At 40.6% G+C, this 70915-nt stretch overlaps 1 protein-coding gene across 2 annotated transcripts; it reads right to left on the bottom strand.

Annotated features, from left to right (window-relative positions):
- Positions 1–28775: 28775 nt before the first annotated feature.
- LOC126247973 (RNA pseudouridylate synthase domain-containing protein 1-like) lies at positions 28776–53923 on the bottom strand. Of its 2 annotated transcripts, XR_007545392.1 has the most exons (5): positions 53868–53923; positions 53223–53725; positions 45280–45426; positions 44710–44893; positions 28776–30303 (listed from the first exon to the last, which is right to left on the bottom strand). XR_007545392.1 is itself a non-coding variant. In XM_049948539.1 (3 exons), exons 1-3 carry the CDS (start codon positions 53892–53894, stop codon positions 45276–45278), a joined length of 681 nt encoding a protein of 226 aa, XP_049804496.1. In that variant the 5' UTR covers positions 53895–53923; the 3' UTR covers positions 45000–45275. The 2 variants fall into 2 exon arrangements, 1 of the variants encoding a protein (XP_049804496.1); XM_049948539.1 differs by lacking the exons at positions 28776–30303; positions 44710–44893 and having other exon boundaries at positions 45000–45426.
- Between the last annotated feature and the right edge of the window lie 16992 nt (positions 53924–70915).

Consider the following 70915-nt stretch of genomic DNA (forward strand, 5'->3'; position numbering starts at 1 on the left):
CCATGAAGACAACTCCAAATCACCAGCGCGTGGCTACCTACACTCATTGCTAAGAGGACATTACCACCATATGTAAACAGAAGCACAAAGAAGACACCGTTTATCAGTGATGTCTTTCCGTGGACATGCCACAGGTGTTTATGTGACAAAACGGCTGATCTTTTACGTGCAGTGGACTCAAAAAATGAAATTATAAAGCTGAAACACTAAAAACAGAATTATTCGCTATAAAGAAAGAAAACAATAGATTAATACATGAAAAGCAGTCCTGCGTGTGTGAAATACAACAAATGGAAAAGGAAGATGGCGAAAATACATGTGCACCTACGAACACTAAAAATAACACATCCAGTGTTTGCGATGTCACGATAAACTCAGCAAGCCAAAAATTGGTAGATAAATATAAATGGAATACAGTGACATACAATAAAAGGAAAGAGAACACCATGTTTATGCAAAGGTACAAATATGAGTTTCTAATAACTGGTGACTAGCTGCTTAAATATGCTGCTGTCCCCAACTGCAAAATCAACGTCAGACCGGGAATTAGAATGCAACAACATAGCAAATATTTTAAAAATGTAGTAAATTGAAAGTATATGAATAAAAAACCACCGGGGAACCAAGACTAATTACAGTGGTGTCTTTATGTACACTGGAACAAATTCGTTAAGAAGCAGCAGTGACGAAGAAATTATTAACGAAACAAGAAATATGGTTCGTTTGGCAAGAAGTATCTATGTGGGATTCCGGCTGATACCTAGGGGAATGATAAAAAGAAGGTCAGCGAGTGACAAATATATCTCCAAAATAAATTATGCCGTCAAAGAACAGTGTGATCATCTTGGTGCCACTTACACAGACCCAAACAAATTTCTGAGTGAAAACGGCCTCGGAAAGGATGGCATGCATTTAAACAGTTAGACTCCATAACATTCAGCAGAATGTTTACTGATGTCTGAAAAATAATCAGAAGGAAGGGAAACTAATATATCCTGATGGGGGTGAAAACCAATTGCTGCAGCTGAAGAAGCAAAATATAAGCACAACACAAAAAAGGAGGGACTACAGAATATGCTCTCAGAATGCAGCCCACAACATTTATGTCAACAAAAGATGAGTTATATAAAACTGCTACATCAGAATATTCAATACGTTGGTAGCGATAAACTAGAAGCAGAAGTCAACGTAAGTGAAATACAACCAGACATGCTGTGTATCAGTGAATATGGTCTAACAAACCCAGATAGCTAACTTGACAATACAGGACTATATCTTATCCAGTAATGTCTGTAGATCTAAACATAAAGGTGGTGGGATTTCCATATATATTAAAACAGGAAAGAACCTAAAGACTGCAAACAGTAAAGGTGTGAGATTATCTATAGCTAGAGAAAAAGACTTTGAAATTACTGGTGTAGTGACTGATGACTTTACATTATTTTGTATGTACAGATCACCAAGTGACAAGATTATCATATTTCTGAAAAAAATATGCCAACTTACTACGAATGAACATGAAGATAAACATTGTTATACATGGAAACTTCAGTGTTGACATGGGAAAATAATCAAAACCAAGACAAGATATTGAAGAATTGTGAATACAATACAATATGGAGGCAACAATATCTGCACCAACAAGAGTGACTTCTCAAAGTCAGACAGTTATTGATATGGTCATTACTAATATTAGTAGATCTAACTATGAGACACATGTAGTCCAAACAGAAATATCTGATCATGGACAGCTGATCTTTTGCAAAAGTAAGGACATAATATCTGAACCAAAACAAACAACCAAAGGAATCAGGAACATCAGTGAATAAAATATTAAAGTCTTTAGAACAATATTAAGCAGGGAAAGCTCGAATGAAGCCCTACAGAACATACATGAAAAATATGATTCATTTATTACAACAATTAAACACCATTTTAATGTAGCATTCCACAAAGTAGAGAGACAAGAAAAGATGCAGAATCAGACAAAGTGGATTACCAGTGAAATGACAGAACTATGAAGGAAAATGCAGGATCTGAGACAAAGGGGTGAAGCTGAAAGTTATAAAATGCTACAGAAGAAGTCTAGAAAAATAATACGAGAGACAAAATATAGAGCAATTAATGATACCATAATGAACTCAAGAAACAAGACAAAGGCAGCTTGGAACGCAATTGAAGGTGAAAGACAGGAAAAAGCTGTATCAAACAAAGAAACATATCAGATCAATGAAAATAAACAACACAGTGGTTACAGATGGTAGAGAAATAGCTAACATACTTAATGATAACTATGTAAATGTGGAAGAGAACTTAAAATGGGAAAGAAATAGACCACACAAGAAAGTTACTAAATTACCACTAAAATCAAGCAGAACCATGTTCCTGAAACCAGTCACAGAACATGAACTGAGGAAAACTGTACAGAAACTGGAGTCCAAGAAATCAACTGGTGATGACGAAATATTGAATCATGTAATGAAGCAAGCAAGTGAGCAAATAATCTCACCATTGCTGGAAATAGCAAACAGGTCTCTCAGAGATGAAATTTTTCCAGAAAAACTGAAGATAAGCAGGGTGGTACCAGTGTACAAGAAAGGGGATAAGGATGACCCCAACAATTACAGGCCAGTTGCACTGATATCAGGGTTATGAAACATCCTTGAAATGTTTATGTATAACAGATTAGTTGATTATCTGGACAAACACAAAATTCTCATACCATCACAGCACCGTTTCAGAAAAAGTAGATCTTTGGAATCAGCAACTACCTGTCTGACAGATTACATTATACAGTCCTTAGATGAAAACCAAGTTGTATCTGCAATGTTTCTGGATATCTCCAAAGCATTCAACACTACTGACCTTGAAATACTGATAAGAAAATTGGAAAACTACAGTATTCGAGGGCAAGCAGGGAAGTGGATAGAACCATACCTATGCAACAGGAGGCAATATGTATCAACAGGGGATGCACATTAGTCAGAAACAAAAACTATCAAATAGGGACTGCCACAGGGATCAGTAATGGGGCCATTGCTGTTTAACGACACAAGTGTTGAAGAGAAAAAGAAGAAAATATTGTATGCAGATGGCATGACTGAACAATGACCAAAGTGTAGCCAGCTTGAGAGAAGAACACACATATCTGCAAACACCACAGCTCAATGGCTCCTGGAAAATAACTTGTAATAAACCTAAGGAAGGCTATGTATGCAGTGTTCAGAAATAAAGCGAAGGCTGTGCACATGGGATTAGAGGTGGATGAAACGAGACTAGAGGAAGCAGAATCCAACAGATTCTTACGTATTACTGTGCATCACAACCTGAAATGGAAACAGCATATTAATTCTATCTGTAAGAAACTTAGCTCCATCATGTTTATGACAAGGCAGCTACCACAGTATGCAGACAAACAGCTTCGGTGCACAGTAGACCATAACTCATTGAACCATGCCTGCAGTATGGGGTGGTAGTGAGGGGAAACTCAAAAAGAAAAAAGAAAACAAAAAAGGAAGAAAGGAAGCCAGAATCCTATTAAGAAGAAAGAATTCTGAAACATGCAGAAACAAAACTAGGCATCTCAACTTTTTCCTTCCTTGGACATATATAAAACTACACTATATGTCACAAAAGATAGTGCAGAGTGAACAACAAATGTTAGTGTACACATCCACAACACGCAGAGGATGAATTACGTATCAAGCATACCACACCAACTGACAATCCTTGAGAAAGGATCTCAGTACTCAGGTATCAAATTACTAAGAAGTCTGCCTAAAAAACTACGTGACGACATACGTGACGTAAGTTTTCAAAGACTCTAAAAGACTATCTGGTTTATAAGAAATTTTGAAGTGTTGATGAGTACTGTTCACATAAAATTTGTAAATACTGTTAATTACAATCAATGATGTTAGAATAGTTAGGAAGTATGTTTTTGTATTTTTGACATGTCCTATATTACATGTCCTATATTACATATACGTTCACTGTATACCATGTAATCCTCCAGGATCAAATAAAATTCAATTCAATAATTCTCACCTTACACGCTAGTGACTAGTACACCAGTGAACACTTCCATTGATCTCAATATCATCATTCAATAGTCAATTTTTAAAATCTACAGCGAAAAAGATGGGGAACACTGTCTTTAAAGTAGTGCAAGTTTGACACTGCACACAAGAGTACAGATAGTTTCTGGAAGGAGGCCTCAGCATGCAAGTCAGAATGTGTGATCAGAAGAGTTTGCAAGAATGAACAATAACCAAGAACTTTTATCATCATTAACAGCCATGAAAGCCTATGACCTTGTGTGATTTGTATTGTATGAAAGTGAAAGCAGAGGATGTGTGTTTTGCATGCTCTTTCTGTATTGTGTTAACTTGTCCTCTTCCATACACAGACTGGGAATAGGGGCATCAGAGTCCCTATGGCCAGCCTGTTCCCATCACTCTGAACAGAGGGCAATTCTTAAGATAATCAACCTGCAATTGCAAGAACCTAAGTTCAAATCTTCTGCCAGCCATACAGATTTAACAACAAATTTTATTTCAGTCAAATGCTTGGGTAAACTCTTTAATGGCTGTATTCGTTTTGACTGACTAGTGAGATGTAATTGATTCACCTTGTTACATATAATATTCAATAATTTGATTTAACGTATAGGAGACATGACAAGTATTACCATCAGACCATTTTTAGGAGAAATAAACAAGTTTACATTATTTTTTTACACACTTATAAGAACAGCCACACCAATACTTATGATGGTTTTTGGTACACAAAAAAATAAAATACATAATTTCCTTCTTCAAACTCTGAAACTGTCCTCATTCAATTTTTGAAACTGTCCTTATTAAATTCAATAGAATTCCACCAGAAGATTGAAGATCTTTTTAGTGAACCAATCATCATATTAAATATATTACTACCTTTTATTTTATCGTAAATTTTTAACCCCATATACTCTGGTGTTTGGGCATAGAGTTTTAAATGGTGTGTCAGAAGTTTAACACGCTCTCTGTGGCAAGTGCTGAAGTTGTGGTGGGAACATGAAATTTCGACTGATTGTTGGCTTTGTACAAGAAAATCAGGGTGATAGTTATAGTTTCAAAATGCTGTAAAAAATGATTCACTGCCCAGAATGACATAAAATTTGAACATAATATTATTGAAGAAAGGGGCATGTTATTGGAGGGGGGGGGGGGGGGAGAAGGTAAGGAAATTTTCCCCACTAGATGGATGCAGTAAGCATCAAAACTTAAATGGGTTCAGCTACAAATTACAGATGAATCACAATACGAAAGCTATTGTGTGAGTTACACATTAAACAAACAGTACTGTGCAATGTGCATGACCGTACAAATTTACCATTCAACAGTTATGGCATTGTTAAATAGGTAGCCCGTCCATCATGGCAAGATCATACAACATTGACTGGGAAAAATCTGTTTTTAATGGTCTTTTGAGGCCAAAAACCACACAAAAAGCAACAACTGGCGTGAGACTGGTGGAAGACATGTTCATTGCTGTCCACCGTTTTCTGCCACAAGCTGAAATCGTTCAAACGGTATCCACAGCAGATCGGAGTACCTCATGGGGTCCCTTCAGTATGTGTTGTGCAATTCGTGTCTTCGGTTCAGCTACGTTTGTAATTTAAGCACTGAACATAATATCTTTCATAAAACCTCACAGCCAAAAGTCACACAGATTAAGATAAAGAGATCTGGACAGCCAGGGAAATGGTAGCTGATAATTCTAGTGTTTCTAATTTGCCTCTGCAGCAGCTGCTTCACTGCCTGTGCAGTGTGTGGAGGAGCACCATCTTGTACAAAAAAAATTATAACCACACAATCATACTGTTGAAGGGTTGGACGGATGGTGAGCAAAACAGTCTCATAGCGTTTACCAGTAACACGACCCGCAAATCCATCTTCTCGAAAAAATATAGCCCAACAATAATGATGCTGTAAACCCACACCACAAAGGTACCTTCACCAAATGAAGTGGTACTGGTTGACGTAAGAGTGAATTTTCTGTTGCCCATATTCTGCAATTCTGTGTATTGACATGTCCTTGGAGATGGAAATGGGTTTCATCTGTCCCAACATTCCATGGCCAGTCATTGTCCACTTTCATGTGAGCAAGAAATTCCTTAGCAAATGTTAGTCTTACTGGCAGGTCAGCATGAAACAACTCCTGAACATGTGTAATTCTATATGGATAGCAAAGCAGGACATTTCATAGAATTTTATGCACTGTGCTCACAAGCATATCCAAAGTTCTGGAATACCCCTTGCACTGCATGTTTACACACCACTGCTTGACCCCTCCAACAACGCTCTGGCCATGTCATCTACTGATGTAGGATCAACTGTTTTCCTCCCATTGCCACACTGCACTTCAAAAGAATCTGACTTTTTGAATTGTGTAATCTTTTCTCCAGAACCATGACAGACATTGGACCAATGCCTTTTTCCATGCCCTTTCATGTCCAGAACTTCTGCAGAGTTACTGGTGCACAGACAGCATTCTCATTAAAAGAGCTTTACCAGCAGCTTGCAATCCTGCATTGAAACAGCCATGAAATGCAACTGGGATGCAAACTGAGGAACAGCCACATGCCCTGCATCTTATTTTGCATATTCTGCTGCTTACAGCACCACTCTGTTTTTACAGGATTTTGAAACTGAAACTTTAATTATAATCACCTGGTATGTAAAGAGGGGAAATTGATAGCATTTTTAATTTTTTTTTATTGGTGGTCAACAGCATACCTGCTTTTTGGCAAAACACATTCCTAATTTTTTTTAAATACTGAGTGCCTCATTACATTTGCAAAATTTCTCCTTAAGATTATGACATAATGAATAACAGATCACAGTAGTAGTGACAGATATCTTTGTGGTACTCTATGTTTGTTGCACATGAGAAAATACAATTGCACATGCTAAGCTATTCAGTTTATTTGCTAAGTAGTCAATGTGTACCTTCCAATTTAAATTTTTATTTAGGTTTCAGCCTAAAAACTTTATATGGTTGCTTCTGTGATATCCTGTTATTTTCATTTACTCCATTCTAATTATTTACTTTTACTTCATTTTGATAGAACCACAATTCAAATTTTTCTAAAGTACTTTTTACTTTTTCTGGAAATCTTTCAGGCACCATATTTTCAATTAAAATTGAAGTATCATCAACAAATAAAACTGAATGTGCATTTTTAACAAGTAGTAGATCATTTATGTAGAAAAGGAACTCATAGGCACTCAATATCAAACCTTGTGGGACTACTTGAGATTTTTTTTTCTTTGAGTATGAGAAATGACTGTTTCATTTCAATGTTGCAATTACTATGGTATTTGTTCTCTATCTGTTAAGTAAGAGTTGGCCCATTGTGAAGCAGTGTCTCCGATTATAGATGTCTAACTTTCAATAACCCATAAATACTTCTTCACTGATGGCTATGTCAGAAATTGTTAGGAGACAACATTTCCACAAGGTTTTTACTAGAAGAAACCTCAGAAAAATGTTGACTCCTAGCATATTATGAAACAGCCACCAGGCAACAAGTGTTTACAGTTACTGATAGTAGGGCTGTTCGAGCAGCAGTCCCAAATAATCATGCGCATGTGCAGTGTGAAAATGGCATTCCATGTAGCAACACTGACTACTTCTAACTCTCCCTGATAAGCAGTGCACTGCTCAGGCAGTAGCTGCAAACTGGCCACAGATGGCTGGCAACTGACAGAACTAGTGCAAGAATTTTCCTCAAACTGCTAGTCTTGTGCATGCACAAAGCTACCATTTCATCCCATACTTTCTGCATGTCTACAATGTTGCTCTTTGCAATGGCGCCGAGTGAGGATCACAAGTGTGTAAAGTCCAGAAAAAAGTGTAAAAATAGCGAGGAAAAGTGTTTATCGAGCAATATAGTCAGTGTGTATTGTGAAAACTTGTGCATGCCATGCTACATAACAAAAAAAAGTCACAGAAAAAAACTGTGGAACCACAAGAAGTAACAAGGAGAATTACACATGTGGAGCATCTACATCGTCTTTCGGGGAAACAAGTTTAACATTAGGTTCGGATCCCTGCCACTGCAAAAAACGTGCGGTTAAAGGTGTAATGTGCACGATATGTAAAACTGTGTTTCATTATTCATGTGTTAACGTGGATCCTAAACGAAAGATATGGTTCTGCACAAAATGTAGTCGAGACGAACCTGTGCAAAAACTTAATAAGATGGATTACACAAACAATATCATTGCAGTGTTAGTGGAAGAGATACGCGTTTTACAACACGAGTGCAACAAATCCCCGCAGCTGAACACAACGGGCGTAAATAAATCACTCAGTGAACTTCACTCAAGGAATCGTAAATAAATCACTCAGTGAACTTCACTCAAGGAATCATAAACTATGGTAGCAAAAATACAAGACATAACATGTGTAAAAAGTGCGGGAGAGTAGGCAGTAATGGCGTATGCGAAACAAAGTTCCATTCTTGGTGTGCAAAAGTTGATTCGTCGCCGGAAACACATGAAAAATCATCGTCAGAATGGAAATATGATACCAATGTCTACAGGGTCAGACTAAACCCACCTATTCAACTACAAAAAAGGTACGAAGTGCTAAGTGATGATAGTGCTTCAGAAAATATTTTTGAAAATATGCAGGTACATGTTTCAGCCGTTGCTGCTCCCCTAAATAGGCCTACGCGCAATCCATGTCAACATATGCCTAGGTCACAACAAAAAATACATAATCACATGGGAAAACTGCACATTTTAGCTGATAGCCACGGATGCGGAATAGCCTCTCTTGTTAATGAGGCATCAGTTGTGAAATCCACGAGTTATGTTAAGCCTGGGGCTTCCCTTTCGGAGGTAATTAAGAATGTTTACACTGATGAAATTATCAGGTTGACTTCAAGAGACTTTGTAGCTTTGTTTGTAGGCTCTAACGATGCATATAAAAATGAAACCTCTACAGCCTGCTCAGAATTGAAAAAGCATCTGGCTCATTTGTCACATACAAACATTCTCTTTGTCAACATTCCACATCGCTATGATCTGCCACCCTGGTCTAATGTGAACAAAGAGATTAGTACTGCTAATGAGAGTTTTTCCAGTATACGCAGTCAATTCGAAAATATTTGTGTTGTTGATATTAGTGGCACTGGTCGGAGATTCCACACTTCTCATGGCCTTCATTTGAATGGCCTAGGGAAGAAAATTGTAGCACAAAAAGAATTGGATGAAATAAAAAGGCACCAACAAACATCTGCAGCACCATCAACAACAGTAACAGTAACATCACAAAAATCAATAAAAGCAGGTTCATCACAAGTAGCAACAACAACAGAAGCAACAGCAACATCAAAATCATCACCAGTAGCAACAGTAAAATTATCACAAATGGTCAAACCACCATCAGTGACAGCAACAAAACCATTTGCAGAAACAACAGCAAAACCAACAGATACTACAACAGACCCACTATCAACAGAAATAGTGCCAATAAAAGAAACAAAGGCAGCAACCGGACGAAGAATCCTGTCAGCAGCAGCAGCAGCAGCAGCACCACCACCACCACCACCACCACCACCACCACCACCACCACCTCTGGCTGCTGCAGCAGCAGCAGCAGAACCAACAACAGCAGTAACAGAACCAACAATAACAGAAGCAGCAGCAACTAAACCAACAACAACAGAAGCAGCAGCAACAAAACTATCAACAACAGTTTCAGCAACACAACACTGCTTAAGGAAGAGTCAAAGACAAGGTATATCTACATCATCAAATAAGACTTTTTTATGGCTTCAAACAAAGAAAAGGAAAAGACTGTGACAAACCAGCAAGAAAATTTGCAGATAAGTCACAACTACTATGGAAAAAACAGCACATTACCAGGTAACGACAAAACAAAAAATACTTGCAAACCAGTCAGGATAATGTGTCAGAATATTCAGTGCCTCAAAAAAGAAGTGCTAGATCTAGAAGTAGCTTTAAACAATCTTACTGATGTCTCTTGTATCTGTTTATCTGAACACTGGTGCAAGGCTAGTGAATTAAGTCTCATAAATACAAGCAACTTTAATTTAGCATCACATTATTGCCGAAGTGTTTTTAAAAGTGGTGGGGTATGCATTTACTCTAGAGTAGGACTGCAGTTCAAAGTGAAAACAGAATTGAACCATCTAAATACAGAAAAAACATTTTGAATCATGTGCCATAGAGTTAAAAACTGAGGAGAAGAGTGAAAAACTAGTTGTCATAACAATATATAGATCACCACTGGGTGACAAAAACATATTCTTTAAAAAATGGAAGCAGCATTAAACACTTTTTATAGTAACGAAGTGAAATTATTGTTATGTGAGGATTTTAATATTAACCTTTTAATTGAAAGTGATGAAAAAAGACACCTTTTGACCTTTTGAGTATACTAAGCAGCTTTTACATGAAACCACTTTTTACAGATGCCACTGGAATAACAGAACTGTCATCTTCTCTTTTAGACAATATTTTCACAAATATGGATAATGGTATCACTGGGGCACTAAATGTAAACTTAGGTCTTTCGGATCACAATGCACTATTAGCATGCATAAATTTCTCTGTACCCAAGGCAGTAAAATATAAGTGGGAATACAAAAGGCACTCCTATACAGAAAAAGTGAATACTTTTATCCTGAAACCTGGGAAGATGTCTTTGCACAAACAACAACCGAGGAATCTTTCAATGTTTTTTCTAGTACATTCATGTCCCTATTTGAGATGTGTTTTCCAAAAAATCTCACAAAGATCAATGTCATGCCTAAGAACACAAGCCAGTGGATAACACCTGCTATTAGAGTATCTAGTCAAACACTAAAACATATCAGTCAACTAAAAAAAAAAGACAACAAAGATGAACACTTCACAGATTTTGTTACGACATATAAGAAAATTTACAAGGAAGGTGATCAAAAAAGCCAAGACAACGCACAATGACAGTGTAATTGCTGGGTCAGCAAACAAATCGAAAGCTATATGGAATGTAGTAAAAAAAGAAATAGGCCCAGGCAAAAATGTTAGAAATCTAGATGACTTTGTTTTAAAATATGATCAAGTTGCACTAGTCAGGAGAACAAAGTGTTAGTTCAATATTGCTACCTCCCACGAGCAAACTGGAAGTTAATCGAATAATAAAAACCATGAAGAATAAAATGTCCTCAGGGATTGACAAAGTACCTTGTTCAGTCATGACAAGATGTGCTAGTGTCATATCAGAGCCACTCTCACACATCATAAACATATTATTGTCAGAAGGAGTCTTTCCACAACGATTAAAAATTGCAAAAATAAAACCATTATATAAAAAGGGCAATATACATGAAGTGGGAAACTTAAGACCAATAGCTTTATTATCGGTATTTTCAAAAGTAATAGAGACAGTCATGAAAAACAGAATTACAAATTACCTTGAGAAATTCAATCTATTGTCTGTAAACCAACACAGCTTTCACAAAGGAATGAGTACAGTGTCAGCCATCACCCAATTCATTGAAAATATTGTAACGGGGCTAGATAGGAACAACAGTACAATAGGAATAAACTTGGACTTACCAAAGGCATTTGATACTGTCCAACATGATATCCTGATAGACAAATTAGAATATGTCGGTATACGAGGAGTGGCAAAAAAGTGGTTTCAGTCATATCTCCATAATAGGACACAGGTAGTAGAAATTGCAACAACTAACACTAAAAACCAAAGTATTGTTTCTCTCTCTCTCTATTCGTTTAGTCGGTTCCGACTCTTCGTGTCCCCATGAACCAAATCACGCCACTTTTTCCTGTCTTGCACTTTCTCCCGTAGACCTTCCAGGTTGGAACACATTGCTTCTGTGATGCCATCGATCCATCTCATCCTCTGACATCCTCTTCTTCTAGTTCCTTCAATCTTCCCCAGCATTAATGTTTTTTCCAGCGAGGCATGCCTTCACATTGTGTGTCCAAAGTAGGTCAGCTTTTGTTTTAACATTAGACCTTCCAGGGAGAAATCTGGTTTTATTTGCTCCAATACTGATCTGTTGGTTCTCTTTGCAGTACATGGAACTCTAAGAAGTTTCCTCCAACACCACAATTCGAAGGAGTCAATTCTTCGACGTTCAGCCTTTCTAATGGTCCAGGTCTCACATCCATACATCACAACTGGGAAGACCATAGCCCTCACAATACGGATCTTTGTTGCTAGTGTTATATCTCTGGACCTTATAACTTTGTCCAGGTTTGACATCGCCTGTCTACCGAGCAACAGGCGTCTCCGGATTTCATGGCTGCAGTCGCCATCAGCAGAGATCTGGGAACCAAGATAACTGAATGTGGTCACTACCTCCATGGTTTCTCCTGCTATATCCCACGAATTGGTAGGTGTAGTTGCCATAATTTTCGTTTTCTTCACATTCAGCATAAGATCGGCCTTTTCACTTTCGTCTTTCACCTTCAGTAAGAGTGTTCTCAATTCTTCTTCACTTTCTGCCAACAGGATCGCATCATCCGCGTACCTGAGGTTGTTTACATTTATTCCAGCTATTTTAATTCCTGTTTCTCCTTCATCTAGCCTCGCATTCCTCATAACATGTTCTGCATACAAATTGAATAAGTACGGTGACAGTACGCATGCCTTGCCGGACCCCTTTCTGAATCTTTATCCATTTCGTTGTTCCATACATAGTTCTCACCGTGGCTTCTTGGTCAAGGTATAAACTCCGTATCAGATGAATGAGGTGATCTGGTACACCCACGTTTTTCAGTACGTTCCGTAATAATCCATAATTTAAGTATTGTTTACAGATCGGATATTCAGGTTTACAGATAGGATATTCAGACTGTGTCAATTGGGGTACCGCAGGGGAGTGTTCTAGGACCTCTCCTATTTCTTCTTTACATAAATGATATCAAGATTCCAGTAAATGGTACTCACATAACACTGTTTGCAGATGACACAAACATTGTAGTAACTGACATAAACCGGGTATTGCCAACATCTGCAACCAGAGTTATAGAATATTTGCAAAACTGGTTTGAAATGAACAAATTAACCATAAATATCTCTAAAACTAATTATACCCATTACAGGAAAACAAAGTCACACTCTGATCTGGATGTCAGAATACAAAATAAAGAAATTGTGAGAGTTGCTACCACAAAATTCTTAGGTGTACATATAGACGAAAATTTAGACTGGAAATCCCACATCCTGTATCTCTCTCATAAGTTAAGCTCTGCTTGTTTTGTATTACGTGTTATTAGCATTATATGTAGTAGGGAATGTAGCAGAACTGTTTACTTTGCTTATATACATTCAGCTATTACCTATGGCCTCACCTTCTGGGGTCATAGTAATAAAAATCTCAAAACCATCTTCACTCTACAAAAACGAGCTGTTAGAATAATTACCAACAGTTCAAGGCTAACTACTTCAACGCAATTATTTCAACAGCTAAATATTCTACCCCTACCGTGCCTCTATATACAAAACAGTGTAATTAATGTAAAAAGAAATATTGACAATTTCCAATCCAGCTCGGATCTATATACTTACAACACAAGAAAGTGCAATGACATTCATATTAAAAGAGTTAAAAGAAACAAACAAACATACAAGAAAGTAGAATGTATAACAAACTACCGGTAAAGATAAATGAAATAAAAAAATTGTCTTTATTTAAAGAAGCAGTATTCAAATTTTTAGTGACCAACTGCTATTATAGTGTAAATGAATACCTGGAATAGCTTCATACAAAACAATTAGATTTATGTACTCTGTGCTAATAGTAATTTTTATCTTACTGTTGCTATGATCTAAATAAATAATATGTACAAAAGTGTTAGAATTATTATGTGTTATATCAACTGTGTATTCCATGTAAAAAGTCTTTCTCATACATTAATGTAATTAATCAAAGTTGTACATGCTATTTCATTGCGGTCTGGTGATGTGTAGTCTGCTACGCACATTTGTATTGTGTATTGTTCACCCTTTATATATACACACACACACAATGTATTTTTTGATGAAATCCATGCAACGTACATTGTCTCTGGATGAATAAACTACTACTACTACTACTACTACTACTACTACTACTACTACAAACGAGTCATTCAGTTTGTACTTAGTGTAGTATTATTTTGCTGATTTTATTTCATTACTGTAATCACAGAAAGTTTGTCCATAAAATTCAGTTTTTGTTAGCAGCCCGCAAGAATCTTAATACTTGGGTATTCAAGTGATGAAAAATGGACTTACGAGAGAAATTACTTTGGTTGCAAGCAGAAAATTATCATTAAAAATTTCACAAATTTACACTGACATCTGTCCCTGCAGAACTTATCTGTGTAGTACACACACTGGCAATGTGCATCAGCAAATTTTACCACTTGTATTCCAGTGATTAGGCGCACAAATTGAACCCAAGTTTTCTATTTTTGTCTGATAAATAAAAGAAATTCCATGGGCTTGTTCCTTACACTCTGTTCATTCTGTTTTTTACATCGCGTGGCTGTTACTGAATCCTGTTATCATTACACTGACTGCTTTTCATGGCTTCATTTATGCTGTCACAGAATGAGTGAATCTCAACTTAAGCATTTTTTGTTGCAGGTTCTGGAACTAGTTTTTCTGTGGATAAGTATATAGTGCAATCTAAGGGAACAATGGTACTTGGGGTTTCATTTGCACAGTCATCTCATTGAAATGCACTAAATTTGTATTAAGATATATCTTGATGTATGTTCATGTTGTTTACAGTCCATAACAAAGTGTTTTAGTGGAAAATGGTAAGTGACTTTGTGTTACAGAACTGAGTATGCTGCAGATCAAATGTAAACGTCTGTGGCTGGTTGTGACTTGGAACACTCCCCATGGTATGAGATGGAAAATGCTATGGTGGCGCCTACATCTTAAAATAGTGAGCACTTTGAGGAGACATGTTTCAAGATCCCTCATACCAGGTAAGCACTAAAACTTAGCCAAATTGTTAAAACAGTGCCTCTCATTCTGAGTTCGAGTATGTTAAGAACTGTTTATAATCTCATATATTTTGTCCTACTATATGAAATACTTTAAGGTTCTCTGCATCTGAACATCTGCAGTTTCATATACTAGCTCCTAGCAAATCAGTATTCCTGACTTCACCAGTAAATATGCAGCTTTCGACAAATGAAAAGATAGATTTAACATGTTGTAATTTAAGAGGCAGGACAGAATCGAGGAGGAAACTATCATCTAAAAAGGTTTTGGATACCATTGCAATCCCATATTGGAATGGCCAAAGAAAGATTTCAATTAAGAGTTTAATATGGGTTTAAACGAGTGTTGCTAGTGAGTAGTGCAGAACAAACATTAGCAATGTCATATCATGTTGGAAGCAGCCATTGCAAAGATGGTACATACAAGTTCTTCCATACATTACATCAAACTAACCAACTAACAAACTCTTTCTGAACAGGTCTCGGAAGGCCCAATGGTACTGACCAACTGCTGTGTCATCCTCAGCCGATAGGCATCACTGGATACAGATATGGAGGGGCATGTGATCAGCACACCACTCTCCCAGCCACTGTCAGTTTTCATGACCAGAGTTGCTACTTCTCAATCTAGTAGCTCCTCAGTTGGCCTCACAAGGGCTGAGTGCACCCCACTTGCCCACAGTGCTCGGCAGCCCAGACACGTGACATCTACACATTGTACAACACCAAGTCCTTGCAGTGGGTGGCTTGCCCTTCCTTCACATTTTATGTTTATGGTGTACTGACATTTTGGTTGTATAATTTGTTCTCACATTGAGCATTACTGCCTTATATTATGAACATGTAGTTATTTTTTTCTGCAACCAAAAGGCTATCATGTTATTGTTACGTTGTTTGCCACAGAGACTCTGCTGTTGCTTTGCCACCTTAAGTACACATCTTTAATTTCTAGCAGCAGTTAAGAAAATGTTTGGTTATTTTTAGTTTGGTCAAGTGGCTAATATAAGTACACTGTTTGTACACATGAGCAGTACATGATACGAGTAATACAATTAATTTATAACTACAGTAGTTCAATAAGATCAGAGTAAACTTATATAAGTTAAACAGACAGTAAACATGATCCAAAAAGACAATATCTTCCTATACTTCAGAGAAGAGTACAAGCACCTGCTAAGCAAGAACATTTTCAGCTTCACTTTTTGTGTGTTTACATCCTTAAAAATTAAGGCATGTTAATGTATAACATAACTTCCTATTTCTTTTTTACTTATGGTATAAATGGTCTGTAGATCAATATGAGTGCAAGTTGCTTGGGTGGAAAACAAGTCAACACACAGAATATGAAAACATATATTTTTTTCAGGATAAAATTCAGTCTTCAGTTGCAAATATATTTTTATTATGCCTCACCAGTTTTGACAAAATAATTTGTCAGCTTCACAACCCTACAAAATTAGGGATATTATAAATCTTTAGATTTTGTAGGCTTCTGAAGATGGCAGATTAATCTGTCAGAACTGGTAAATCACAATAAAAATATATTTTCAACTGCAGACTGAAATTTATCCACACACGCTCTCTCTTCAGTTGCTGAAAAATTACAGCCATGAATAAATTAATACGTATCAATAGAAAGAACATAAATACCAACGAGTAAAACAAAAATAATTATGCAGCAGTAATAATGAAGTTTATAAACAGTGGTGTGTTCTGTCAATTAAAATACAGACAAAGGGATTTTTAAATTCTTCGCATGTATGACTGTGTCATAACAAAAGGTTTTGCTTACCACTGATAAAGAATTCTTCATAGTGTAAAATGAGGAGTCAAGCATATACTTCTTCAAATTACTTTTAAACTAGTGTGCTTAACCCCTTTCATACAAGGACCACATGCTTCAGCTCAAAGATGAGATCATCTTTCCTTTTAGTGTCATGGCCATGGTTTGGCAATTTGTTTCAAATGGAGTAGGGTTATTTGTGACAAAATGTATCATGCCAGGGAGTAAATGTATTCACATGTTATAGTCATTATACACAAATGTAAGGATGTAGAGGCTTGTCTCACTAGGGGTAAGATAGATACTGCCTACAGGAAAATTAAAGAGACCTTTGGAGAGAAGAGAACCACTTGTATGAATATCAAGAACTCAGATGGATACCCAGTTCTAAGCAAAGAAGGGAAGGCAGAAAGGTGGAAGGAGTAAATAGAGGGTTTATACAAGGGCGATGTGCTTGAGGACAACATTATGGAAATGGAAGAGGATGTAGATGAAGACGAAATGGGAGATAAGATACTGCGTGAAGAGTTTGACAGAGCACTGAAAGACCTGAGTCGAAACAAGGCCCCGGGAGTAGACAACATTCCATTAGAACTACTGATGGCCTTGGGAGAGCCAGTCCTGACAAAACCCTACCATCTGGTGAGCAAGATGTATGAGACAGGCGAAATACCCTCAGACTTCAAGAGGAATATAATAATTCCAATCCCAAAGAAAGCAGGTGTTGACAGATGTGAAAATTACCGAACTATCAGTTTAATAAGTCACAGCTGCAAAATACTAACGCGAATTCTTTACAGACGAATGGAAAAACTGGTAGAAGGGGACATCAGGGAAGATCAGTTTGGATTCCGTTGAAATGTTGGAACACGTGAGGCAATACTAACCTTACGACTTATCTTAGAAGAAAGATTAGGAAAAGGCAAACCTACGTTTCTAGCATTTGTAGACTTAGAGAAAGCTTTTGACAATGTTAACTGGAATACTCTCTTCCAAATTCTGAAGGTGGCAGGGTAAAACACAGGGAGCGAAAGGCTATTTACAATTTGTACAGAAACCAGGTGGCAGTTATAAGAGTCGAGGGGCATGAAAGGGAAGCAGTGGTTGGGAAAGGAGTGAGACAGGGTTGCAGCCTCTCCCCGATGTTATTCAATCTGTATATTGAGCAAGCAGTAAAGGAAACAAAAGAAAAATTCGGAGTACGTATTAAAATTCATGGAAAAGAAGTAAAAACTTTGAGGTTCGCCGATGACATTGTAATTCTGTCAGAGACAGCAAAGGACTTGGAAGAGCAGTTGAACGGAATGGACAGTGTCTTGAAAGGAGGATATAAGATGAACATCAACAAAAGCAAAACGAGGATAATGGAATGTAGTCAAATTAAATCGTGCGATGCTGAGGGAATTAGATTAGGAAATGAGACACTTAAAGTAGTAAAGGAGTTTTGCTATTTAGGGAGTAAAATAACTGATGATGGTCGAAGTAGAGAGGATATAAAATGTAGACTGGCAATGGCAAGGAAATCGTTTCTGAAAGTATTTGTATGGAGTGTAGCCATGTATGGAAGTGAAACATGGACGATAACTAGTTTGGACAAGAAGAGAATAGAAGCTTTCGAAATGTGGTGCTACAGAAGAATGATGAAGATAAGGTGGGTAGATCACGTAACTAATGAGGAGGTATTGAATAGGATTGGGGAGAAGAGAAGTTTGTGGCACAACTTGACTAGAAGAAGGGATTGGTTGGTAGGACATGTTTTGTGGCATCAAGGGATCACAAATTTAGCATTGGAGGGCAGCGTGGAGGGTAAAAATCGTAGAGGGAGACCAAGAGATGAATACACTAAGCAGATTCAGAAGGATGTAGGTTGCAGTAGGTACTGGGAGATGAAGCAGCTTGCACAGGATAGAGCAGCATGGAGAGCTGCATCAAACCAGTCTCAGGACTGAAGACCACAACAACAACAACAGTCATTATACACAGTTGTTTAAAAATATTACAACACGAGGTTTGAGGCGGTATCCCACACGATTTATACTGCTCTTCTTTGTGTTATGCATTTTTAATTCTTCCACGTTTCTGGAAAAATCATGCACTGACACATTATTGAATGAAAATAACCAAAGTAAGTTCAGTGAGATACTACTGTCACCAAAACGTGATTACTCTTAGAGAAAATGTTGCATATGACGAACGTGTCAGTGTCTGGAGAACATGTTACCAGTTCAGTCTGCCATCTACATGAATACAGACATTTAGAAGAATCCATTTGATTTATTGCTAGGTAATTAAGGTGCTACTTCTTCCGAGTCCCTGTGATTTGTGTGGAAGTAAATAAGACTAGTCTACCTTGGATTAACTGGTAGGGAGTTTATTGCAAAATGGGACAGAATTTCCAGAAGTATGTCTTTGACTTTAGACTCCAGTTTGGTAACTCATGTGTTATCTATTATAATGCTAGTGTCATCAGCAAACGTCATAAAATTTTATTTTTTTGATGATGCACATAAGCAGATTATTCAGATGTATTTGGAACAGCAAGTGCCGAAGCACAGAACCCTAAGGGGGCTACATTCTTTACAGGACACACCCCCAATCACCACCAAATCACAGGCCAGCACACTTTGGGATAAGCCATTTGGGCCATCTATAAATATTTTCTGCCTTTTATTGTCAAGGTATGATTGTAACCAGTTACCTACAGGTCCGGCGATTCCATAATGCTAGGCCTTCTCTGAGCAAATCTTGTGACCTCCACAATCATAAGCCTTTGAGAGATCACACAAGACCCTAGTTCTAAAAGAAGGATTCCCCAAGTGGTGTAGTTTGTATTTTTCTTAAATCTAATGTTGACTGTAAAGGGAGTTGTAAGGCATAAGAATTGAGTATTGAAAAGCATTTTGAAGCTGCTGCCAATCAATTGCATGGGGAATTGGGTAATGTAATAATTATAACTGTACACAGAACACCTAGTGGGGACAAACTCTTTTTATTAATATATTAGAGTCTCTGTTGGACTTGATGTTTAGTGAAAAATCCACTATAATTGTCTGTAGGCACTTCAATATAAAACTTGTGAATGATTGTGGATTAAAGGAGCTATTTCTTAATGTATTGCACAGCATCAACACATTTCCTCTTATTAACAACCCCACAAAAACACCCCGAGTCTTATAGACAACATATTTTCCAATGTGGACACCACAAATATAGAAATTATTAATACTGATTTAGGGCTTCTTTCTTATAGAGGAAATTTCTCTATGATAAACTGTGATAGTTTTATAAATAGTCTAAGTAATATGTCCTCATTGGAAGTGCTTTCACAATCATGTGCTAACAATACATACAATGCTTTCTCTTCAGTATTCACCACTAATTTTGAAATGTGTATTCCAAAAAACTTGAGCAGAGGTCATTCATTTGGTATCACTAATCTAGTACCCAGAATACACTGATAAGCCAAAACATTATGAATACTGCACACTGCGGCACTGGATGCCATCTGTTGGCCCTGCAGGCATGTGACACGATAAGGAAAGTATACAAGAGGAGCAGACATACTGAGAATCATTCTAGCCACGATACAGGCTGCGAACGGTGAAATCCACTGATATAAGTATGTTTGACAATGGTGTGATTGTTATGGCTTGGCGCTTGGGAATGAACATCTAGAAAACATTGATGCTGGTCAGCCTTTTGTGCGCTACTGTCTTGAGCATATTTGGAAAACGACTGAAGAATGGTGAAACTACAAGTAAGCCACAAGGTGTTTGACACACACAGAACATGGAAGTTGGACGCTTGTTCACTATATAAAGCAGGATAGGCAGCGATCTGTGGCAGATTTGACGACGTAGTACACTGCTGGTGAACGCACAAGTATTTCAGATGGTTGGCTGGTTGGTTTGTTTGGAATCAAAGGGACCAGTGGTATATACATATGGAGGGCGCGCACCCCCCTCCCCCCTTGCAGAGCCACCCGCATTGCCACCCACACCACCCCTGCCAGTCAGCCCGCACGCTGCTCACTCATTTCTTTCATTAGTCAAATTGACTGAATCAAGTTATCAAGTAGTTGCACTTTCCTATGTAGCACGTGCATCCACGTCGTCATACTTCACTCATTTCTGTCTGCACATAGATAGCTAACACATACCAACGAGAAAAATCGCGGGCATTCTACTGATCGCAATACGTTATTCTGTCTGGCATTTGTTCAAGAAAAGTTGCGAATATTCTACTGTTTTTCTACCTTTGATACATAGCATTATAAATACGGACTACAGTCTATTGCTACAGTAGAAAGAAGTTTTTCAAAATTGAAGCATACAAAGACATGGCTGACGTCGACAATGGAGGAGGATCGACTTAATGGCTTAGCTCTGTTGAACACTCACCCTAACATTGATTGTCCTATTGATGATGTAATTAACCAATTTGTCAGGAAGAATAGGTGCACAGAATTCGTTGTTTAAGGAAGAGAACCATAATTGTAACTTTTTTTATATCATAAGATGGCACTGTCTTGTAAATGTGTATAATCAGTTCATAATAAAACTTTCTTAATCTTTGCATGTGACTTGATTATTTTTTATTAAAGTAAAAGTAAAGGTGGCTCAAGATATCTTTAGCACCCCTCCTTGAGGTTTTTCTCTATCCTCCAACGAAAGGGACTAAAATGCAAAGTCATCAGTTCCTTCATCTATTAAGTGGCAAACCAAGAGTAGTCTTTAAAGGAAAAGCAAAAGGCAAATTCTGGAAAACCTAAGTGTAACAAACACAATAAAGAACAGAGATCAAAGTCCAGAAAAAAGACAGCACAGAAAAGACATTAAAAGATTAGTCACAACAAGGCATTAAAACCAAAAAATGAAAAATAGTGAAGGCCGACAAGGGACCTCGGGAGAGGGGGGGGGGGGGGGGGCGGTGCTCCCCCTACCCCTCAGGTGGTCAATGTGGCCAAAAAGTCCTGCCTTACAGGATGAATAAAAACCACCTTCATGCGCAAAATGTAAGACCAGATCAGCTGTTTTGGCATTGTCTGCTAGCACCAGAGGGAACCTGTCAGGAAGATTAAGATGACGCTTCAAAGCAGCCAAATGAGGGCCGTCTTTGAGAAAGTGTGCCACCATCAGGTTGGCTCCGCATCAATAGTGAATGGGATCCTCATGTCTGAGAATGCGGCCAAGGGACAGCCAAGTGCGGCCAATGTGGAACTGATACATGACGGTGGATTCCCTGCAAGCAGTACGCAGGGAAGACTGCCACACGAACGTGGTCTCCTTAATTGTCCTCGGTTTGTTTGGAAAGAACTGGACAGACCATTCTGAGTTCCATATTTCCAGCAATCTATGGCACATAAATGACCGAAGATCCAGTTCTGGGACCTCCATTTCCAGAATAGGCATCTTGGTGGTCAACTTGGCCAACCAGTCAGGTTGTTCATTTTCTGAAATACCAACACAGCTGGGGGTCCAAATGAAACTGGCTGGCCGTCCAGCTCGATGGAAGTCAGAGGTAAGATCCCGGCGAGCCGTACTCGGTGAGTGAGGAGAGTAGCACTGGTCTATAGTGTGAAGGCTGCTCAGGGAGTCACTACAGATTAGGACACACTTGCCAATATACGTACAAACACGAGCTAATTTAATGACAATCAACTAGCAATGAAGACATTATAGCCGTTTGGCAGAGAGGGAGTTCATTGCACCACGCACGTGTGTACGCAAAGCCTGTTCGTCTGTCAACTGTTAAGCCATCAGTGAATACCACTTCTGAACCCGGATACTTCTCAAAGACAGCTAAGAACAGGCAGCAAAAACCATGGAATCAACAGAATCTTTTGGACCAAAGGAGACTTAAAGACTAATCCAAGGTCGGGGCACAATCCGTGGGAGCAGATGTGATGTCTCCCTGACCAGAAGTGAAAGTGGAGGAAGTTCCAGTTCCAAATAGACACACTGCAGGCATGCAGCAATTGTAAACGAAGTTATGGGTCGCTGTTGTGGGAAGTGGAGCTCCCTTCCACGGAAAAGGACACAGTAGTTGGGATGTTCAGGCAAGCTACGAATCTATATTGTGTAATTCAGTAGCTGTTGTAGGTGTCTGACGGGTAACGAAGGGACTCCAGACTCTACTAGTAGGCTGTTAGCTGTTTACAGGTCTCATTCAGAAGACTTCTATCAGAAGTAGGACCCCAAACTGATAAATGGGGTCCAATGTCTGCAATGGTGAGGATGATGATGAAGTATATGGAAGACTCCCATAATCAAGACAGGACAGAATCAGGACTTTGTAAAGCCACAAAAGGGTAGAGCACTCTGCACCCCACCTAGTGTAACTGAGGCAGTGAAGTGTATTGAGGTGTCGCCAGCACTTTCACCTAAATTGGCAAAGGTGGGGAAGCCACGTCAGCCGGGAATTGAAGACCAGTCTCAAGAAGCAGTATGTCTCAACTACAAGAAGTAATTGATTGTCTAGGTAAAGCACTGGGTGTTGGTGCACAGTACAACAGTGCCAGAAGTGCATAACACGAGTCTTGCTAGCCGAAAACCTAAAGCCACGGGTGAGAGCCCAAGACTGTGCTTTTCATATGGCACCCTGTAGACAACGCTAAGGAACACCCCTACTAGAGAAGCAATAATAAAAGCAAGAATTGTTGGCATATAAGGAGGGCAATACCAAAGACCCCGCACCCACTGCTACACCATTGGTGGCCACCAGAAAGAGGGGGACATTCAGTACAGAGCCCTGCAAGGACCCTGTCCTCTTGGATATCAGGGTACTGAGAAAAAACTCACTTGAACCCAGAACATACAGACCTAGAGGAAGTTCTTGACAAAAATTGGGAGTAGACCCCACAGCTTGTAGGCTGCTCAAAGAGTCAGTACACAGAAGAAATGACTCCCCAGGGCATGAACAGATGTGCTCGAGAGCACGAGATATAGCCACCGGCATAATGTAGTGAGAATGTAGTGACACCAAGTCGTGCTATAAGCCTTCTGTAGGTCGAAAAGACAACGATGAGGTGCTGACGATGTGCAAAAGCTGCCCAGACGGTGGACTCTAGGTGAACCAAATTAGCCAACATAGCCGCTTACTCACTGTGTATTCGAGCAACTTACAGATTACTTACCAACTGGACAATAACTATCCCTCTCTAGTGGGTACTTATCCTGTTTCAGTACTGAAACTATAGTGCTTTCTTGCCACTGAGGTGAGAACTCACCCTCATTCCACATCCAATTAAAGAGGGCAAGAATGTGACGCTGACAATCCACTGAGAGATGTTTCAGCATTTGATTGTGGGTGCAGTCTGACCCTGGTGCCACATCAGGGCAATGGGCAAGGTTGGTTGGTTGGTTAGTTCAAAAGGAGGGGGGGACCAAACTGTAAGGTCATCGGTCCCTTGTTCCAGGTAAAATAATTACACAAGGGAAAGAAGAAATGAAAGCACAATAACAGGAGACTGGAAGAACCAGAAGAACAACAGAAGGACATCAACACTACTATGGACAAAACAGGAAAATAAAACCACAAAGAGAAGCAAGAAACAGGTAGAAGTGATAAAAACAAGAGGGCAGAAGACCGTGGCTGGCCAACCACGAGAATAAAAAGGAAAGGCCAGCCACTCTACGACACATTAAAACACCCAGCCAAAAAGTATTAGAGTGGAGAACACAAAGGGATAAAGGACATGCGCGAAAACATATATACAATGATAAAACCCATCGTCACATATAAAACGTAAAACTAAATTAGCTGATGAGGTGTTGTCAGCTAAAATTAATGGCAACGAGTCCGGTAACTGAAGAGTCCATCACAGGGCAGCCAAAGAAGGACAGCTCACCATGATATGGGCCACTGTCAGCTGGGTGCCGCACCGAAACTGAGGTGGGTCATCATGGCGCAGTAGGTAGCCGTGTGTCACCCAAGCATGGCCAATTCAGAGCCGGCAGAGAACCACAGACTTCCTGCGAGAGGCCCACATGGAGGAGTGTCACAGATTCATTGTCTCCTTAATGGCACGCAGTTTGTTGTGCATGCTGAGGTTATGCCATTCCACATCCCAAAGTCGCAAAACCTTGTGGTGTAGTACTGAACGCAGGTCAGTTGCGGAGAAGCCGATCTCCATAAAAGGTTTCCGCGTGGCCTGTTTGGCCAGCCAGTCGGCAAGTTCATTACCTGGAATTCCGACGTGACCTGGGGTCCAGACAAACACCACTGTACGACTGGACCATTCCAGGGCATAGATGGACTCCTGGATGGTCACTACCAAAGGATGGTGCGGGTAGCACTGGTCGATAGCTTGTAGGCTGCTCAAGGAGTCAGTACACAGAAGAAATGACTCCCCAGGGCATGAATGTATGTGCTCAAGAGCATGAGATATAGCCACCAGCTCAGCAGTGAAAACACTGCAGCCGTCGGGCAAGGAATGCTGTTCAATATGTCCTCCATGGACATACGCGAAGCCGACATGAGCATCAGCCATCGAGCCGTTGGTGTAAACCTCTTCGTGGCCTCGGTACATGTCAAGAATCGAGAGGAAGTGGCAGTGGACAGCTGCGGGGTTAACTGAGTCCTTAGGGCCATTTGAAAGAAGGTCCAGGCGAAGCCGCGGCCTAGGTGTACACCATGGAAGTGTACGTGAATTGACCTCAAGTATAGCTGGTACAGGCAAAGACTCCAGTTCGGAAAGAAGAGATCGGACACGAACTGCAATTGGAAGCCCTGCTTTGGTTGGCCAATGCAGGAATGAACTACCGTGGGTGGAAAAGGAAATGGTGATTCAGATGCGCAGGAGAACAACGAACATGTGGAACGTAACTGGCCAGCAGTTGTGCATGCCTAACCTGCAATGGAGGGACTCCAGCCTCCACAAGGACACTGGTCTCTGGACCTGTCCTAAAAGCTCCTGCCGCTAGGCAAACGCCACAGTAAGCACTGGGTCGAGTAAACACAACGCTGAGGGTGCCTCCATACAATGAACCAGAGTCCCATAGTCAAGGTGGGATTGAACAAGGGCTCTGTAGAGATGCAGCAGTGTAGAGATTTTTTTATGGGGGAGGGGGGCACAAAACATCTAAGGTCATAAGTGCCTAATATAGAACCACAGAATGCTGGGACTGCAAGGGTAAAAAACCGTTTCGAGGTCTAATACAGAAAGGAAGAAAAAACAAATCTAAAGCATCAAGACGTTACAGAAGAGTATCCAAAAGACATCGACAAGACACTGGAGTCACCAGGTAGAAATCAAACCTCTCGTCATATTACTGCTTTTTAAAAAACTTAAAACGCGAGCCAGCTCACACATCGTTCGCTAAAATGCCAATGGCTGGCTACAGAAAGGACAGCTGGGTGCAGGGTCGCCACTCAACAAGTAGCGGTGACTAAAGCGGCAGTGCCCTATTTGAAACCGAGCTAACATTACTTCCTCACGGCGAGACGGCCAGGCTGTTGGGAGAGGTTTGTTCCTATGAATTGGGCACCAATGGTCATGCCAAAGTGACGTGATATGCCGATAGAGAAAATAACGAATATCTTGCGAGGCAACAGAGTAAGCGGTGGGCTGACCGAGATGGACTATGGCCTTGGCTGCAGCATCAGTAGTGTCATTCCCAGGCACGCCAACATGGCCAGGAACCCACATGAACATCACTTGGGCTCACCCATCCAGGAACAAATGAAGGCAGTCCTGGATCTGTCAAACGATGGGGTGGACTGGAGCTGGATCATCCAGACTCTGAAGGGCACTGAGGGAGTCAGAGCAGATCACACTGCAAGTGAGCTGGTGCCTCTGGATGTAGTGAACAGCCTGATAGAGGGCAAACAGCTCTGCGTAAAAATTGTGCACTGGTCGAGAAGTCAGTATTGAAACTTATCATCCCTGACAAAAAAGCACAGCCAACACCATGGGCGGACTTGGAACCATCAGTGTACAAAAATATGTGATTGGCAAGTTGTGAGCGAAGTTCGAGAAACTTGCAGCGATAGGTCAGCTCAGGTATTGAATCCTTCTGGAACGAGCTGAGGTCAAAATGAAAACAAACCTGTGCCTGAAGCCAAGGTGGTGAAGGGCTCTCACCCATTCGGAAAGTGGCAGGAAGTGTGAACTGCAGCTGCTGAAGCAGGTGACAAAGGGGACGCCGGGATTCCACAGAGAAGAAACGTACATCTCGTATTGGCAGTCAAGAATTGCATCAAAAAAAGGGTCACAGGTTGGGTGGCCTGGCATGGAAGAAAGCCGACACGCATATCTACTGAGTAGGATGTCGTGCCGATATGACAGTGGTAGTTCACTGGCTACTATGTATAGACTCTCAACTGGGATAGTACGGAAGGCATCAGTGGCGAGACAGATCCCCAAATGGTGGATTGTATTTAGACGGCGTAAGATAGACAGCCGTGCAGAAGAGTAGACAATGCATCCATAATCCAACTTGGAGTGGACAAGAGATCGATAGAGGCGGAGGAGGACAGTCTGGTCAGCTCCCCAAGAGGTACCACTCAATACACGAAGGATACTGAGGATCGGGTGCAGCATGCAGCCAGGTAGGACATGTGGAGAGACCAACTGAGTTTCCTATCGAACGTAATTGTATCCACGAACGGAAGAGCATTTTGGCCCAGACGTAAGGATGGTGGAAGAAATGCCTTGTACTGCCAGAAGTTGACACAAACTGATTAGGTACCACAAAAGCAAAAATAATTTGTGACACTCCACGAATAGGGACGGTCCAGAAAACGCTGAGGACAGCACTGCAGGAGACACGTCTGCTGGGAGCTGCAATAAATAGCAAAGTTTACCAGCAATCATTCTTCTCATGAAACATACACAACTGGAACACGACACTCGAGAAGTGACACGGGTAAACAGAGTACCCTCCACCATAAAACGTAAGGTGGCTTGAAAAGTGTGGATATAGATGTAAATAAGAGAAGAAGCAGGCAAAGAAGGCAGGGTCAATGGTCTTTGAATCAGTATGTGACAGGAGAGACCACTGACCAACCCTAGCCACACCTCCCCCTCAATCCCAAAGGTAGTTTAAACATTATATCTCAGAATAAAATGGCTCTGAGCACTATGGAACTTAATGTCTATGGTCATCAGTCCCCTAGAACTTAGAACTACTTAAACCTAACTAACCTAAGGACATCACACAACATCCAGTCATCACGAGGCAGAGAAATATCTCAGAATAAAAACCACTGTCATGCAGAAAACGGAGAACCAGTTCAATTTCGCTTGAGTTGGCCACAAATATGAGAGGAAAAGAATTCAGAAGACCATGCTTAACATGGAGGGTCAGGAAGAAGGGGCATTCAACCAGGATGTGTGGGAGGCTTGTTACATAAAAGAATACTAGAGGTTACTTGTTGTATGACCAGTGTGGGGGCAATATGCAATGGTGGATTCCTTCACACGAGGGAGAATGTCATGCAGCAGTAGTCTCCTTGACAGTGCAGAGTTTAACATAGGGGGCAGTAGCACACCAGATGTCATGCCATCTTGGCGTGAGCAGAGCCCTTAGTCGCACCTACAAATGTGCACCTGGGATTGTGAAAGTGAATGGGGAGGGGGGCATCTAGCTGAACTACTAGACATTTCATTCCCTAGGATACTTTCAACTTGGGACCCAGAGAAAGACAATTGGGCAGATAGTATGATTAAGTTCACAGAGAAGGTCACAAATAGCAGATATCACACAGGGTGACACCAGTAAAAGCAGTGAATGGCTTCAAGCAGGCCACGCCAACTCCGGTGCTCCGCAAGCACCAGCTGGCACTGGCAAAAGCACCAGTGCTCTGCTGTGGTGCAGGTGGGGTGGGGGAAGGTAAGGAGACACAACACTGTTGTGGCAATGGCAGGAGAGGAATTTGTTATGACAATAATAATAATAATAATAATAATAATGCCAATTTTGTGTACAGACAAAAAGAATAGTTTTATTGCACTCCTTATTTTACACTAATTTACAACATTCTTTGTTTATCTTTGGCACCATTTTGAAGCCACTAATTTTCCGATATTTGGAACAATCATTTTGGCAGTTGCAAATTTGAAGCATAGCTTCCAACAAAGCATCAGATGAACTTGACCTTGTTTTGTTTTGTTAATATTCATAATTGAAAACATTTGTTCACAAACTAATGTTGTCCAAGCATAGCTATATATTTCAGGGCAAGGGTGTGAATCCTCGGGAATTCTTGTTGATCAGTGCCTTTATACAATGAAATCAAATCACCATTGTCATGATAATAGCAGTCTGTCAAAACTGAATTGGACTTCAGTTTTATCAGCTCAACTTGGACGCTTGATGGGGCATCCTCTAGGCACACACTGAAAATGGCATCATAAACACTTTGAGTGCAGATTTTACTCGGTTTATGTCTTCATAAGTACCTAAATTCAAGAATTTTAGGGAGGGGAAAATTGTACAAATTTCCTCCTTGAAGTTGACTTTTAAAAAGCAAATGATGCAATATGAAACTTTCAGTATAGTCACACATAGCACTGATTAATTTATTTTTAGCTTGCAACCCCATGTTGTCTTTCATGACTGCGAGGTTAGTGATACGTTGTTCATCATCCAAGTCTGACTGTAGAAAACCTTTCCTATCAGCGAACAGAGCTATTTCTTGTCTCAAATGAAAAAAGTCAGAGTACTTTTGAGCAACTTCACCATCATGCAGTGCAATTAAAAAGGCATATCATTGTGAACTGATTAAATATCCTCCAAGAATCCTTTAAATTCCCGATGATTCAAGTTTTGCTGTCTACAAAACCTCACAATTTTTGCAACATTATCTACGATGGACCTAAACTTGTGGAAAACTGTTGCACTTAGCTGTTCTTGATGTAAAAGACAGTGTACTGTCAAAACTGGGGGAAGCTCAGATTTGTGTACTTTTTTTTCGTATGTCCTACAAAATCTACCCCTCCCAACAACATTGCAGGGGCCCCATCAGTTGCAATGCTGTATAGGCACTCGAGTAACAACTGTATATTGTTCAAAACCACCTCTACAGCCAGGAAAATATCTTCCCCGATTGTGGTATTTTTCAAAGAAATAACATGCAACAGTTCCTCAGTAAAAATGAAAACTTTTTTGAAACCCCTTACAAAAATTGTAAGTTGAGCTATGCTGTGATTGTCAGTGCTCTCATCAAAGGCAATCAAGTACTCTACAAACATACAACATTTACTGCAAAAACTGCTCCTTTAATTCTGCACCGATTTCTTGCACTCTTCGAGAAATTGTATGTTCAGACAAGCTTACCGCCTCAAACTGGGCCACTACAGATGGGTGTATTACCTCCAAACACTCTACATTACCTCCAAACACTCTACATTACCTCCAAACACTCTACAAAACACTCTTTTACAAATTAGCCGTTCATACAAGGTCTTCCAGTTTTTGCAGTTTTCAGTGCAATAATGTAGCTTGCTCAAACTGCACTTTCCGGTGTGCAATTCAGCTCACATATCTGCAGGATAACAACAGCAATAATTAACTTTAAAATATTACCACACTAAACAGTCTCATAATTTAGCTTAGCACAATATCTAAAGGGAAATAGTGCAAGTTTCTGTAGATATGAGTACAGTTACAAAAAGGAATATTTTTTTTTATTTTAGAATGAACAATATAAAAGAGGCTTACCTCTTCAGATTGTGGCAATTCTGACTTTAATCAGTTCTGTTCAGTCCAATAATCCCCTCGTGTGTTGAGTAATGTTTATTTTCGTAGTGACAGTGCATTTTCAGTGCTTGGATATTTACAGTATGGTGGCAAATTAAGCACAGTGCTTTCTCATCAGACTTTAGAAACAAATACAAATCTCCCCACTGAGCATTAAAAAAAGGCACACCTAAATCCAAACCTTTTCTGCTCATGCTGAATACTCACAAGACTGATTCACAGTGTCCCATTTGATAAGATTCCGAACGAACACTTCAGCACACTGAAGACAACACTAAAGCGAGTACTGTCTCTGTCACACACATGCTGCTACAGCCACTACATGGGAGGAAAGAGGGAAAGGAGGAGGAAAAGCACCTGTGCCACTTGCACAAGCACTAAGTGGTGAAATTGGCATGACCTGGCTTAGAGACTGCTCAATGAGTCACAACATATTAAAATGAGGTCACAGATCTCTGTTAATGGACAGGTCTTCAATAAAACTGGGGTATCTGCTAACGGACATTAGCTATGCCTTAAAAACACTACTTGCTCCAGGGAGGAGATGTGAAAGCATAAGCTATCCTATCCATGGTTTTAGAGCTGTCAGTGTAAAATATGGTAGCACCCTGGTACTCCTGAAGAACTGAAAGGGACAGACACCATAAGGTCATTGAAGCGACTCAGACTTTAGTAAGTTGACACAGCTTGGTCCCAATTTGTGACCTGGGTACCAACATAGAGAAAGCGTGCAAAAATTGGGGTGGGGGGGGGGGGCAAGGGGGCAGGGAGGGGGAGTATGGGGAAGGGGACAGTATATTCTGAGGAGGATAGATCGAGGTCCTGGCAGAGGGAGGGCTGCGTGGCACATTTCAACTGCTAATCCTACTAGAGGGTGGGTGAAGGCGGTTGACGCCCCCTGTATGCAAAAAGATAAGGATATGCTGGATGATCAGGAAATTGTCAAATGGCAAATTGCACAGGTAAGCAAGAGTTGGTATCATCAGAACTGAAGAGCAAAGATCCCCATTTCAGCAAGGAGACTGTCTGTGTGACTAGTCCAAAAAGCACCAGTGGCCACTCAAACTCCATGATGATGGACTGGGTCTAACAATTTCAGAACCCAAGGCACTACTGAGCCATAGACTTAGCAACAATGGTCCAAGCAGGATTGGACCAATGGTCTTTAGTTTATGAATATGGGGCAGCCAAGTCAGCTTCTTGTCAAAGAGGAGTCCCAAAAATCAAGACTGTGTAGCAATGTCCAAGTGCTGCGTACCCAAGAAGAGTTTTTGGTCAGAATGGACTGTGGTACGAAGACAAAACTGTACATTCATGTTTTTGCAGGAAAGAAATGGAAACCATGAGAAAGGAACCCAGCACAGGCCCACTGGAGAGCACCTTAGAGCTGGTGTCCAGCAGAGGCTACAGAGCGGGAGCGGTATTAAATGCAAAAGTTGCTGACATATAGCATGGGGGTGACCAGTAGGCTGACAGAGGTCACTAGCCCATCTATGGCGATCAATAAGAGTGTGACAGAACCCTGGGGGAAGTCATTATTTCAGACCCACGGAGAGCCGAGAGAAGTACCAATTCTGACCTGAAACAACTGGTATGATAAAAATAGACAAATAAAAATTGGTAGGGACACTCAAAAGCCTCAGTTATGGAGTGTAAGTAAAATTTGATGGCACCAGATGGTATCATATGCCACATGTAGGTCAAAAAAGATTGCAATGAGGTGTTTGCAGTTAGAAATAGCCTCCCAGATTGCTGTTTCCAACCTAACCAGATGGTCAGTTGTGGAGCATCTCTGCTGTAAACCACTCTGAAAGTGGGAACAAAAGGCTCTTTGATTCGAAAACCCAGCATAATCAGTGGGCTGCCATCATTTCAAGCAGTTTGCAGAGTACATTGGTGAGGCTAATCAGAAAGTAGCTGTCAATGAACGGTGAGTGTTTGCCTGCATAGAAGCTCTCAACCAGGCTAGTGTAAACGTGTTCCACAATGGTGGGATGTACTACGACAGTGCAATATGGACAGACGTGCAGATGGATAAATGAAACAGCCATAGTCTAGTTTCGAACAGTCAAGAGCTTGGCGCAAACAGAGGGAAGGTCATCTGATCCACTCCCCAGGATGTACCGATAAGGTGTTCAGCATGTTGCTCCGACATACCAGTACAGAGCCCATCCTAAAGGAAGAGACTTGGTATAACTCTGGATCTTTGGTGGTCCAGAAGACTACACAGTTTGGTCACACCTGGGATGAAGAGGCATACATTCCCAGGGAGAGATATAATGGTCTTAGCATTCCTTTTTACTACATTTAATTTGAAAGTGAGCCTTAGCACGAAGTCGTTTAAAAGTGGTAAGGTTGGCCTGATGCAGGGCTCTTCAGCGATCCTGAATACCTACTGCAATGTCTCTCTGGTCCACCAAGGCATCGGCCGGCGATAGAGGGGAACTGTAGAGAGGGGACAAGCAGTTTCTGCAGCGTGGGTGATCGCATTACAGGTGTCTTGCACAACCTTGTCAATGCAATCCAACAGATAGGGGGCGACGGTAACAGCAGATGCATACAACTGCCAAACTCTTCAAACCATCCAATGTGGTAGTCGGTCAACCTGGCACTGACGAGGAAGCGACACTATCACCGGAAAGTGGTCACTATAACAAAGATTGACATGCAGTGACCAATATAATGAAGCGATGCAGCTGGGGGAAGAGATTATTTGGTTGATAGCTGAAAAGGTGCCATTGGCAGCACTGAAGTGGGTACAAGTACTATCACTCATGAGACACGGTTATTGATCAGTAAGAAGTTGTTCAATTACAAGAAAATGAAACGGTACTTCCCCACATGGACTGGTGTGTACTGAAGTCCTGTACCAGAAGAGAATGGGGGGGAAGTTAAGTGGTCTGCCTGCAGGTAAATAAACTTTGCAAATGGCGATTGTGGAGGTCGTTTGCACCAGCACCACTATTGCTTCCGACATGATATGAAGGGGAATCCACTCACTGACATCTGTGTGAACCAATGAATACACCCCTGTCCAGATGCACTCTTGGGGCCAGCACGGGTCTGACAAAATGCACAATAACCACTGTGTGTTGAGGAATGGTCACCAGTGAAGCATGTTTCTTGCAGAGCAACAGTTCCACTGAATGGTCAAGTTTTTAGTCTCATTTTCCCCCTCTTCCTCCTTCACTGTCTTTGGTGGCTGCTTTTGCTTCAATCATAGGGAGATGTTGTGCCTCTGATCTGAGAGTCTGTGGAGAGAGGGTTTCTGAGAGGGAGCTTTTTCAATGGTAGATGCTGGATGAAGAAGCTGCTTCTCTGTGTACGTTCTAGAAGTGATTCCTGATGAGAGGTGGGTGATGGGATAACTGTCTGGAAAAAATTGAGGTAGTGATGGAGATGGCTGTGACTTTCGCATGATTGGTCATCATATCAGTAAGATGTAGATGTCCAGTTCTTTTTTTTCCTCCCCCCCCCCCCCAAGCATACGACAGTCTTTTCTGTCTTGGAAACTCGGCAAACTGGTGAAAGTGGAGGATGGTGTTCCATGCAATTGACACATGATGGTGGTTGTTCATAAGGTTTACCCACATGGAGTCATTATCCACAGTTGCTGCATTTTGGGTCTTCCATGCAGTGGTATGACATATGACCAAAGCATATGTGTCAGAGGCACCTCATGAGTGATGGGACGTAAGGTTTGACATCACACCTGTACACTATGACTAACTTTTTGTGGAAATACATTGCCTTCAAAGGAATCTGAGGAATATGACTCCTTGGACCATATTCATCTTGTGTGGGACGATGATCACTGATGTATCACACAGACTATCACATACCTGAAAAGCTGTAGATTGTGCAGCAGAGGCTGCTTTAATCAATAGCAATCCACTGCACATTTTTCCCAAATATTCAAACTTCTCCAAATTTATGTTCAATACATTCCACAAAATATAATGGCTTTGTTGCAGTAAAAGTACCCCATCAGTTTGAGTACATACAAAGTATTGGATAAATTTTTTTCACTCCCAGATGTCTGGCTTGTCTCTCTTTCCAGGGTATTGAAAGCAGCAGGGTTATTAAGTATCCACACTGAAATGTCTATACCTGTCTGATGAGATGGTTGGATCAGAATGACCATGGTTTTCATGTAATGTGATATGTCTAATGTGCAAAATGTCCACCCTGATGCCACCTCCCCCAATCAAGGGTTATCCCCATGGGCCCCAAACAGATACAGCAAAGGCCATCTGGCAAGATAGGCATTGCTGGGAGTACTGATGTCCCAAGAAGATGGATATCTACTCCTTGGCACGTGTGAGAAGCTAGCAGCTCAGGCATCAGTAGTGTGATCCCCATGTTGTCAGAGCGCTCAACCAGAAAGGTACATAATGAGCCTGTCAAGTCAGATTGGCTACCATGTTGGCTTTGAGGTGCATATAGTAGTCTATGCAGATACTGTGGGCAGATGACATTGCATGCAAAAGGGTGCTATTTGAGATATTCTTCTCAGTCCACACAACAAGAAAAATTCGCAAAATGAAGATGAAACCCAGAAGGGAACCAGGAATTACTTCAGCCAAAAGGTGAAGTTAAGTAAATGAATGAATATTCCAAGAAGAAAGGAAAGCAGAACCTAGAGAATAGGTGGTCAACATAAAGGCTGCCACAATAAAAAGGAGAGTAAGGAATGGAATGATAGAGATGAGGGATTGCAACACAGAACAGGAAGTAGGTGTTGCAATAGCTTGGGGTCCCTTCTTGCCACAAACACACTCACAAAAGAATGGTGAGCCCTCGAGAGGCTTTCACTGCTGGACTGTTCCCACACAGATTCAAATTTAGGCAATAATGCCTTTATTCAAGAGTGGTAATAGGTATAAAGTTGAAAATTACTGACCCATATCACTGCTTTCAGCAGTTTCAGTATTTGGCAGACAGATGAAGCAACAAATCACCAAGTACTTCAATGGCTACAAGCTACTAAATAGTAATCAGTATGGATTTCGAAGAGGTGGAAATACAAAAACAGCAATAATGGATTACACAAATGGAATAATTACAAATCGAAATAACAATAGTATTGTTGGAGTTATTTCAGATCTTTGTAAGGCTTTCAATACTGAACCAGGAATTTCTTTTAGACAATGTGGAAGCAACAGGAATAAAAGATTATAGTAAACAAGTGGTTTCTATTTGCAAAATAGATCACAGATTGTGGAAATCACATCAGTTCATTTTGATTATAAAATCAAATTAGTATCTGATGCAAAGAAAGTCAAAATAAGTGTACCACAGGGAAGTATGTTAAGCCCCTTTCTATTCCTTATTGGTATAAAAGACATACAGACCTCAGAACCTGCAGCAAATATTTTTTTTTTTTTTTTTTTTTTTTTTTTTTTTTTTTCAGATGACACTTGGATAATACTGAGCAATTTTGAGGCATCTCTGTCTGTAACAACTGATCAAGTCCTCAAGTCACTGCAGTCATGATTCAATGCCAACAGGCTGACAGTGTAAAGAACACAAATTACATTCAATATGGAAAAATTGTATTAAACCCAGGATCTCCTTATGGCACTGGTTGGAAATGAATTAGAAAGAGTATGACGAATAAAACTATTAGGAATATATGCTGAGCAAGAAAAACTGGAAAAACCATGTGATAAAACTCTCCAAAGATTCAGTTTGGTGTGTATTCCTCTGGGAATCATTTCATGGGGTCTGTGCCACACTCAAACCCTACCCTCAGCTCTTACCGACTGAAATCAGGACTCATCTGACCTGTCCACAGTTTTCCAGTCATATAGGGTCCAACTGATACAGTCTTGAGCTCAGGAGAGGCACTGCAGGCAATGTTGTGCTGTTAAAAAAGGCACTCACGTCAGTCGTCTGCTGCTATAGAGTGTTTATGCCAAATTTTGCCCCACTGTCCTAATAGATATGTTCGTCATACATCCCACATTGACTTTAGTGGTTATTTCATGGAATGTTGCTTGTCTGTTAGCACTGACATCTACCCAAATGCCACTGCTCTCAGTTGTTAAGCGAAGGCAGTGGGCCACTGCATTGCCCCTGGTCAGAACACAGAGGATCTCTGAGAACTGAATTCCCTAAAGATTTCTGTAACAGAATGCCCCATGTGTGTAGCTCTAGCTACCATTTCATGTTCAAAATCTGTTAATTCCAGTCATGTACCCATTATCACAACAGAAACCTTTTCACATGAATCTCCAGAGTCCCAATGACAGACAGCTCCACCAATGCACTGCCCTTTTATACATTGTGTACGTGATATTACTGCCATCTGTATACGTGCATATCGCTACCCCATGACTTGTCACCATAGTGCAGAAGTACCTAAAAAACTAAACTTTGTCCAAACAGGTCATGAAGGCCCAACGATACCGACTGGTCGCCATGTCATCCTCAGCCCACAGGCATCACTGGATGCGGACATGGAGGGGCATGTGGTCAGCACACCGCTCTCCCGGCCATATGTCAGTTTACGGGACAGGAGCTGCTACTTCTCAGTCAAGTAGCTCCTCAGTTTGCCTCACAAGGGCTGAGTGCACCCCGCTTGCCAAAAGCGCTGGGCAGACTGGATGGTCACCCATCCAAGAGCTAGGCCAGCCCAACAGTACTTAACTTCGGTGATCTGACAGGAACCAGTGTTACCACTGCGCACGGCCGTTGGCATAGTGCAGAAGTACCTGTCCTCCAATAAAATTGAATTTTGTAAGTCAATTACTTCTAATTGCATTGCAGCTGACGCATCATCAAGTACAACTGAAAAAGGAACACTAAACAATTGTAACTGCATCTCCAGAAAGTTTAGTTTTTGGAACTGTGGCTCAAAACTATCTATTAGCTGATTAACTATATGTCCACAGTTTACAAAAGATATGTCAGAAGTTAACTTTAGAGAGTCAACACAAGTGAAAACATCAGATTTCTGTTCTCCATCAACACTTCAAATAGAGCTTATCTCTGAATGTGTACTATGATCAGAGCAATTTTGCCACGTTATTAGTGTTAAGCAATTATTTCAACTTGATGCGCCTCCCTAGTTTGTCATTCCCCATGTACTATCAACAAATCTTTCTCCTATAGTGACACATTCAGTATATTTAGATAAATCATCATATCAGCCAGAAAAGCATGGGCAACATCCATTTTGGTTCTCTGTGGCAAGGAATTTGTTTCCCTTTCCCATCTAAAAACATTGCAATTCCCTAAATAAATAAAAAAGGTCAATATCTCACAGAAACCCTTTGAACTGATGAAGGATAACACCAACCTTGCATACACAATTCATTACAATGTCCATTACACCTACGTTTCCTTTTCAAAGTCCCTCTTAAGTTTACTTTTTAACCCTGCTGATACCCAACCATTTGTGGTACACTGTTTGTGGCCACAGAATGAAGATTTCTCACAGAATGTTCTTGCTATCAACTGACTCTCACATGACTTCAAAAATGTTGAGTCCTCTTGTCATGTAATCCAGTGGTACCACTCCTCAATAATTTGCATGTCTACAACATGTATAACAATAGCAAGTAGAGCACATTCACATACATGTGTGCTCTCACTGACGGTGAGAGAAAATGCTGTGGGACTTTGAGCTTTATTGCTGAGTTGTGGCTCCAGATCACCTCCCATGTCGATTCAATGGGATGCCATTTGCTTTGAGAGAAAAAAACCATCAAAAGTTGCTGATCCCCTTGGGACTACTCATTCTTCTAATGCTACCAGAAATGATTTAATGGGAGGTCCCAAACAGAATGTTTTGCCAGTCAGTGCTATGATGAGGACTACTTTATAAATTGCACGAATTACGGCTTCATTTAGGTTTTCTTCATCAGCATTCAGATAAATAAATGGAAATGTCGTGTGGCTAGGGCCTCCCGTCGGGTAGACCGTTCGCCTGGTGCATGTCTTTCGATTTGACGCCACTTAGGCGACCTGCGCGTCGATGGGGATGAAATGATGATGATTAGGACAACACAACACCCAGTCCCTGAGCGGAGAAAATCTCCGACCCAGCCGGGAATCGAACCCGGGCCCTTAGGATTGACAGTCTGTCACGCTGACCACTCAGCTACCGTTTATTCATTTCAGATGAATAAACACATTACAGTAGTACACAAAGCTTTTTTAAGAGTTCTAAAAAAATCCTCAATCACAATATTTTTTTAACTTACATCTTCCTGTATACTGCTCTTCAAATTGGAAACCATTTCCTTGTGAGCAGGCCCTTCTATTCAATTGTAATGGCACTGTAAATTTTATTTCTTTGCAGAAACAAGCATTTTGCAAGACACCATGCACTGTGGGCATCCACCTCCGACACTAAAGATACATTTCCTCTAATGAAGCAGGCAGTGGGCTTCCACGAGTAGATCATTACACATCCCCAAGAACTAAAAACGACAGTCACGAATCTGTTTACTTGAAGGGACAGAGTTACTCATTTTGTTTTGTTTTAGGGCGCAGAAATAAATGGGGTGTCACACCCCCAAGTCAAAACTATACAACACGAAGACACAGAGGAGTTAAAAAAGACTATATGTCAATTCCAAGTGACATAAGAGAAGACAGCTAAAAACTGGGATGTGGAGAAAGGGCTACAAAAGACACAATACAGAAACGGAGGTCCAAAACTAAAAATTAAATGGCCTTTGCCATATTGCTCTGACAAATAAAAAGTAAAACGCAGTTGACAGCCCGCACGTCATTTGCTAAAACAGCCAATAACTCAGATGGCAAATCCATGTGGGAACGTAAACAGTTAAAAAATGGGCATTCCATCAGGAGGTGGTGGACAGTTAAAACTTGGGCACAATGTGTACAAAGTGGTGGGGGAGCGCCACTTATCAAATTACGATGGCTAAAAAGGCAGTGTCCAATACACAACCTAGTTAAAATGACCTCCTCCTGGCGGGAGGGCCGAGAGGAGGGCATCCAAGCCGCTGGGAGAGGCTTAATAAGCCAGAGCTTATCCCCATGAAGGGAGGACCAATGGCGATGCCAAAAGGACACCACCTTCTGACAGATGGAAATACACAGATCATTGGAGGGAATATAGGAACTAGTGGGCTGAAATATGAGGACTACAGCCTTGGCAGCAGCGTCAGCAGTCTTGTTTCCTGGCAGACCAACATGACCAGGAACCCACATAAACATCACAGTGGCTCAACCAAGAGTGATCAAGTGACAGTTCTCCTGGACCCGTTGCAGTAAGGGATGGGTGGTGTACAGCACAAGCAGACTTTGAAGGGCACTGAGTGAGTTTGAGCAGAGGACACAATTGAAAAGCCTCTGTCGCCGGATGTACTGCATGGCCTGATACAGGGCGAAGAGCTCGGCTGTAAATACTGAGCAGTGTGCTGGAAGCCGATATCGAAAGACATGGGCACCAATGATGAAGGTACACCCGACATCATGGTCAGTCCGAGAGCCATCACTGTATACAGAAGTACTATTACTAAGTTCCATGCGAAGGTTGTGAAACTGAAGGCGATAGAGTGAGAATAGAGTAGCGTCCTTAGGAAACAAATCAGGGCCAAGATTAACACAGGCTGCTTCACAAAGTCAAAGTGGTGAAGGGATCACACCCATCGATAAAGTTGCAGGTAGTGCGAAATTAAGCCACCGGACCAAGTGGCGAAGGCGGACTCTAGGAGGTAACAGAGAAGAGGAGTGCGCCCCATACTGGCAATCAAAGGAATCATTGAACAAAGAGGCATAGGATGGGTGGCCATGCATGGCAGACAAACGGTATGCACACCTGCTGAGGAGAAAGCCACAGCGGTAGGACAGTGGTAGTTCAACAGCTTCAGCATACCGGTTGTCAAACTGCTGCCACAATGGTGGACAGCATTGAGACGGCGTAAGAGGGACGGAGGTGCAGATTCATAAACAAAGCACCCGTAGTCAAGTTTCGAACGGACAAGGGACCACTACAAACGGAGGAGGGCACCTCGACTGGCACTCCAGGATGTACCACTGAGGACACATTGGACACTGAGGGACCGTGTACAGTGGGCTACCAAGTAAGACACATGGGAGGACCAAGAGAGTTTCCTATCGAGCATGACTCCTGGGAATTTCGTAGTATCAACGAATGGAAGAGCAACAGGCCCAAGATGTAAAGATGGTGGGAGAAAACCAACTGCACCACCAGATATTCATACAGACAGTTTTGTCAGTGGAAAAACAAAAGCAACTGTCGATGCTCCATGAGTAAAGACGATCAAGACATCGCTGAAGATGAAACTTCCTGGTAGATTAAAACTGTATGCCGGACCGAGACTCGAACTCGGGACCTTTGCCTTTTGCGGGCAAGTGCTCTGGTGGCAGGCGGGGTGATAGTGGGAAGAGCTCGAAATTTCTGCAAAATGGCAGCCCAAGGTGTTGCAGATAGCAATATGGTCCACGATGACATCATCCACTACTGTCAGGCCAGAAATTGGCAAATGGATCAGAGAGCCGGCGCAGGTTGGCCCACATGACAGAGGAAGTGGTGGAACTGTTAAAAGAGCTAATGAATGAAAGCCAGCTAGCGTTTTTGCTATTGCAAAGAACGCAACGACACTGTGCACACATCTGTTTATAATGAATGCAGTTTGACATCATAGGACGACGGTTGAAATGTGGATAGCACGTATCTGCGTGCAAATTGCATTGCGACATGCCTCAGTCCACCAAGGACTGGAACACAGTGTGGTGAAGAGGAAGTGTGAGAAATGGAATGTTCTGCAGCAGTAATAATAATGTTTGTGAGATATTCTACCTGGTCATCACAACTGAGGAAATCTTGTTCTCTGAAGGTTGCCAGGGAGGATTAATGCCGCCAGTCAGCCTTAGTAAGCTGCCATTTGGGTGTGCACGCAGGTGGGGTAGGAATCAGCAAATGGATAGCACATGGGAAATGGTCACTCGAGTAGGTGTCAGAAAGAACGAACCATTCAAGATGCTGGGCAAGCTGGGCAACGTGGAAGGATAGGTCCAAATGGGGATAGGTCTGCGAGGAGTCAGAAAGGAATGTGGGTGCTCCAGTTTGAAGACAGAAGAGGTTGAGTTGATTAAGAAGATCGGCCAAGAGGGTACCCCAAAGGGAATGATGCACACTGAAGTCACCGAGTAGCAGAAATGGGTGAGGTAGCTGCCCAATAAGCTGAAGGAAGTCTGCCCTGGTGACACTGAACGATGGAGGGATATAAAGGGTACGAGGGGCACTCCAAAAGAAATGCACACAAATTTTTTTTTTAGTCCATCTTTTATTCTACATGTTTGAAAGTTTTACAGTGTGTAGATACATCCTTTAGGAACAATATTTTCATTTCTCCACATAATTTCCATCCCTCTCAACTGCCTTATGCCATCTTGGAACCAGCGCCTGTATATCCGCACGGTAAAATTCTGGACCAACCTGTTGGAGCTACTGTTTGGCAACGTGCACAAGGGAGTCATCATCTTCAAACCTTGTTCCACAGAGTCTTTCAGTTTCCCAAATAGATGATAGTCACATGGAGCCAGGTCAGGACTGTAAGGCAGGTATTTCAGTGTTGTCCATCCGAGTTTTGTGATCGCTTCCATGGTTTTTTGACTGACATGTGGTCGTGCATTGTTGTGCAAAAGCAAAACATCCTGCTTTTGCTGATGTGGTCGAACACGACTCAGTCGAGCTTGAAGTTTCTTCAGTGTCATCACATATGCATCAGAATTTATGGTGGTTCCACTTGGCATGATGTCCACAAGCAAGAGCCCTTCGGAATCAAAAAACACAGTAGCCATAACTTTTCCAGCAGAAGGTGTGGTTCTGAATTTTTTTTCTTGGGTGAATTTGCATGACTCCACTCCATTGATTGCCTCTTCGTCTCTGGTGAAAAATGATGGAGCCATGTTTCATCACCTATCACAATTCTTCCAATAAATTCATCTCCACCATTCTCATACAGTTCCAAAAGTTCGCTGCATATTGTTTTTCTTGTTTCTTGGTGAGCCACTGTCAACATCCTGGGAATCCACCTGGCACAAACCTTTTTTAACGCCAACACTTTCACTATTCTGCAAACACTTCCTTCCCCTATCCCAACGTAGCGTGACAATTCGTTCACTGTGATGCGTCTGTCAGCAGTCACCAATTCGTTAACACTCTGCACATTGTCTGGAGTATGTGCCGTACGAGGCCTGCAGCTGCGAGGACAATCCTCAATATTGCCGTACCCGCTTTCATCACGTAACCTGCTTGCCCACCAACTAACTGTACTGTGATCGACAGCAGCATCTCCATACACCTTTTTCAACCTCTTGTGGATGTTTCCCACTGTCTCGTTTTCACAGCACAGGAATTCTATGACAGCATGTTGCTTCTGACGAACGTCATGTGTAGCAGCCATCTTGATGACATGCTATGACGACATCACTCATGGGAACAGGTTGAACTAAGGTTGAAAACAAGTGGGAAGGATGTATCTACACACTGTAAAACTTTCACACGTTGCAGAATGAAAACTGTATTTTTACAAAAACAGTGTGCATTTCTTTTGGAGTGACCCTCGTACAAAGGGAAAACGTTAGGTGTGGAAGGAAAAGGCGAACAGCAAAAGGTTGAAGATGGGTAGTCAGGGAGATGGGCTGACTATGATCATCATCCCATATGAGCAGCATGATGCCCCCATGTGACGGAATGCTCTGCCTTCAGGAAACAAAATTGTCCCCTCATGACCTCTTTGAGCTTTCACATTTCCTCCCAGTTTGTTTTGACCTTCCCCTTGAGGTCGTCAAGGGGAAGGTCAAAACAAACTGGGAGGAAATGTGAAAGCTTAAAGAGGTCATGAGGACACAATTTTGTTTCCTGAAGGCAGAGTATAAGGGGACACTGTGATGCCAAAAGCAGCCGTAAATCCTCTTTATTGGATTGAAGACCGCGAACATTCCATTACATACAAAAACTGTTGGCGGTGTGCACCGCCGACGCAGAAGTCGGTTGGACTAAGGCATCATGTGGGAACACTGTCGAAGAGGACCTTTGTGTCTGCAAAGGAGAAGACCATTTGTCTTTGGTGGACTACTTCGAGCCTTTCCGGTTAGCAGAGGAGTACTCAGGTGTTGTCTGGCTGGAGGGACGTAGGAAGTCTTTATGGGAGTACTCGTTTTGTCCTTTCCGGCCTACCGGTTGTGTAGCTGGTGGCTTCGCCCCTTGAAGCAAGAGTTTGGTGGCTCGTTGCACAGCTGTACAGGGGGATGGCGATGCTACCTTGACACTGGGCAATTTCACAACCTCAGCACTGAATTTGAGGTTGCATGGCCATATTCTTCATGGAGCGAGGGGGTAACAAAAACAAAACTATAGGTGCCAGATGGGAGAACACAGGGTTTGCGACTAGCCAATAACTTGCGAGTGACTGGGTATGGTACTTTTTCCTTTCCCCGGATCTCCTAGACAGCCCACTCATCAAGAAACATGGGACAATCTCGAGAGGAGTCAGCATGGCCACCGGGGGACAGAGTACTAACAAGTGTAACGTGGAGCTCCCGGCACTGCCGCAGCTCTGAGCTGAGGCCATGAGCCCTCCCGTCCACGGGGCACTTGTTTGAACAGCCTGATCTACGCTGTTTGTTTCTTTGCACAAGAATGTTTCTGCTGTTGGTGCTCACTTTTCTGAGTTTTGTTTGCAACACAATACACCTCAGAGAAGGGAATCTGTTGCGAAAAGATTTATGTTTGTCACAGCATTGGCAGGTTTTGTATGTTTATTAGCTCTTAAGGTGAATGCTGGTATGATTCTATGTCCAATTTCCTGAACTATGCTCACCTAATCCATCATGGTTTGGTAATGCTTTGTATATGTATATATTGTTTCTGTAATGTATCTGACATGTCTGATACTGTTCTACTGAATGGTCTATGGACAAATAATGCAAACAGAACAGTCTAGAGATTGCAACATATCATCGGTCAATGTGAAGAGTGTTTGATGTGTCAGAATCGCTTTATGAGAACCATACTATTGGCCATTGATTATTTTTTTACATTTCCAAGGTGTATTAGAATCCAGTTATATACACCTTTTTCAATAACTTCAGAAGAAATTGTAAACAGCAAGATGGGTTGATAGTTTGTCACACTTGTAATATCTCAAATTTTATAAGCAAAACCTAACTACAACATACTTACTTCTTCCTGGAACAATTCCTTGTAGCAGGGAGAGATACATTAATGGACAACACTTCATTAACTTTTACAGGGAATTAAACCCACTGTCTGACCCAATGTGTCACTTCAATTACCTCTATGAAAAGTATGTTTATCTTTTTCATTCATTCACGCATGTCCATAGCCCATCAAGAAATTAGACCTTCTGAAATGAGGAATAAGTCAAATTATGCATTAACAAAAGACAGGAAAATTATAGAAACTTATTCTGATTGATTCTTACATATGGACATTCCCAAATACCACATTCTTATTCACACAATTTAATTAACTATAGCCCTCTGGCCAAAATGTTACTTCACAGAGGCCAAATAGCAAAAGGTGTGGCACATCAGAATTTATGGTCCCAGATGTGTAAGTATCGTCATCGTAATGCTACACGCTCAGGAATAGATGTACGGCACATATTATTCAAATAATCTCCTCAGAAACTATAAAAATAGAAGATAATGAAGCCACAGAGAGCAAGCTGCACACTATGGACACGTAAGCCACTGTAACTAACCAATAAGTTATGGAATTGTTGCTCACCAGTCTTGGGTGTCCAATTTCTTGAATACATTTTCATCTAAGTCATTTAAAGCTTCTACCACCATCCATGTGTGTGGATTATTTTCATTTTCGAATGGATCTGCAGTCTGAATATCTATAGATTCAATGTCATTTGGTATAACCAGCCTAGAAATATTTTTTAAAAAAATGTTTGTATCGTAGGCATGCAGAGTTTACTCATTTAATAAATTTATATCTCATGGTGCTAACAGCTGAAATATTTTAAACTTCATAACATACTTTCAAGCACTAAAATGTGAAACATTATTCTCAGACAAATACGGTAAAGCCAACAAGCACTACACACGCTATGTGACCAAAAATGTCCGGGCACCCATTATTGTTCGCTCCATGTTCAATATGGATTCTGTAAACAGTAATCTTATGAAACACAGCTCACGCTGTCTATCCACGAGATCCAGAATGCAATAGGTAGCTGTGCCCAGGTCAAAGTCAAGTCTCTAAACTTCTGAAAAATATTCCATGCCTGTCATCTGGGCTCTTAGGTCATTCCAACAAGTGGCAGAGAATACTGAGATCAGCCTTGTGCATGAAGTTTCAACAAAGCTCACAATTTTCAGCATTGTCTCCAAAACCAATCGGGGGCCTTTGGTTCTGAGTCAAGTGGAAGAACTGAACTAGAGACATCGGAGGTTCTTTGACAGCTAGGCTGCACTTCCTGTACTTGTGAAATAGTGTTGTGAACTGTAGGGTGCCCCTAAAGGGGTCAGGTGTGCACCACCCATAAGAAGCTGCTACTCAGGTAGCTGACTGCGTGTGGGATGCGCACAAATTTTTTTTTTTTTTTTTTTTTTTTTTTTTTTTTTTTTTTTTTTTTTACATTAGGTGACTCTCCATCCATCCCAGATAATGATAGCTGTAGGAAACCCAGAAGTATCAGTTTTTGAACCATTCACATAAAATGCCAGAGTTTGAAGCGCTCCTGAAAGTCAGTGAAGCTCACATGATACTAGATACAGAAAGCTGGTTGAAACCTGAAACTGATAGCAGTGAGATTTTTGGAGAAAATTTTAGTGTATATTGAAAGGATAGACAAATAGGACATGGAAGTGGTGTATTTGTTACAGTAGACAGGAAACTCAAATCCACTGAGATATAAATTGGAGCTGCATAAAACAGGGTGGGCATAAAACGGTAATTGGGTCCTTCTATCACCCACCAGACTCATCTCCTAATGTAACCGAAAACTTCAAAGAAAACCTCAGTTCATTTGTATGTAAGTTCCCCAATTATACTGCAATCACTGGAGACTTTAATTGCCCAATAATTAATTGGGAAAATTGCATTTTGTTAATGGTGGGCATGATAAGACAGCATGTGAAACATTACTAAATACCTTCTCCGACAACTACCTAGATCAGATAGTTAGAAACCCCATTCATAATGAAAATATATTGGCTCTAATGGCAACAAACAGACCTAACCTTTTTGAGAATATCCACATCAAAAGTGGTATCAGTGACCATACGTAATCGTGGCAACAATGATTATCAAAGTACAAAAGGACAACTAAAACAAGCAGGAAGATATATACATTCAGTATCCTAAATAAAATATCAGTTGTCTCATACCTCTTTGGGGAACTTTGAACTTTCAGCACAGGGCAGGAGCATGTAGAGGGACTACGGCTCATGTTTAAAAGTATAGTTGACCATATACTGGATAGATATGTACCCAGTAGAACTGTTCATAATGGAAGGGAACCTCCATGGTATACAGTCACTGTAAGGAAACTTCTAAAGAAACAGAGATTACTGCATGTTGTTGTTGTTGTTGCTGTTGTGGTCTTCAGTCCAGAGACTGTTTTGATGCAGCTCTCCATGCTACTCTATCCTGTACCAGGTTCTTCATCTCCCAGTACCTACTGCAACCTACATCCTTCTGAATCTGTTTAGTGTATTCCTTTCTTGGTCTCCCTCTACGATTTTTACCCACCACGCTGCCCTCCAATACTAAATTGGTGATCCCTTGATGCCTCAGAATATGCTCTACCAACCGATCCCTTCTTCTAGTCAAGTTGTGCCACAAACTCCTCTAATAGCCGTAAAATAAAGCATAGGGCTACAGGTATAGAGATGTTGAATGAAACATGTTTGGCTGTCAAGGGAGCAATGTGTGATGCCTTCAATGACTACCGCAGAAGAATATTGTCAAATGACATTTCACAAAACCCAAAGAAATTCTGGTCGTATATAAATGATGTCAGTGGCACTCCCTAGTGAATGAGGCAGGAACAGAAATTGAGGATAGCAAAGCAAAATCAGAAATGCACAACTCTGTTTTCAAATGTTCCTTTACAAGGGAAAACTTGGGAGCATTGCACCAATTTGATCCTTATACCACTGAAAAGATGAGTGAAATAGATACTTGTGTCAGCAGTGTGGAGAAACAGCTGAGCTCAATAAAATTGAACAAAACTATAGGCCCCAATGAAATCCCTGTCAGATTCTATACTGCATTTTTGGCTGAGTTAGCTCTTCTTCTAGCTATAGTCTATCAAAGATCCCTCTAACAAAGAACCGTACCTGGTTTTGGTAAAATGCACAGGCCACACCAGTCTAAAAGAAGGGTAGAATAATTGAGCCACAAAACTACCATTAAAGATCCTTGACATCAGTTCGTTGTAGAATCTTAGAAGATATTCTGAGCTCAAACATAATGAGGTATCTGAACAGAATGGCCTCTTCAGTGATAACCAGCGTGGATTGCGCAAACATTGATCATGTGAAATCCAACTCATACTCTTCTCATCTGACATAATGGAAGCTTTGGGTCAAGGCAACCAGGTAGATTCAATGCTTCTCGATTTCCAAAGAGCATTTGACTTAGAACTGCACATACGTTTATTGTCAAAAATATGATCATAGGAGGGTATCATATGAAATTTGTGACTGGATTGAGGACTTTTTGGTAGGGAGGACACAGAATGATATTTCGCATGGAGGGTCATCATCACATGTAGAAGTAACTTCTAGTGTGCCCCAAGCCAGTGTGTTGGAACCCTTGCTATTCACGTTGTATGTTAATGACCTTGCAGACAATATTTATAGCAACCTCAGACTTTTTTCAGATGATGCAGTTATCTATAATGAAGTACTATCTCAGAGAAGCTGCATAAATATTTAGTCAGATCTTGATAAGACTTCAAGGTGGTGCAGAGATTGGTAACTTGCTCTAAATGTTCAAAATGTAAAATCTGTCACTTAAAAACAGTGTCCTGTTACTATAATATCAATGAGTAACTGTGGAATCGGCCAACTCATACAAATACCTTGGTGTAACACTCTGTAGGGATACGAAATGAAATGGTCGCATAGGTTCAGTTGTGCGTAAAGCAGATGGTAGACTTCGGTTTATTGGTAGACCAATGGGGAAGCTTCATGACCATTTCTAGAATATTGATCAAGTATGTGGGACCCATACCGGATGGGGCTAACAGAGGATACTGAACATATACAGAGAAGGGCAGCATGAATGGTCCCACGTTGGTCTGATCCAAAGAAGAGTGTCACTGAGATACCAAACGAATTGAACTGGAAGACTCTTGAAGATAGACTTTAACTATCCCGAGAAATCCTCTTTACAGAGTTTCTAGAACTGGTGTTAAATGATGACTAGGAATATACTAACACCCTGCTACATATCACACAGGGATCATGAGGATGAGATTAGTGTAATTACTGCATGCACAGAGGCATTCAAACAATCATTCTTCCCATGCTCCGCACGTGAATGGAATGGGAAGAAACTCTAATAACTGATACAATAGGGTGTATCCTCTGTCATGCACTTCACAGTGGTTTGCAGAGTATAGATGAAGATGTAGATTCAGTTCTGAGTGATCACACAGTGAACGAAATTCGATGTTACATATTATGCAACTAACTCTGGGATTGATTTGACAGTCTCTTAGTACATATAACTCTGCATGCTACTCTTAATGTGGAGAAATCATCTGGTGTAAAAAATAATTTTTTTTTTCCCATGTGTACTCCAAGAGGGTGTTATAGGACTTTTACTCTTGTTGATACATAAAAATGACTAGGAGTATAACACTGGAGGCTCAATGTGATTGTTTGGTACTGATATTATTGTATGTATGAAAGATGCCACAACAGAAAACTGCAGAAAGAACTACTCAGGATCGAAGCAACAGTGTCTTTTCCAACAAGAGTCAAGTAACATATTACTCCCCTCCCCACATATGGCTTGTGAAAGACCACAATAGTAAAACGAGAGAAATTTGAGATTGAAAACAAGCTTCCCACTAGTTAATTGTTCCTGCACACCATTTGCAAATGCAACAGGAGAGAGGGGGGGAAATAAATAAATACCATTGTTCAACCTGATCCTTGACAAAGTAATGAGGGAATGTGAAAAAGAACTGAAAATCCAAGGACACTGGAAACCAACACAACCTGGGACAAAATAGAAATCTCAAACACAGCTTTTGCTGATGACCTGTCCACACATTCTGATAATGAATCAACAGCAACCAGACAAATAGAAATACTAAAAGAATGTGCAGAAAAGTAAGCCTGCCAATCTCTGTCCAGAAGTCTGAATTCTTCTGCTCAAAATTAAACAAAATACAGCAAGACAAAAAGAGTTACACATTTTAAAGATTTAGGTGAAATATTTCAACCTACAAGAGCAGAAAACATCTCATGGAAGACTCTACCACAAAAAATGAGTAGAGTTTACGGCAAAATGCAAGACATATATAATGATAAACGCACGTCCATTCAAACAAAGATGAGATACAACAACACAGTAATCAAGCCTGAAATACTATATGCAAGTAAGACACTAATATTCCATATGAAACGTAAAATGGAAATCATACTGTAGGGAGAACGCAAAACAAGGAGAAAAATTCTTGCCCCAAAGCTGATAGAAGAAGGATACACATTACACTCTATGACAACCACAGAGAAGATGTCAAACCTAGCAGCAGTCAGAAAAAGAATGCTGAAATCGCTAAGGGCACATCAGCAGGCTACCACCAACCACATTCACCAACAGGATTCTTATACATGTACAAGGGGTCAAGTCAACAATATGATGGATCACACAAGTCAAACCTTTTTTTTTTTGTGCTTTTTCTAAAAAGCACAAAAAAAGAAATCCAATAGAAATTCAAGACAGAAAGTGGAATGATAGGTCAGAGAGTGAAGTCTCAAAGAAACCAGTGACTGAGGATCGGAAGAGACTCGCTGAAGAAAAAAATGAAAGAATCATGGAAGGTCAGAAAGAATGCTAAAATGAAGCAGAATGCTTTGCGTGATCCTACAGCGTCTCGAGGTAAATAAATAAGTGATGATGATGATAATAATAATACTAATATACAGAGGCACACCTAACTGCTCATGCTACAGCATTTAAATTTTGTTGTAGCCTTGCACCATGTTCAGGTACAAAGAACTTGCTGCCATACATTTGGAAGCAATTAGTCCTAGGGTTTTTATATGTAATTTATTATCACCTTTGGCAACGTTTGCTACAGTTAAAAATGCTGTGTAGCAACATAGTTTCGGAGTCTATGTTACACTATAGGTCTCTTGCAACTGGCTAGATATGGCAGTTAAAAGATTGGAGGAATGCAATAGCATACCATCTCCAATAGGATCATGCCTAATACAGCACTATGGTGTTCAATCAAACCTTCAGGTTGATGAAAACTTTTACCTTTCACTGGCTGAAGTGTAGTAAATATTTGTTACAAGATTTTCATGCAGAGAGATCAGACGTATGATTGTTACTTTCATTCACAATCAATAAGGGGACCACATGGCAATCAGATTTTTGTAATTTTTTATATTTATAATACGTGAAGTTCAGAACTCAAATATACCCCTTCCCCAAATCAGTTCAATGCAACTATCAAAAATTCTTGAGAAAATTGATTTTGAAGTTTTCCAGTCATGTTTAATATGCTAAAATATGTTACATATTTTTCAACAAGCAGTGTGTGGGTGGCCTGGCTTCAATTCCACATGGAATCAAATTTTTAAACAAAGGTTCATGTTCTACTAGCATTTCTGTGACGTGTAGAAGACATAAAGCACACAAGACTTGTAATTGCTAAATCGAGTCTTCTTTCAGTCTGTTTTTTCCATCCACTTTGAATACCTGTCACTTTTAATATAAACTTCATCAAATACATGCTAATTAACACATCTAATTATGATTTTATGAAAAATGCATGTCTTATTATTTCTAATTATATCCTGCACACAAAAATCCAGTTTTTACTGGAAAAAAATGCTTAATTACCAATCTTTTATAAAAGGTTGTTATCAAGATTGTATAGTTAGAAAAAATATAATTTGTGATTTTTTTATCTTTTTGAATTTTATGCTTCATGTGAAAGATCACATAATGTATAACTTTGTTTAAAAAATTGATTCTGCTACGATTCAAACCCATGACCCCCAGACATCATGTAAACACTATCAAATAGCCACACTGCTTGTTGACAGACCACCCTCTTAGTTTAGCATATTAAAAAATGGTCAGAAAACTTCAAAGCCTATTTTCTCCAGTATTTTTGAAAGTTTCATCAAACCACTTTGGGAGACGTATACTGGAGCTCTGAACTTAAAGTAAAATAAATATAAAAATTAAAAAATCCAAAAGCCGTGTGTGTGAGGTGTTCAGCTTATATGTCTGAACAAGTACCATTAGTTCCAGCAAATCATTCTAATTTTCTTCAAAATTATAATACAACAGTCTCTGCTTTCTGGACAAGAATATAATCACACTAATAAGAAAAATTTACATTTCCTAACCATTGCCACCATATAGTAAGCATGTAACTGTGTAACACACTTAAGAATACCTACATCCATTTTTCCATCTACCAAAAGTAATATTGGACTCAAACAGACAAAGCCTTTTCAAACTGTCAACTTCCTGCACTGAATTAGACTGTTGACACAATACCATAAACCAGACAGCCAGCACATCTCCATTTGTAAGTCCCATCATCTACTCAGAAACAACACTACACAAAACCATTTTCTACACTAGTGACAGCACTGACTGCATCACTGAGTAAACTTTTACATTTGTTTTCTAATCAGCGATTTCTGGAGAGCAGGAAGCCAAGAAAATAAATTCCTATTACTTGTCAATGGAATGCATAGTCCCTTACATCTGTGCCTATGCTTGAACAACAATTGGATGTATGGTAACTGTCAATTTCACCACCAGTTGACTTTTTAGGTTGTCATGGTAATGGTGGGTTTTGGAAAACCCTATTACTTCCACTTCACATTACACTTAGACACAGTGGATCTGGGTACATGTAATTCATGTGAAATCTCTGAGCTTGAGGGTTCCTACGATTTCAATAAGCGGAACAGAGGGATGTAGTTCACTATAACATCTGGGTTGCATCAATTACCTCTGTTAACATAATGACAGGAACTATATATGATGGAGAGCAGGCATATATATATATATATATATATATATATATATATATAAATATATATATATATATATGTGTGTGTGTGTGTGTGTGTGTGTGTGTGTGTTTTATACCCTCAGATGCAAAGCCAAACCCCAAATGCCTGGAAGTTTTTGGTCACAAAGTGCATTTAGAGCATGACAAACCAGTCTGGAATTGAACCATCACACATTAACAGCAAGATACCGTAATTAAGAGATGAAGGGATAAATGAGCAAAATGTAAAATATACGCAATTTCTTTAGCAAATCCCTGACTTACACATATTTTCTCTCTCTCTCTCTCTCTCTCTCTCTCTCTCTCTCCCCCCCCCCCCCAAAAAAAAAAAAATATATATTATTCAACATACTTCTCTTAACAAATAATTTTTTAAAAAAATTATCACAGCAAAATGTTGTTGGAATATTCTATGGCAGTCCATACTCACCTATAAGAATGTAAATACATTCGAGTTGGTAAACTATCGTTTTTATTACTATACGTGTAATCTCCAACAATGGTGTGACCTATGCTCATGCAATGAACGCGCAGCTGATGCCTTCTTCCAGTGACTGGCCTTAACAATACTTTTGTAGCTGGATATGTTCCATAAAGCCCACGCTGAAGAACTAGCAATCGCGTATGTGCAAATTTTGCGTAACAGCTGTTAGGATCAGAAGCCAGACACATGCGATGGTTACCATGTCGTTCCCTTTTGTCTTCACCAATTGGATCTGTAATGTCCATAAGCTCTTTAGCAACATGTCCTCGAACAATGGCCACGTAATACTTCTTTGTTTTCCTTGTTTCAAAAGCTGTTGCAGCTGCTTTTGCTGCACGTTTGTGTAAAGCAATACAAACAGCACCACTTGTTGCAAAGTCCAAACGATGCACGAAGTGAAAGTCATGTGCAAGCTTCTGGTTTATTAATTCTGGATGTAACTTTCGTAGCTGCAGTTGTAAAGAAACCTGGATGGACGGTTGAGAAGTGAAGGTAGCAAGAGGCAAAGACCATTACCACAACAACTCAGTATAAACAACAATATATTGCTGAGACATAAGTATATTCACAGTTATAGTGTAACATACTGACCTTAACAGATGGATCATCACTGTTCATAACAACGTCATAAGATTTATTTGCAATAATAAAATTTTTACTTAAATGCAGAATTTGGACTGAACTTTCCTTCGTATCGCGGAACCAATTCCAAACTGCGAGAAAACTGTGCCACATCTTTAATACTATATTCAGAAAAAACTTTTTAATCTTCATTATTAATCCTAGTCTATATCACTTAAGCCCCATAAAATTTAAAGGTTATTTTGTGATTCTTATTCTTAACATGCAGTGACTGTAATCTGCAGTAGGGTTTTGGCATTTATGAACTCTGTTGACGATGCAAAAGGATAAAAAAAACCGAACAAATATACCACAATGACAATTTACAAGGAAGATGCACAAAAGCTTCCTCCTAGACGTGTTTGGTGGCTACAGAACATGGCAAACTATTCCAGCTGTTGGTTGTCGTCAGATGTACACTCCCCGTCAACAAACACTGCCGTTGCTTAGTGCTGTATAATAACTACTGTTTCCTAGCATGCAAAAATTACAATTCACATACTCTTAAATACATAGATTTCAGTCACAACGCAACTACCATCTTCCTACTGGCGAAACGACACTCTTTTTTTGACACACAAACAACTTCATAAATTTATTAAGTCGTCTGATGATAAAACAAAAGCTGGCAATAATATTTACAACGTGGTTTAATAACTGACATCTATGCTGGTTGACATTCACTTTCGAATAGCGACGCCAAATACTACTCGGAGATTCAGACAACTGTTGCCAACATTACGGGTACATCGCACATATTATCAAACAAACGTGTTAAGCTTCCTGCTTTAGGGTGATTCTGACGTCTCAAAACGTTCAGAAGTAATGAAACACTATGTTTCTCAATTAATAAAAAATAGTGATACAGATTTAAGCTTGCAATCCGCAGTACACAACATAAAGACAGAGTGATCTTGACGGCCGACCATTAAACTGTAATATTACTGGAAGAATAAATAAGGCATAACCATGGAGGCATGATGATAAAAACTCACTAAAATTAAATAAAGTTGCAATTAAATGTAAACCTGGCTCAACAGCAAGAGCTGAATTGCAATATCGATTGTAAAACACTACGAAATGTTACAAAACATATAACTAAAGGCCCCGTGTAAACTTTGTGACTCTAATGGCTGTATTTTAGATACAGTAATGCCTTGTACCTCAGATGTACATGGGTTTCCGAAATGTTTATGCTGTACCAATTTACTCCTCTTCCTTGTTCAGAAAAGTCGTCTCTGAACCAGTAGACTTTGTTCTCTTTTCATGCAACAATGTAGGCCAATCCGTTCATGGTCTCTAAGGGAGTCATAAGTAGGCGCATTCAGGCTCGACATTTTGCGTTGTAAGACTTCCACTTCCCTTGGAGAAGATAACGTGTCTGATAGTTCTTTGTCACTTCCGGTTTATCAGTGGAACAATATTCTTATACTTGCTCATTTCTTCATTTTCAGTTTGCATCACTACAGTTTACGATTTGGGTGAAGTATGCGTGGTACGCAGCACAATAAGCATAACAACGGCCACGACCATCTTTTACTCCATTACAATTCTGTCTAAATAAAACTGATAAGTTCTGTGAAAAACCTGAATACATTAATTTTTCTTTTGTCAGTTGTGCCTGGCGAAATGAAAAATGGTTTTTTTTTTGTCATTCAATACATAATTCGCATTTTTGTGGCGACCACAGGAAATAAACAAGGAGCTGTTTCACAACTGGCAAAATCTAAATTATCCTAAAATTATCACACGAACTATGCTACAGGAATTATTATAAAACATTCAAGCTCATCACATTAAAGTCATGACTGATGGAAATCGACTGTAATGTAGCGTCATACGCTGCTTTGATTACTTTTCCTCCACTAGTCATTTGTGTAACATCTGCATCTACAACAGGTTAGCTCTCAATATGAATTCCAAGTTGTTCAACAAATTAATAATTTGAGACATTATTTCTATGGTTTAACTCTTAAAATTGACATGTGTGAACTTTGGACTTCGCCCTACGCTGCACTACGTCCTGTTGTCGCGGCTGTCTCCGTATTCGCCGATTCGCGCGCTAGTGCTCGGTAAAAATGAGTAACTTTTACATCTTTTTTAAAAGATTTGCAGTGCTCCTTAGCAATTAAAGTTCTGACAGAGCATTTCTTTGGGTGTGTTTTTGCTGCGTGAAAAATTTCAGAATGGGTTTCTACAGTCCAACTGGACCATTCCCTTGTAAGGAAAGTGAAGTTGCTGGTACAAATCTCGTTGGACTGCCGATGTTTATCGCTTCAGTTCTTTTTCTTTTTGTCCTGCAAATAGCTAGAACGGAACTCAGTAAAAGAAAACGCTAACAAAACCCTTGCATTGTAACAACTGAAGGATCATCCTATTTTTATTTATTTTTATTTTTAGTTATCAACCTCCAATAAAGCAGTAAACTGCAGTCATTATTAGTTTGTTATTGTTACTACAATTATTGTTATTCATTCAGTTTTCCAATTACTATTTGGTACCGATGCACATGATCAGTGAACCTGGAAAAATGGAATGTTGGAATTTTCGTCACGCAGAATACGCACATTTACCTCAGTGTCTCGTTTTCAGGCAATAGGAAAAGCCCAACAAGAAAAGACGATAACGAGAAGCCGGTGACGCAGGTAGCACTCTGCAACAATTTCTGTTGATTTAACACCGTGACGACAGACAAATTCGTGTCGCAGTATATTACCCAACAATCGAAATGTCGTATGGACTGTGCCACAGCCACAGATAGCTATGAATTTGTGATCACAGCTATGGTTTACCATTGACTCAGCTGTTGGTTATAGCGTTACAACTGTCAATGGAAGATTATGTTTGATAATTTTGTTCCGCTGCTGTTCGAATGAGCTACGCCAATGGATAAATTATGGTTTCTTCTGGCTTTTATTTACACAGCTACGTAAACTACCAGGGAAATTTCGGGTGATCAAGTACACACTTCCTTTGAGACTTTGGGTTTCGAATAGAATTTATAAGCCTTCTAGCAACCTCGATCCAGTACTTCGTATGAGCAGAATAATGGTGTACTTTACTAATACCAAACAACAACACTTTAAAAAAAGTCGCTGGAAAGATACGAAGGAACCATCAGTGACACTGTTTTAATTTCTTTACCTCATTTAGGGACCAAGCAAGAGGGGGGACATTACGAAGGCAATGAACAGGCTAGTTAGTACGCATTATAAGTATTAATCTCAAGGTGAAAAACACATGCAGGCGCAGAATGGCACATTGTCAACATTTACAGTTTAATTTCCGTGTTAATGAACATTATTTTCCGTTTCTTCTATTCTGAATCGTCAAATGAATTGATTACAGCGTGGCATCGAATAATTTGTTAACTACGCTTCTTCTTGCTTCCATCTCCACCAGCATACTTGTGCATTCTCGTCGTAGTCGTGAAATTCTAGAAGGGCGTGCTGAAAAGTAATGCCTGCGTATTTTTTATTCTGGCCTCAGTATCGGTTATCACATGTCACGCATGTTACTCGGTCGACTTTCCCGCTTCGCTGATACAAGTCGCAAACCTCTGCTTCTAGAGAGTTAAGAATTGTAGCGTTTAACAAGTCGGTGTTTAACGTAACAACGAGTATGTCGCTGCGTGAGAAACAGTGTGGTGTAATCGAGTTTCTAACAGTAGAAAACGTGTCTCCAATTGAAATCTAGTTCATCCGTAGGGGAATGAAAGCTGTGTACGCAGATGTGAGTAATGTGCGACGCCGAGGCGTTCGTGCTCGTAATGAAAGAGACGATGGTGCTCACCTCAATGTGTGTGATAGAGCTCGGAGTGGACGACCGCGTACGGGAACCGACGAGCCTCATCAGAAGCTCGTCAGAGAAAATCATTAGATAACACAGAAATAGCTCTCAGGGAAGTGTGACATATCACGAGAGCGTGTATAGGCCATCATTGCAGAAAAATGTGTGCACGGTGGGGACCCCGAATGATCAATCCTGACACGAAACAGACGATATTCGACATCTGTCAACAATTTATTTTGCGTTTTGACAAGTGCTGAAAGCTGTGTTCACCATTTTGACGCCGAAAACCAAGACAGAATCTTTTTACAAAACTTAAAGAGCACCTTCGAGGACTTCACTTTCATAGTGATGAAGCGGTGCAGGCAGGAGTGAGGTTGTTGCTCCAGCAATAAAGTCAAACATTCGACAGTGACGGTATCAACAAGGTGCTCTCTCGTTGGGACAAATCTGTTCGTCGCCAGGTTGACTATGTTGAAAAATAAACAGGCAGACATGAAGAATAAAGGTGTGGAATGTTAATAACGTTTGTTTTATTTAAAAAGCTTCGAGAGTTTTCACATAAAAAATTCTGAGGTATTACTATTCAGCACGTCCTCGCATTTGTGTGTGTCACAGGACTGCTCGTAGACACAGGTGATACCGAGGTGCGAGGTGTTTGACGTCTTACTGTTCTGAGGTTGATTTCTAATTACTTTTTATTCCACTGAAATAAGCTTTCGTTGCAAACTGTCAATATAAGTGTTTAATTCGTTTGTACCTAGGTAAAGTTGCAATTCTGATACAAAACTTAACGCCTCAATATTTCACACGCCGCACACCACATGAGCGGAAAGTGAGAGCACTAGTTTTGCTATCCCTTCACCAACATCACATAACACCGCCGCCGTTAACAACACTCTTCCACGCCGCAAAGCTTCCAAAAATTAGAGGTAACAGAATACCTTAAATACAGATCGCGACGTACAAAATGTAAGGAAATAACACTGCATAAAAACTATTGGGTTTGCACAGCTGAATAAGTATTAAGGAGAAAAGAGACATCTTACTAATAACTATATTTGCACATTCAAGAACAAAACAAGATTACAGCGATCACAACACAAGAATCAGCACACACAAAGAGTGTTAGGCAATGCCAAAGAGGTCAAAGAGGTCTATTTTACACAGTGCACTTTGCTCCGTCACACACGAAATATATTGTTCACACAATTCCAACACCCCTCCTTGAACTTATATTTTGTGTGTTGCTTCCACAAGATAAACCAAATAGTCCCACAATCTTCTCAAACTTCTCCCTTTCCAAGGGTTTGGTCAGAAGGTCAGCTAACATGTCTTCTGTACGCAGATAGTCCACGGCAATGTTCTGTCGTTCTACGTGGTCCCGAATGAAATGGTGCCGTATATCAATATGCTTTGTCCTAGCACTAGTAACATCATTTTTAGCTAGGTTTATGGCTCCCTTATTGTCACAGAAGATGGTTGTAGGTTCCTCAATTAAATTGGGTTCTATTTCACTTATTAATGTTCGTAGCCATAATGCTTCCTGTGTGGTGTAGGATAGTGCCATATACTCGGCCTCTACGGTGCTCAATGCAACAGTTTTTTGCTTTTGACAGGACCATGATGTGAGGCCCCCCATTAATTTAAAACAGCAGCCAGTGGTGGAGTATCTGTCTCCCAATTCACTCCCCCAGTCCGCATCGCTATATCCCTCTAGTTTTGCGTTACCATCTCTATGGTATTTTAGCTCATAGTTTGAGGTTCCTCTTAGGTATCGGAATATCCTCTTTACAGCTTTCCAGTGCTTTTCCTTTGGGCCTCTGCAATATCTGCTCACTGCATTGGTGGCAAAAGCAATGTCGGGTCGTTATGTTTGAGACAAATACAGTATAACAGACTCCCTACTGCTTCTAAATAAGGAACATTCTTGTCACATTCCACATCAGTCTCATTTACACTTAACTTCACTCCTACTTCCATTGGAGTACTTATGGGTTTGCAATCACTCATGCCAAATTTCTTTAATATTTTTTCCGTGTATGATGATTGACTTATGCTCAATTCTTGTCTTTCTTCATCCTTAGTAATTTACATACCTAAATAACGTTTAACTTCTCCCAAATCATGAACCTTAAACTTGGTTTGCAGCTGTTTCTTGAAAATTCTCATTTGGCCTTCACTTTCAGTCAGGATAAAGAAATCGTCCACCCATATCGCCATTATTATTATTTCTTCTTTTCTCCCTTTACTCCCTTTATAGTAAATGCTGGGATCTGCCTTGGATTGCTTCATATTCATATTTATTAGAGTTTCATGAAGATATCGATCCCAGCAGTGTCCACTTTGTTTAAGTCCATAAATACTTTTTCTCAAACGCCAAATCTTTTTACTTTCTGACCTGGTTTTTATGGCTTCCCTTGGTGGAATGACATATATCTCCTCCTCCAATTTCCCATTTAAATATGCCGTTTTAACATCCATATGATGAATTATTAAATTTCGTTTTACTGCCAAGGCTAAAAGATATCTCAATGATGCATACTTGACTACAGGTGAAAAAGTTTCTTCGTAATCTACCCCTTGTTTTTGTGAATATCCTTTTACCACAAGTCTTGCTTTGTATTTTGGTGATGAGCTTTCAGGGTTCTTCAAATTGAATACCCATCTTGCCTGCAGTGGTTTCTTATCTCCTGGCATATCTACCCATTCAAAGGTTTCGTTTTGATATAAAGATTCTAATTCTCTCTTCATCGCTTCTTTCCATTCTTGAGAGTTTGGACCACTCATTGCTTCTTCTGTTGTTGTTGGCTCATCATTAAAAGACTGTGCTGTATACATCTCAAAATCCGGATATTCCTTCGGTTTTGGTACACGAGAAGAACGCCTTACATTGGTTTCTTCACGTTTTTCATCTTCTAACTCATTGTCATCATAAATTGCTTCCATTTGTCCTTGGCTGTCGTCTTCCTCTTCTTCACTTCCTATTTCCTCACACAAGGTTTCACCTTCTGAACTAGGTGCAGTTGACTTAGTGGTTTTGCTCTCTTCTGAGTCCTTTCTATTTTCAAAGAATATTACATCTCTACTTGTGACAATCTTTTTAGTCAATGGATCCATTAATCGGTAGCCCTTTGAATTTTCACAATAGCCTACAAAAATATACTTTTTAGCTTTCGGATTCCACTTTCCTCTTAGCTGTTTTGGAATATGTGCCATTGCATCACACCCAAAAACCCTTATATTGCTTAGATCAGGTTTCTTTCCTACCCATATTTCATAAGGGGTTCTACTCTTTAATGCTTTTGTAGGTGATCTATTATTCAAATATACAGCTGTTGACACTGCCTCTGCCCAAAAATCTTTGGATAATTCAGCGTCAGTCATCATGCTCCTTGTTTTCTCAACAATGGTCCTATTAGCCCTCTCAGCAACCCCATTTTGGGATGGGCTGTACCTTATGGTAGTTTGATGCCTGATTCCCTTTTCTGTCAGAAGTTTCTTCAATTTCTGGTTAATGTATTCTCTCCCATTATCAGACCTGATGATCTTGATCTTCTTTCCTGTCCATCTTTCAACCATATTGCAATATTCCTCAAAGATATCACTCACTTGGTCTTTAGAACTAAGAAAATAAACATGAGTATATCGTGAGTAATCATCAATAAACGTAAGAAAATAATTATTCCCACCTATGGATTCACACTCCATCGGACCACATACATCTGTGTGGATTACCTGTAAGACTTCTGTGGATTTACTCTTACTAGTCTTGAAGGATAACCTTGCTTGTTTTCCCTTTATACATGTCTCACAAGGATCCTTGGACACACTAAAATTCTGTATTCCCTTTACCATATCCTTTATTATAGACATACTCTTTCTATTTAGATGTCCAAGCCTCCGGTGCCATAAAAAACCTTCTGCTGAATATACTGAATCACTAACATTTTTATGTTTACTGTCAATGATATCCAACTTAAAAATACCCCTTTCGTTACTTGCTGTAGCTATAACTTCACCACTTTCACTGATTACTCTTGCACCCTGCATGTCAAAGGTGACTGTATTTCCTTTCTTGACAATTTCCCCTACAGACAGCAGGTTAGTTGCCACATTTTTTACATAATGAACATTGTGTGCTGTAACCATATCTGATTCACCATTTACACTTACATGTAGATCTAGTTTCCCAGCCAGGTGACACTGGAGTTTGTTGCCATCAACAGTAGATATTCCCATATGAGTCCTATCTTTGATGTCATAAAGAAGTGATTTATCTTTAACAATATGCACGGATGCACCTGAGTCTAAAATCCATTCCATATCACGGTTGCTCATCCCACCAAAAGAATAAAAACATGAGAGTGCTTTACCTTTGTTATTGGTCCTTCTCTCTGGGCTATCAGTAACATACCTCCTTCGCTGAGTGTCTGATCCTGGGCTTACTTTTTCTTTGCACTGAGACGCAATATGTCCCATCTTCTGACATTTATAGCACCTCACCAGTTTCTTCTTTTTGTTTTTTTGAGTAGAGAGCAGACACACCTTCCTTCTCCAATGTACAACAGCTTGGAGCACTCTTTACATCCTGCAGGATTTTCACCTTAACACTGTCGCCTGTGATTGGTATACCCGAGCTTTCAAGTCCCATAATCATAGGTGCATACCTTTCGGGCAGTCCTGCCAAAAGCAATGTTCCTATCCATTCTTCAGCGATCTCGAATCCGATGTTTCTCAGTCGGTTCGACGTGGTTAATATTTTGTTAACGTATTCGTCTACACTCTTACATTTGTCCAGACGAGTGGTAATTAACTCGCGTAATAATCCTACTTTTCTCGTAAGACCACCATCCTCGAATGCACTTCGTAAATTGTCCCAGACTTCTTTCGCTGTAGCAGCTTTTTCAACGTGAACATAATTCACCGAATCAATCAGTAATATCAATTTTGATTTTGCTTTCCTATCCTTACTTGAATAATTCTGATCTGTGGATTTCATTGTCCCATCTACCACGTCCCATAGGTCGTCTAAACGTAAATACGCTTCTACTGCGAACTTCCAGGTTGCATAGTTTTCGCGACCTATAAGTCTTTCAATCTGTGGAATTTGTGCCGCACTCATTCTTAACGGTAACTTGCTTTTTATTGCTGTAAAGAACACCGAAAAATAATGCGGAAAAAAATTGCGATCGTCTTGTAAGGATCACTCGCACTTCACGTAAAGTCTTGTAAGGATCACTCGCACTTCACGTAAATTGGAACTTTTCCAATACTTTCTCCTTACTATTTTGTTGATATACTTATTCCAAATGCACGCTGGGCCCATAACCTATTGGGTTTGCACAGCTGAATAAGTATTAAGGAGAAAAGAGACATCTTACTATTAACTATATTTGCACATTCAAGAACAAAACAAGATTACAGCGATCACAACACAAGAATCAGCGCACACAAAGAGTGTTAGGCAATGCCAAAGAGGTCAAAGAGGTCTATTTTACACAGTGCACTTTGCTCCATCACACACGAAATATATTGTTCACCTCCCCTGTGAGGCTGCGTTCACGCTGCACGCCGGTGTGGCATGAACTGCACTGGCCCAAACCAGGCAGGGACGGAAAAGCCGTAAAATCCACTTCCTGATTTTTACATTGTGCAAATTCGTGGCAGAGTATAAGACTACGAAACATCGTTTTATGAACTTATTTTTTCCTTAAAACTTTAATTTCCTTGTGAGAAAAGAAAACGCCTACTTTCGTTCCGCATGAGTTTTTAGTTTCGTAACATTCTCAGTCGATTTTGAGGAAGTATGCTCTTAACAAATCTGTTCTTTTTGTACACGTGGTATTGTAGCCTTTTAGCTTCTTAGTAAACCATTCGCCCTCTTATGAGCCATAACAGTCTTTGTGAAACAAAGCTAATTGTTAAACATGTGCACTTGATTTACAAATATTGTAGCGAATGGTATGTCAGGGGGTAACTTACTATTAGATACGTTTTAGACCGTACATTATTGCCAATGAAATACAGCTAAAGGCGTAACATCAAGCGTCAGAACGACGATGAAGAACGCAAGAGTAGAGAGAGCTGGGAGAAGACGTCAGCCAATAGTACGCTGACTATATCGATACTACGACTGGAGCGGCATCTGTACGAAGAGAATATAAGCGCCGTGCCGCCGAGTCGCGGCCGCAGTAAAACACAAGCCGTCATACAAACGCTACAGCAGTCACTTATGAACTGTATTATTTGCTTGCATTGAAATTGTGTATATTGAAGGACATTCACCTTTGTGAATACGCAAAGGTAAGTATTGTCAATTAATTTGCCGAAATGAACTCCATTAATACGATTTGCTTGAACTGTTGTCTAGCGATCCGAGAAAACAGCTTCCTAGGCACCCTATATTACACGAGTGGGCAGGATACTACATTGGCGACGAGTTGTAAGAAGAACTCCGTGTCTCGAGGCCACGGAATTTTCTTTTGTGTTTTGCTGGCGCCTTAATTCTCTCTTGTCTTTTCTTTGCAAGTGTGTTTACTTGCTTTAACAGTCGCGTATCATGTTTTTGCTAATCAGAGATTTCAGGTGGGCATTGCAGAAATTTTCTTTGCTTTTGTACTTAATTTTCTTGCTTGCCTTGTCTGTTTCTTGCATTTGTCTCTTCCAACATGCCCACCCCACGTATCCCAGCGTTAGATGCAACGTAGACGATGCAGATGTTTCAGTTTTAGATCCAGCAAATAGCCACGCTGCGAAATACGGTATAACAGCTCCTGGCGAACCAAACTACTAATGCAGCCCAAGCAACGCCTACACCAGCACAAAATGCTATACCGCCTTTTCGCCAGTTTCATGAACTAGATGCGAAAAATTAGGGCTCATACAGAGGCATGTAGACGGTCGTTTTTCCTTCGCTCTATCTGCGAGTAGAACGGGAAAGGAAACGACTAGTTGTGGTACAGGGTATCCTCCCCCACGCAGCGTACGGAGGCTTGCAGAGTATGTATGTAGATGTAGAAGGAGGTGCCTTTCCGCTGGCTTCCAGGGCACATGGGTATTGCTAGATGTAGCAGTCAAGGAGGCATGTCGTGATCCTCAGATACTTCACTGTGCCATCCCCCTACATGCTATCGCGTCACTGTTGACGTACAGTTTCGATGGGAAGAAGAGTGGCTGGCAGTGGCAGACAATAAGCTGCCTCTAGTAAAGTCTACAATGTGGCTGAGGTGTACATCCCTCCCATGCAGGTGGGATGAGATCCTCCTTTCAAAGGCCACAACCCTTTTCTGGCGAAAGGACCCTTCAGTGTGTGGTGGCTGAGGCGTTCAGATCACTGTGCATCACATTTTATTAGACTGCGTTTTATTTTCAGTTCAGAGGGCAGCTACAGATTTGCCGACAAATCTGCCCCCTATTTTAAGTTAGGCTGAACGAATAGGGTGAGAGGTTTAAGGAAGTGGCCAGCCAGTCACATTTCACTGTGGCATTAGTTTAGCTCCTCTTTTGTTTTACTTACGTTTGAATCCCAGGTATAGCATTTTTCGCACTTTCTCCGTTGTCTCAAGGCGTGCTAGATACAATGATTGTGTGGGTCATCACAAATGAGGTGGCAGCCAGTGAAAGTCTTCTTGTCGGTATCCTCCTCACTATGTGACAACAGTTTTAGCCATGTTACTCACTTTAATTTTTTTAAAAAATTTGTACGACGCTGATAACCTCGCCGTTGAGCGCCCATTAACCCCAAACACACACACACACACACACACGAGTCTCAGAGACCAATACCGCGAAGAGACAAACTTGCTCCCAGCAGTGTCTCATTAGCCCAGTGGTTCTTTACGTCTTGCGGTGCAAGAGCAATGTGTGTTGTCAATAAGGGTGCTGCTGTCCAGTGTACTCGAGTTCTTATTTTCAGTTTTATTTAATGGAACTGCAAACTGCTAGAAAAAATCCTCAACAAAAACCGAAGACAATCTCAACACATCAAGTCTTCTCACAAGCTCAACAGTCAACACAGTAAGATGTGTTAATGGTCATCGGTATGCATGCAACAACATGAGCTACCAATGAGTTCCAAAACGCTCCGCGTGAAAACGGAATTATTCCGGGGCTTGTACCTAGGGTTCTACAGGTGGTATAAAAGCATGGTCAACTGCTTTGGATAGCCCTCGGGATAAGCACCATTTATGTAACTAACAGAAGGGTCTTCTTAGTGTAACTACCCTATAGTACAAGGTCAAAGTTTGACTATTACACACTTACCCCAGCTTTGGCAAATGGAGCAAATAGGTTGGTTCTTTTGCATTAGATGTCGTCTACAGTGCACCTTAAGGGGCTTATGACTTATGAAGCCACCATTTAGTTCATAACTGAAACCTGAGAAATCCCGAAAAAAAGCGTTTTTTACCAATTTTTCGCCAGCAGCAGTGGATCTAGAAGCGCAATCTCCCCATTTTCAAAAATCTTTGCCTGCTATGGAGAAACATGGTTTCTGGGTACTACAATCGAGCCGCGGATTCCAAAACTGTTATTCACAGGAAATAGATGGAGAATGTTATCCGTTTGAGAGATATTCTACTTGCACACGTAAAACACGCACGTAAAATCCAATATGAGGCTAAAACATAGCTTATAAAGTGATGTAGGACGGAGAAATATGTTATAAAGTGTCTCCGTTATCATCAGAGGGGCTCTGGGAATCCCATGTTGTAGTCCTGAAAAAGAAACTAAGTTCCGTCCGAACAGGCCTAGGAAGACCAAACGGTACCGACCGGCCGCCGTTTCATCCTCCGCCGACAGCCTTCACAGGATGCGGATACAGAGGGTCATGTGGTCAGCACACTGCTCTCCCGGCCGTTGTCAGCTTTCGTAACCGGAGCCGCTACTTCTCAGTTAAGGAGCTGCTCAATGGGCCTCACAAGGGGGCGAGTGCACCTCACTTGCCAACATCTCCCGGCAGGCCCAGATGGTCACCCTTCCAAACACGACAGCTCTTAACTTCAGTGATCTGCGTGTTGTTCAAACCCACCAGTAACAAATATGGCAGCCCGCTTCTGAACTGCTTTGATGTCTTCCTTCAGTCCGATCTGGTACGGATCAAAAACACTCGAGCAGTACTCATGAATAGGTTGCACTAGCGTCCTACATGCGGTCTCCCCAGATGAACCTGTGGCGGGGCGGGTTATGATCGTGGCGTAAATGTTCACTGACTCTCGTCGTACTGTGCACTACAAAAGTTCCGCCTACGTCAGTACGGCGTCTGATCACCAGCCCGTTTTTCTGCATACGTAGATACTGTCCAGACGATGTTAAAAGCAGCGTTGAAGAAAACCACCGTCAATACTAACGTTAGCAAAGTCCGCGTAACCTCTGGTAGCAAGCTGTCCTGTAATATCTTATAACAAATTTCGGGTGGAGGGCGATTTCTACATCTCTTTAGAAAAATGGCAAAATTCTGCAACGAGTTGTTTTATTTCTTTAGGTTCAAAAATAAACACATGCCATCAGCCCGAATTTACTTAGCTAACCAGATCACTGTTCTCAGTTCACAGTCATGCCATACATTTCACACACAAAGCAGCCAGAAATGCACTTAAGTCCGACGCTATTGAATACGCGATTTCACAGACAATACTCTGCTACTATATATGAGCTTCACATTCGGTCCTTTTCAGAGGATTTCTTAAACAGAAACTGCTCGCCAAATATTCCATAAACGAATATGAAACATGCCACGTGGAATTTTAATAAGGCCGAAAGTTCACACGTGGTTCTCCTTCCAAAACAAACAATCCAAAAACTTCCAAACTTCATGACACGGTCCGCAAATGCAACTGCTATTCTGGCCATCAATCTGGAGTCGAGAAGCCAATTATTTCTTCATTTTACACATAATGAAGACGGAAGAGTTCATCATGACCCGCATGTCCGATAGCTGACTAGCGACTCCTCTTCCGTCTGCTTCTCTCCCAGTATAATTACCTAGCAGTGTGCGGGTATTGCTTAACTCTGATTGGTTGTTCAAAATGACCAGCAAATCAAAACAATCCTCCGAGTTCTTTTTTTTTGCGCTAAAACTTTCTTACGCCAATTAACATTTACAGATGCATTTATGTCACTTCATCATGCAAATATTAATAAAATGTTTAACAAAACCAAACGAAAAGAAAACTAATCTTGAAATAACTTTAGAAAACTGTTACTCTGCAAATGGCCATTCTAGCTGCCTTTTTACAAAAGTTACGTCATCAGCACGGTGGGGAAATTACATTTTTCATTGCAACTTGCTTGCTTAACATATTCCCATGACATAGTTACGTAATGTTTAACATGAAATAAAATTGAATTTTTTCGTACGTCCCACATACACACTCTCACTCATTCTCATTTACTCACACAACAACACATTAAATAAATGCTGATCTTTTCTGAATTTTATATTACGAAAATGAAAAATATTTAACATTTCTAATTATTAAAATTAAAACAAATTGACCTAACATTTTGTGTACTTCAGTAAATATTGCAAATGATACTAAAAGACAAACTGTTATGAATCCTAACTGACTTTAATCTTACAAGTGTCGGTTTGGGGTGTTTTAGGTCATTTTCTCTAACTATGAAAGTATTCCCGCTAGAAAGCTGAGTTTTTTTCACGATCTCCTTTTTAATAATGAAGGGCAGTATATTGACTTTTAACTACATTGAATAGTATTTAATATAGTTTATTTAGATTCTTAGGTTTCTTGAATATACTGTCGCTCGAATTGACACAGGTGCCGCTTCCCACGGCTAGGTTAGCGACAGGTGCGAATATGTCACGCTAAGATACAAGCGGCTGTTTCTGTCACCGACAACAGCTACAAAGCTACGAGCCGTACTGCAAAGCAGTGCAATAAATGCTATTGCGTTTTGACTCGCGACATCACAAACCATACTTTCCTAGAATTCTCCCAATAAACCGAAGTCGACCACTCGCCTTCTGTACCACATCCCTCAAATGCTCATTCTATTTCAAATTGGTTTACAACGTTACGCCCAGATATTTAAATAATGTGAGTGTGTCAACCATGACACTACTAATGCTGCATCCAAACATTAGGGGTTTGTTTTTCCTACTTACCTGCATTAACTTACATTTTTCTACATTTACAGCTATCTGTCATTCATCACAGCAACTACAAATTTTGTCTAAGTCATCTTGTATCCTCCTACAATCACTCAGCTTCGATACCTCACTGTACACCTCAGATTTCTGCACACCCTGTCTGCCAAATCCTTTATGTATGTAGAGAAAAACAGCAGTCCTGCCACACTTCCCTGTGCCACTCCTGACGATACCCTTGTCTCGTATGAACACTTTTCTCATCGAAGACAACATACTGAGCTGTATACCTTGAGAAGTGTTCTAGCTACTCACATTTACGTGAACCCATTCTATATACTCATACCTTCTTTAACAGCCTACAACACTTCCCAGAAATCTAAAAATATGGAATCTGCCTGGTGCCCATCATACATAGTTCGTAGTATATCATGTAAGATGAGTAAACTGTCAAAATTTTACTGAGTGACAAGCCCTGGTGTAGCAGGGGAAAGAATAGAATCAGTAGAAAAATGCTTTTATTGGAGCACAAAAAATGCGGATATCTTCCTGTTGGTTTATAAGACTCTAACTGAAAAGTGGGATACCAGCTGCCTCATTCTACCTCCCTCTGAACCTTTAAAAAATTTTCCAAAAATTTTGGCGTATGAACATATTCGCATTTTTATATGTTGAGAGACAAGGAGACAGTGGCAATGGTAAAGACATGGAAAATTAATAAATATTGAACGATAGTAGACTATGGTTGTGGTATAGAAAGAATCACGGAGGTATTTGCAGTGTGAGGGAAAGAGAGGGACACAGTGGCAGTGGAACATAGCTGACAGTGACAGAACAGCGCTAGGAAAAGAATAAAAGAGACAATGTCAGTGGAAGAGGAATAAAGAGAAGGAGAAAGTGGAAGTGGGTGACAGCCAGTGATAATAAAAGGCAAATTATACGACAATGACAATGAGGAAGAGAGAGATAGTGTCGGTGAGAAGAGACAGCAGGAGTGTGAAGGAATGAATGAGATAGTGGCAGTAAGATAGAGTAAGAAGAAGACAGTGACAGAGGAGACAGTAGTAGTAGTAGGACAGAACGAAGGAGACTGTGGCAATGAGACAGGAGAAAATGACAGAGAGATACAAAGAGTTAATGTCAATGAGTTCTTCTGAATGAGTGAGAGAGAAAGGACAACTAGTAGTGGGTGAGTATGAGCGACTTACAGTGATGGACTAGCGCGTGTGAGAGAGCAGTTAGGGGAGTTTATGGGTGTGAGAGCCGCATGTCAAAAAGAGTGTGTATATGTTCACATGCCAAAATTTTTGGGAGAATTTTTAAAGGTGCCGAGGAAGGTACGATGGGGCAGACAGTACCCCACTTTTCTCTTAGACTCTTAAACAGGAGCTTGGTTCAAATGGCTCTGAGCACTATGGGACTCAACTGCTGAGGTCATTAGTCCCCTAGAACTTAGAACTAGTTAAACCTACCTAACCTAAGGACATCACAAACATCCATGCCCGAGGCAGGATTCGAACCTGCGACCGTAGCGGTCTTGCGGTTCCGGACTGCAGCGCCTTTAACCGCACGGCCACTTCGGCCGGCCTAAACAGGAGCATATTCGCCTTTTCTGAACTCCAATACGAGCACTTTTCCGCTGATAGATGTTTGCTTTACGAAAGTATAATAGTATAGGGGAACTTGCGGACAAAGTAGGTCACCGACGACGTCATCAGTGACATCATGGGCTTTCCCTACCTCCAGCCTGCCCCCTTCTGAAAGAGGCCAATTGCCCTATGTAAAAAATCGCGAGAAATTCAAAAAATAGAACAACTGCGCTGGTGTATTTCCTATGGAAAGAGGGTGGTTGTCCTAAGTATAAATTGGCAGGAAATTTAAAATGGCGCATTGTCATGCTGGCTGACTTGAAATGCTGCCCGTGGCTCTATGACATCACAACTCAGCTCAGATCTGTTGGGCTACTTTTATAACACTGAAGAATTCCGGCATACTGGTCCACACTTGAGATACTGGCTGAGTCCTACTGTAAGCTACTATTCACTAAGACGTGTATGATCACTGCTTCTCCTAACTCTAAGTTTGAGTCCTTTATTTAAACAAACACCAGGAGGGACAGACC

Source organism: Schistocerca nitens, chromosome 3 (assembly GCF_023898315.1).
Source record: "Schistocerca nitens isolate TAMUIC-IGC-003100 chromosome 3, iqSchNite1.1, whole genome shotgun sequence".
Lineage (NCBI taxonomy): Eukaryota > Metazoa > Arthropoda > Insecta > Orthoptera > Acrididae > Schistocerca > Schistocerca nitens.

Coding starts and splice junctions, on each gene's coding strand:
- LOC126247973 (XM_049948539.1), bottom strand. CDS start 53,894: ATGAACAGTGATGATCCATCTGTTAAG. Junction 53,726..53,867: donor GTGATGATCCATCTGTTAAG/GTCAGTATGTTA, acceptor TTACAACTGCAG/CTACGAAAGTTACATCCAGA. Junction 45,427..53,222: donor ATGTATTTACATTCTTATAG/GTGAGTATGGAC, acceptor AAATATTTCTAG/GCTGGTTATACCAAATGACA.